General features: G+C 43.8%; 3 protein-coding genes across 9 annotated transcripts in view; 1 reads left to right on the top strand and 2 right to left on the bottom strand.

Annotated features, from left to right (window-relative positions):
• Nucleotides 1-6,431: 6,431 nt before the first annotated feature.
• On the bottom strand, nucleotides 6,432-25,199 carry LOC118400955 (BLOC-1-related complex subunit 5-like). Of its 4 annotated transcripts, none has more exons than XM_035798007.2 (6): nucleotides 25,056-25,199; nucleotides 24,308-24,484; nucleotides 10,780-10,874; nucleotides 8,030-8,173; nucleotides 7,635-7,792; nucleotides 6,432-7,415 (listed from the first exon to the last, which is right to left on the bottom strand). In XM_035798007.2, exons 3-6 carry the CDS (start codon nucleotides 10,835-10,837, stop codon nucleotides 7,182-7,184), a joined length of 594 nt encoding a protein of 197 aa, XP_035653900.1. In that variant the 5' UTR covers nucleotides 10,838-10,874; nucleotides 24,308-24,484; nucleotides 25,056-25,199; the 3' UTR covers nucleotides 6,432-7,181. The 4 variants fall into 4 exon arrangements, with proteins under 4 accessions (XP_035653900.1, XP_052330678.1, XP_035653901.1 ...); XM_052474718.1 differs by having other exon boundaries at nucleotides 24,735-25,181; XM_035798008.2 differs by lacking the exons at nucleotides 24,308-24,484; nucleotides 25,056-25,199 and adding an exon at nucleotides 18,407-18,659.
• Nucleotides 25,200-25,302: 103 nt separating this feature from the next.
• LOC118400954 (aurora kinase B-like) lies at nucleotides 25,303-33,307 on the top strand. Of its 2 annotated transcripts, none has more exons than XM_035798006.2 (9): nucleotides 25,303-25,448; nucleotides 25,614-25,652; nucleotides 25,913-25,997; nucleotides 26,117-26,165; nucleotides 26,292-26,480; nucleotides 27,054-27,192; nucleotides 27,470-27,618; nucleotides 29,184-29,358; nucleotides 32,591-33,307. In XM_035798006.2, the coding sequence occupies exons 1-9, from the start codon at nucleotides 25,440-25,442 to the stop codon at nucleotides 32,762-32,764; spliced, it is 1,008 nt and encodes a 335-aa protein (XP_035653899.1). In that variant the 5' UTR covers nucleotides 25,303-25,439; the 3' UTR covers nucleotides 32,765-33,307. The 2 variants fall into 2 exon arrangements, with proteins under 2 accessions (XP_035653899.1, XP_035653898.1); XM_035798005.2 differs by having other exon boundaries at nucleotides 26,289-26,480.
• Nucleotides 33,308-38,116: 4,809 nt separating this feature from the next.
• Nucleotides 38,117-66,571, bottom strand: part of ckap5 (cytoskeleton associated protein 5) — a 40,792-nt gene continuing 12,337 nt past the window's right edge. For all 3 annotated transcript variants that reach the window (XM_035798000.2, XM_035798002.2, XM_035798001.2), the window contains 23 exons: nucleotides 66,294-66,468; nucleotides 65,930-66,043; nucleotides 65,561-65,689; nucleotides 64,924-65,118; nucleotides 64,545-64,677; nucleotides 62,993-63,114; nucleotides 60,067-60,195; nucleotides 59,260-59,412; nucleotides 58,681-58,884; nucleotides 56,224-56,359; nucleotides 50,858-51,051; nucleotides 50,364-50,560; nucleotides 49,250-49,423; nucleotides 48,804-48,924; nucleotides 48,339-48,518; nucleotides 47,971-48,158; nucleotides 47,648-47,723; nucleotides 47,205-47,393; nucleotides 46,945-47,073; nucleotides 46,722-46,805; nucleotides 46,383-46,545; nucleotides 39,530-39,654; nucleotides 38,117-39,265 (listed from right to left, as the gene is read on the bottom strand). In XM_035798000.2, the coding sequence (XP_035653893.1) occupies nucleotides 39,011-39,265; nucleotides 39,530-39,654; nucleotides 46,383-46,545; nucleotides 46,722-46,805; nucleotides 46,945-47,073; nucleotides 47,205-47,393; nucleotides 47,648-47,723; nucleotides 47,971-48,158; nucleotides 48,339-48,518; nucleotides 48,804-48,924; nucleotides 49,250-49,423; nucleotides 50,364-50,560; nucleotides 50,858-51,051; nucleotides 56,224-56,359; nucleotides 58,681-58,884; nucleotides 59,260-59,412; nucleotides 60,067-60,195; nucleotides 62,993-63,114; nucleotides 64,545-64,677; nucleotides 64,924-65,118; nucleotides 65,561-65,689; nucleotides 65,930-66,043; nucleotides 66,294-66,468 (3,565 nt within the window). In that variant the 3' untranslated portion in view covers nucleotides 38,117-39,010. The remainder of the gene's footprint in view (nucleotides 39,266-39,529; nucleotides 39,655-46,382; nucleotides 46,546-46,721; nucleotides 46,806-46,944; nucleotides 47,074-47,204; nucleotides 47,394-47,647; nucleotides 47,724-47,970; nucleotides 48,159-48,338; nucleotides 48,519-48,803; nucleotides 48,925-49,249; nucleotides 49,424-50,363; nucleotides 50,561-50,857; nucleotides 51,052-56,223; nucleotides 56,360-58,680; nucleotides 58,885-59,259; nucleotides 59,413-60,066; nucleotides 60,196-62,992; nucleotides 63,115-64,544; nucleotides 64,678-64,923; nucleotides 65,119-65,560; nucleotides 65,690-65,929; nucleotides 66,044-66,293; nucleotides 66,469-66,571) is intronic.

Here is a 66,571-nt window from a genome sequence, read left to right as displayed (position 1 = left end):
CTCTTCACCATTATTCCACAATGTAGAAAATAGTAAAAAGAAAATAAAAATCCTGGAATGAGTAGGTGTGTCCAATCTTTTGACTGGTACTGTAAATATTATTTTATACTAATACAATGGCTCAGAGAAAGAGATATTGTTTAAAGCGGCACTCAGCACTTGAAACAATAGCAAAGCGTTCTCCCCACCACTGTTTATTCTTCAAGAATCAATGGGTACATATTGTTAGTTCATAAGTCCAAACATGGATTTAGCAACTACTGATTGCCCCTTGAACAAGTAATAATAGTACAAGTTATTGACACCCCTGTTTTCAATATACCTGCAAAAATTATTGGCACCCGTTTTCAATACTCCTGCAGCCTCCCCTTGCGAGGATAACGACACAGCCTTTTCCTAAAATGTTTTATGAGATTGGAAAACATATTGTGAGGGATTTTAACCCATTCCTTCAAACAGAATCTTTCCAGATCCTTGATATCCTTCGTCTTCGCTTATGGACTGTCCTCTTCATTTCAAACCACAGTCCGGCCATTGCGATTTATGGCCATTGCAATTTATTTATTTTGTGGTCAATTAAACATCACTTTGTGAATTTTCATGCTTTGGGTTATTGTCTTGCTGGAAGATCCATTTGCAGCCAAGTTTCAGCCTCCTGGCAGAGGCAACCACGTTTTTGGCAAAAATGTCCAGGTACTTGGTAAAGTTCATGATGCTGTTGACCTTAAAAGGACCAATATACCTGTTTTTATCTCCATATGAAATAATTTCTGAGTAACAATTCAAGTACCTTACTGTGAATTGTTCAATTAAAATGGTCAAAAATAAACAAAAATAATTTCTTAGCAAAGAGCGATTTCTCAAGCAAAGAGTTTTGCTAGGACCGTCTGGGAATGGCCTGAGTGGGGAGCCGAACAATTAAAACTAGCTGTTATTGGCAGAGAACTTTGGAACTCACTTTCTTATTGTTTTACTACTGGTGATATCATATCACCAGGCAAGCCAAAACTCCTTCCCACTAAAAGAGGCTGATATTTCAGGCAGTATGTTCAAACAGCGCTTACACTAAAATCACATTTTTGACCGCACAGGGCCTTAAACAACAACAGTGGAAGCAAAATAGCCTCATGACATCAAAGATCCACAACCATATATTGCAGTCAGTAGAAGGTACTTTCCTGCTGATGCCTCCATTATATTTACTCCAAAATGAAAATAAAGCTCTTTTGCCATGCAGGCCTGGTTCCACAAGGGGGCAAAGGGGGGCTTAGCCCCCTCAGTTGAACTTGTGCCCCTTCAGTTTTCATTTTATGTCCCTATATAAAAATAGCAACAAAAAAAATCAATGGATACGTGAAAGGTGGCGCAAGATATGTATCTCCTCTGCGCTGTCAGGCCAATGGACAGAGCGTACCGCAGTGTGTAGGGTGGCTATGGAAAGCAAATGAGGTGGTTAGGTATGGCTCCTTTAGGTTTCCATAAAAATAATGAAAAAAAAAAAACACTTCTCATCTGTGATAGGATAAGTGAATAACGTGATACGATTCTGTGTTGCACAGATTTGGATTTAGAAGGGCGGGATCAAGTTTACTGCTTCACTCAACTCTGCCTCACACCCCACCACTGAGATAGCTGTAGAACGTGTTAGTGTTATTAGCCTTAGCCTATTTAGCTAGCTCCAATCAGCTAATCTGCCATGATGGTTATCAAGAAATAGGCTTCGCTAAAGTAACAAAACAAAGCCAAAAGGAGGAAAGCAATGAGCAGCAGGAGCATCAAACCATGAGGCCGACATCAAGCCCAGCAGCGATGATGCTGACGGGCTCCAGCTAGCGCCAATTGCAGAGCCTACCCACCCTTCCACAAGCTCTGCCAGGATAATGGCTCTACAGCCCTCTCCACCTCCGACTGTTCCTGACGAGGATCCAGCCCAGGTTAGCCTAGAATCTTTCCCTAGCTGCAGGTTCTGTTCAAAAACATTAATTTAATAGCAACTGGTTCATAGAAGAGTGGGTGGAATATTTGGTTACTGCAGAATTCAATATAATTCCAATGCAAGAATCCAAATGACGCCCCTGGGTATAGCTACATATCGGTATGTTTCACCATAGAAATATAATGAACAAAAAATGTAAATGCAACATGCAACAATTTCAATGATTTTAATTAGTTAATTGAAGGAAATAAATTAATTAGGCCCTAAGCTATGAATTTCACGACTGGGCTGGAGCGCAGCCATGGTTGGACCTGGGAGGGCATAGGCCCAGGGCGGCAGGGTAGCCTAGTGGTTAGAGCGTTGGACTAGTAACCGAAAGGTTGCAAGTTCGAATCCCCGAGCTGACAAGGTACAAATCTGTCGTTCTGCCCCTGAACAGGCAGTTAACCCACTGTTCCTAGGCCGTCATTGAAAATAAGAATCTGTTCTTAACTGACTTGCCTAGTTAAATAAAGGTAAAATTAATAAAAAAATAAAAAAACTGCAAATCAGAATTCGTTTTCCCCCACAAAAAGGGCTTTATTACAGACAGAAATACTCCTCCTTCATCAGCTGTCCAGGTGGCTGGTCTCCAACGATTCCGCAAGTGAAGAAGCCGGATGTGGAGGTCCTGAGCTGACGTGGTTACACGTTGACTGTGAGGCTGGTTGGACGTACTGTTAAATTCTCTAAAACAATGTTGGAGGTGGCTTATGGTAGAAATTAACATTAAATTATCTGGCAACCGCTCTGCAGTCAGCATGCCAATTGCACGCTCCCTCAAAACTTGGGATATATGTGGTGTGACAAAATGAAGGTTACGTATATAACCACAGTTATGTGAGCTATTTGGATCACTCCAATATATTGGTATCACTCCACGGCGGAGGGATACATCCGAGGTGTGGATTTACAGATATACTCCCTTGTACACCTGTGTCACGGCTGGGGTCCGCTCCTATATATATACCCCCATATATACCGCATTCTCTACATAATTTCTGAGGCGCCTCTAACACCGTAGAGGATTGGAGTGATCCATACAGCTCACGTAACTGTGGTTACATACGTAACCTTCTTTATGTTTCACTATATTGGATCACTCCAATATATTGGTTTACCCATACCAGATTTAGCCAGTGCTAGAGGGACCTGGCCAGCCAGCGGTGAAGTCCCAGCGCGGGACAGAGACGCGGGGGCCGTCAATGTGGAAGGGTTGGTCCCGGCACATTCCCCGGAAGGAGAGGCGACGCCCAGGACCATTAAATCAACTGCAGAGGGAGGTGCCACATTTACCCAATAGTACCTAGCAAGGGTGCAAGAGGAAGCCCTCAGCGAGGGGCACTCCACTCAGTAGAGCCAAGGAAGCAGCCACACCTCGTGTTGAATGTGCCACCACAGATCCCAGCACTGGCCTGCCAACCAGGCAGTATGCTGTTGTAATCGTGTACACGATCCAGAGAGAACCTCTGCTTTGATAACCCAGCCCCCAGGACTCTTTCTCACTGACTGTGTCCACTCCACATAGGCAGTCAGTGCCCGCACAGGGCTCAGCATGCCGGAGGAAGACATGACATAAGCAGACATGTCGGTCAGACAGAACCTTTGGGAGGAATGAAAGGTTGGGGCTGGGAGATGTGCTACTCCCATCGGGGTTCATCCGGTAGCACTCAGAACTTTCCCGAAAGAGCATGGAGCTCACCCACCCTCTTCATGGAAGTAATCGCTACAAAGAAAGCCACCTGTATATAGAGGAGTTTCAGGGAGGCAGACTCCAACGGTTCGAAAGGCGGCTTTGCCAAAGCTGCTAAGACCGCATCCAGATTCCAGCTCGCCATTGAGTGGGTCCTAGCTAGACGAAGGCGACGAACCCCCTTCATAAACCTGGAGACCAAGGGATGGTGCTCCTCTGGCCTGTCCATCCACCCCACACAGCAGGCAGATATAGCGGCCAAATACCCTCTCAGTGTACAGGCTGCCAAGCCTTCATCCAAATGAGACTGCAGGTATTGGAGGACATACTGCACCCCGCATGACTCGGGCACAACCTCAATACCAGTGCACCAAGAGCAGAGCGCAACTGGTATGCTGCGGTTGTAGCCATTTAAGTTACACTACATTTAAGTCATTTAGCAGACGCTCTTATCCAGAGCGACTTACAAATTGGTGCATTCACCTTATGACATCCAGTGGAACAGCCACTTTACAATAGTGCATCTAAATCTTTTAAGGGGGGTGAGAAGGATTACTTTATCCTATCCTAGGTATTCCTTAAAGAGGTGGGGTTTCAGGTGTCTCCGGAAGGTGGTGATTGACTCCGCTGTCCTGGCGTCGTGAGGGAGTGTGTTCCACCATTGGGGAGCCAGAGCAGCGAACAGTTTTGACTGGGCTGAGCGGGAACTGTACTTCCTCAGTGGTAGGGAGGCGAGCAGGCCAGAGGTGGATGAACGCAGTGCCCTTGTTTGGGTGTAGGGCCTGATCAGAGCCTGGAGGTACTGAGGTGCCGTTCCCCTCACAGCTCCGTAGGCAAGCACCATGGTCTTGTAGCGGATGCGAGCTTCAACTGGAAGCCAGTGGAGAGAGCGGAGGAGCGGGGTGACGTGAGAGAACTTGGGAAGGTTGAACACCAGACGGGCTGCGGCGTTCTGGATGAGTTGTAGGGGTTTAATGGCACAGGCAGGGAGCCCAGCCAACAGCGAGTTGCAGTAATCCAGACGGGAGATGACAAGTGCCTGGATTAGGACCTGCGCCGCTTCCTGTGTGAGGCAGGGTCGTACTCTGCGGATGTTGTAGAGCATGAACCTACAGGAACGGGCCACCGCCTTGATGTTAGTTGAGAACGACAGGGTGTTGTCCAGGATCACGCCAAGGTTCTTAGCGCTCTGGGAGGAGGACACAATGGAGTTGTCAACCGTGATGGCGAGATCATGGAACGGGCAGTCCTTCCCCGGGAGGAAGAGCAGCTCCGTCTTGCCGAGGTTCAGCTTGAGGTGGTGATCCGTCATCCACACTGATATGTCTGCCAGACATGCAGAGATGCGATTCGCCACCTGGTCATAGCCGGTGCCCTTGCGCTCTGCATGGTGTTCATTAAGCGCTCCTGTAGTCCTAACATGGACCATTGGTGCCGTTCAGCGACCAAGCCCACAGACTGAGGCTATGCGGTCTCGGATGCCACAGAGTTCCCCCAGCCTGAGACTGCAGGTCAGGTCTCAGTGGCAGTTGCCAATGTTTCTCAGACAACAGGGACAGGAGAAGGCTGAACCAGGGTCGTCTGGGCCCACCAGCAGCAGACGATGCTCCGCAATTCTGGTCACGTACAGCAAAGCTTGGATCAGGTGAAAATGTGTGAATGCTCCAGCCCTGGCCAATAGGGAGCCAGAGCATCCATGTCCAGAGGCCCCGGTCTCTGACATGGAGTACCACAGGGGGCAGTGTGCATTGTCCAGGGAGGCAAACAGGCCCACTTGCACCCTCCCGAACTTGTCCCACAGGTGCTGCACCACCTGGGGATGTAGGCTCCAGCTCTAGTGTATTGATGTGCCTAACGCTCCAAGGGTGTAGCCAACAGGGCTGACAAACCTGTCCTTGGTCTCACACCCCCCTCAGTCGATCTTGGAGGTGTCTGTGCTGACCAGCTCCAGCAGCACATCCTTAGCATCTCCACCCCACCTGAGAGAAAGGAGTGACAGCGCCACCTCAACAATGCCCTGAGGCACTGTGCAGTCACCCGCAGGTGGCGGTGATACTTTGGGTGGAGCTGGTGGGAGCTGAACCACCGTTGAAGAGGCCAGAGATGGAGCAGGCACAGGTGAATCACCCAGTACCTCTGCAAAAAAAAAAAAACAGGGAAGACCCGGGTTGGAAACACAGGCAGACAAAAAAAAACAGGAACCAGGTAATGGATTTCATTTATTAGATTTTGTTTTTTTACCAAATGCAATATTACCTAGCCGGTTAAATATCCAAGCAGTAAAAACAGCACCATATGATGGAGTAACTCCATTAATGATCTCCAAAGTTAATGTCTCAATGTAGTGGAAAGCCCACCACGATACTCTTACACTCTGCAGGGGGAAAGAACAAGAAAAAAACATGCAGGGTAATTACCAGAGAAGCAGCATGTTAAAAAGCAATTCACAACACACACATAGAACAAGCCAGTCGGCAAGTCGTGTAAGGTAAATGAGTTTGTGACAGCAAGAGCCACCGTACTAATGGATGCACACGGAGTAGTAGTGTAACTCTAACGAAACACGAGTCCGACAAACCGCAGTGAGTGGAGCACTCAAGTTAAGGGGCTGGCCATGTCGCCAGCTGCAAACAGCCAGTGAGAATACTTCCACACAAGATATTACACTTACCAGTGACTTACCAAGTGAACTTCAGAAGCCTCACCTTGGATGTATCCTCAGCCTATTGATTTCGCACCAATAATCCCAAGCTCACAACAAAATCCGCCATTTTTTATATATATATTTTTATTGAAAACAAAACTCTGTCCCCGGACTTGAACCCTATTGAAAATCTGTTGTCTGAATTGAAGAGGGAAGTCCATAAGAGCAGATGAAGCATATCAAGGATCTGGAACGATTCTTTATGGAGGAAAGGTTTAAGATCTCTCCCAATGTGTTCTTCAATCTCGTAAAGAAAATTGACAAAAAGGCTCAGTGCCATTATCCTCGCAAGGGGAGGGTGCTAGAGTACTGACAAAATCTCTTTCTCCGAGCAATTTATCAAGGGTGACAATAAATTTGGACCTGACTATGTGATAACACCAAATCAGTGCATCATCATGTAAACTTCTGTTTTGCAGTCTTCCAATTCAGTGACTGAAGATGGTTAACACTCACTGACATGTAAACCCCAGTGTGGGGTGCAGCTGTCCCTGTACCCCACTGCTTCTGCTGGATGGGGTGGGAAGTGTTTATGGCTTATGGTGAGGGGCTGAGCTAAATGTCCAGGCCTGGTGGGATGGCGAGTTGTGGACGTGAAGGGTTCAGGATGGCTTGGGGAGCTGGTGGGGCAGCATTCTTTATTGTACTCACTCCCTCCCGCTCTCTCTCTCTTTCTCTAAATGGTTCAATAAAGAGCTTTCAGAAGTCTCTCTGGAGTGGTGATTGACAGGGGCATGGGAATTAAGACTAGAGGTCCATGACAGTGAGTGTATCAGCGTACCCCGGCAATGCTGCTGCTGCTACTACTATTACTTGGCTGCAGCGTCCCCCTCCGGCCTCATGCTGAAGGGCTCCAGGCGTTCGCTCTCCGGCAGCAGGTTGTTGAGCCTCTCCATCAGAGGGATGGTCTGGTTGATGCCCATCTGGATACACCGCAAGATCATGGACATCTCGTTCACCTTCTGGATCTGCTCAGCGTACTTGGCGTAGCGCTTCTGACGGTCCTGCATGATGCTGAACAAAGTCTCCACCGATATGTCCATCTGGGAGGAAGAGTGAGGAAAGAATATGCCTTTCTGGCTGTGGCACACAAGTGACAAACGTTGTGGTGATATGGCATGTATTTCAATAGCCTAAAGTGCCTTCCTCTCCTCCTTTCCTACATCTGTGAGTTCAGTGCAGATGAAGGAAACGAGACAAGGAGAGGAGGCCACTTTCGTCCATCAATAGGGATGCAGACAGTTAATTACGGCATTAGTTACCTCTTTGATCCCCTTGAACAGGGTGTTCTGGTCGAAGGCCACGGCCTCAGAACACTGGTGTAGGTGGTCCTGGTAGCGGATGCACAGCTGCAGCACCTGGGCATAGTCCAGCCGCTCCAGACACACACTGCTGGGGGATGTCTGGCCACTCAGCACACCTAGAGACATGGACAGACTGACCCTCAAAACACTGGACATTATCAGTCTTGCTTTAGACTTCATGGTCATAAAGGAATGTCTAGACCTATTCATACTTCTACACATTCTCACAATATGATTTTCCTGGACTATTATGTAGCGTATTCAAACTTGTGTCTACTTTCTTCTCCGAATCTCTGCAATACTGTAAAGGCAGAGAAGAGGTCTAGATCCAGGTTAGAGGCCGTTGAGCTTACCTTTCAACAATGGCTGAAAAGTTGGGATTTCCCAAAGCTTAATGACATCAGGGTCATTGTGGATGTTGCGCAATGACTGTGTCCCCTGGGCCACCACCACAATGTCATCCATTTTAGCCTTCTGCTTTGCTGGTGAGGGCACCACTGCAACAACAAAGCAATATTTATTTTTATTTTAAATGGCCAATTATAAGTAATACAAATCAAAAGTATTTGTCACATGCTCCGAATACAAGTACCGTGAAATGCTTACTTACGAGCCCTTTCCCAACCATGCTAAGTTAAAAATAATAATTTGCAAATAAAAAAAATGGGAATAGTAACACAATAAAATAACAATAACGGAGTTAGAAAGTTGGCTGTCAGAAGTTTTACAATGTAACAACTTTTAATCTACATAGTGTATTTCAAAAAACGACATGTCAGGGTGCGGTGAGATACACAATGGGCTGGACCATACTTATCGCAGTCATTCTGAAAAAAACAAACATTTTACTTCAAAAATTGAAATCAAATGATCCTCCATCATTGAGACAGCAGATTAATCAAATACATTATTATTTAAAATATTGAACAAATGTTGGCTACAGAGAGAAACAAAAGAGTGCAATTTGTGTTGCAAGCACTGGAGATATCCAAAAGATGAAAAAAGGGCAGAGATGTTATTGTGAGACAGACGGGATGGGTATGGATACGGTGTGAGCATGTGGGTCTAAGCAAGTGTGAGGTCATTAATGTTTGTTGAAATTTATTTACGTCTGAGTTGGTGTTTTTTGTATTTCTTTCTTTATGTTGAAGGTTGCGCATTAAGTCCCAGTCAACGTCATGTCTATTTAGTGGATCTGTTTGTGGAATGTTAAATTGTCTTTGTACACCGAGTGTACAAAACATTAGGAACACTTGCTCTTTCCTTGACAGACTGACCAGGTGAAAGCTATGATCCCTTATTGATTTCACCTGCTAAATCCACTTCAAATCAGTCTAGATGAAGGGGAGGAGACCGCTTAAAGAATCCTTTTTAAGCCATGAGACATTGATTGTGTGTGCCGTTCAGAGGGTGAACAGGCAAGATAAAAGATTTGTGCCTTTGAATGGGGTATGGTAGCAGGTGCTAGTTCCACTCAATAGTTTCCCGTGTGTATCAAGAATGGTCCACCACTCAAAGGACATCCAGCCAATTTGACACAACCGTAGGAAGCATTGGAGTCAACATGTGCCAGTGTCCCTGTGGAACGCTTGACACCTTGTAAAGTCCATGCCCAGATGAATTGAGGCTGTTCTGAGGGCAGAAAGTGGTGCAACTCAATATTAGGAAGGTGTTCCTAATGTTTTATACACTCAGTGTATATGTATATTTGTGTATTGTCTAAAATCCAAAATAAATGACAGAAAAAAAACATTTAAAAAACAAGGCTATATACAAGGAGTACCGGTACAGAGTCAACATGCAGGGGCATGAGGTAGTTGAGGTAGAATGTACATGTAGATAGGAATAAAAGTGACTAGGCAATAAGGATAGATAATAAAACAGAGTAGCAGAGTGTAAAATAGTGTATACAGTGTGAGTGTGTTTGTGTGGTGTCAATATGCATGTGAGGCTGGCTAGCCATGTGATTAACTAGAGGACCAAATGGCGCAGCGGTCTAAGGCACTGCGTTGCAGTGCTAATAAAGGCGTCACTACAGACCCGGGTTTGATCCCGGGCTGTATCACAACCGGCCATGATTGGCAGTACCAAAGGGCAACGCACAATTGGCCCAGAATCGTCTGGGGTAGGGGAGGGTTTGGCCAGGGTAGGCAGTCATTGTAAATAACAATTTGTTCATAACTGACTTGCCCAGTTAAATTTAAAAAAATGTACTGTTCAGCAGTCTCATGGCTTGGGGGTAGAAGCCGTTTGGTCCCAGACTTGGCGCTCCGGTCCAAACACACCAACACAGTTGTGACGAGGGTTCGACAATGCCCTCTTCCCCCTCAGGAGGCTGAAAATATTTGGCATGGGCCCTCAGATTTGGTACCACAGTACCACTTGCTGTACGGTAGCAGAGAGAACAGTCTATGACTTGGGTGACTGGAGTCTTTTGACCATTTTAAGGGCCTTCCTCTGACACTGCCTGGTATAGAGGTCCTGGATGCCAGGGAGCTCGGCTCCTGTGATGCATTGGGCCATATGCACTACCCTCTGTAGCGCCTTGCGGTCAGATGCTAAGCAGTTGCCATACCAAGTGGTGCTGCAGGCAGTCAAGATGCACTCCACTGAGGATCTGAGGTGACATGCCAAATCGGTTCAGCCTCCTGAAGGGGAAGAGGCATTGTCGTTCCTTCTTCTTGACTGTGTTGGTGTGTTTGGACCATGATAGGTCCTTAATGTGGACACAGAGAAACTTAAACCTCTCCACGACAGCCCCGTCGGTGTGAATTAAGGTGTGCTCGGTCCTTCGTTAACTGTAGCCCACGATCAGCTCCCTTGTCTCCTTTTGTAATTGTTGAAAGATTGCTAACTAGAGAGCTCCTAAACAATGACCTATGACTATGGGCCCTGGTCAAAAGTAATGGTCTATATAGCAAAATAGGGTCATTTGGGACACATCATAGGTCACCCTGCTAATATGAAACACTGTCGTTATGTAGTTTACATCCTGCAACCACAATTATTTTCAGCATCCTATGTGTAAAAGAGGGCAAGGAATAATGTAGGGTAGGAACTTTGCGAGTCACCTACTAGACCGACAATGCGTGTCCTCCCTTACCCGAGGTGATGTAGTCAGAGTGCTTGTGCTCAGAATCACCACTTTGCTCGGCCCCCATCGTGTTCCTATGGCTTCAATTCACCACCTCAGGAGACCTAAACCCAAACAGTTAAGTTATCAAGCTAACGTTAGCTGTACCACGCAAACAGACGGTTGAATGATAAACAAGCTCCGCTAGCTAACTTAGCTAGCACATCTCTTAGCTTAGTTATTTTTCTTGCTCTATTAGACCGCGTCTGTTCGATTGCTATGAGATCTTTACAGTCACGATTTAGCAAAACGATATTTAACTTAAGTAAATCATGCTAACAAACTTTAAAAGACAGCTAGCGTTTCCCAAGCGAGCTACTTCTATAAATAAACGTTCTCTTCTTCACTAGTAGTCTGCCAGCAGCACAAACAATGTTTCTTCTGTGGGTTTTATGGCGGACCCAAAAAGGTGTATTGCCGCCACCATCTGGACGGGTTGAAACCAAAACAAGGTAAAAAAAGAAAATCCATACGCGATAGGGACACTAAAATAATCAGACAAAATAAAAATCCCACTTTTCCCAAGTGTCCATATCTCCCTTCTCAAGAGGGTGATACGGCTTGTGACAATATTCCATGTAACTCCGTCGCGAAAAATCTTTCAGCCCAGGAACCGCTCCACCGATTCCACAATGATTTCTATCTTCCCGGACCTTCTCTCCACCTTGGCAGTGCCATTTATCACCATAGCTATAATAGGACACCAAGTCCACCTTCCTAACCTTGAAAATGTCAGGATCCTGCTGGTGAAAAGCAACCCCTGCAGCCTGCAGTAAAGGCCTATCCACCACCATTGCCTCTTCTTCAAGTGCACCATTCAAACTCTCATCCCTTTTAACAGTTGCTGCATATGATATGCTCTGGATAGCCCTGACTTTGTCCACCTCATTCTCTTTCATCCATGTTGGGGAATCAAAACACGTAGCTTCATGGTTCCCACCACAATTGCAAAATGTCACATTTTCCCCACTTTTAAAACACATTACATGATATTTTCCACAACTTGGACATCTCCTTTCTACAAACACTTGAAACATGACCAACAACTTTACAATGATCACACTGCATTGGTCTTGGGATAAATGCTCTGACTGTAGTTTATATACCCCAACTGCACTTGAGTAGAGACTCCATATCAAAAAACACCTGAACAGATACTCTTCACGTTTTCACCATTCACCACACGATTCATTCGACGTGCATCAATCGCTCCAGAAATATTTTTAATCTCTTCACAATCAACTTCCGACGAGACACCAGATGTAACCCCTTGAGGGGTGCCCTGTTCCAAGGAGACGCAAACGAGTCACAACGCACGTTCCTTCTGTTCCGCAGAAGCAGAAAACAATCCAAACATGCCAGCCTGTCGACAGTCTTCACTTTATCCAGCACGCTCTCCTTCTTTGGTTGGGTTTATCGGCGGTTGGCATCCAACGTTTTGGTGTATTACCGCCACCTACGGTACTGGCGTGCGGGCCAGAGACGGAGAAACGAAATCCTACCTGCCAACCCCGTTGCTCTTGTCACGAACCAGCTCAAAGCCCGTAACAAATGGAGACAACATGGAGATAAGGAGTAACAAAATATATATTTATTAACTAAAGCAACTAAGGAAATATACAATGGTGTGTAATCAGTAATCAGTAGTGTAAGTGAGTGTTTTGCATGCATGAATGTGATAATGCAGGGTGATGAAAGGTGCCAAAGCAAACAAACAAAAGGCCACCAAGAACCACAACACAATCTACAAAAGGTGTCTGCATGGAGAGAGTCTCCCCCATGAATGTGGAAGAGGTCCATTTATCCTGGGAGACACCTGGTCCAGGTGTTTCCCATGAAGCTGACGACCCTCTCAACTCCGCCCACCGGCATCCTAATAAGGAAACAAGAACAAAGACAGAATACGGCAGACAGAGTGGGAGGGTCGACACATCCCCCCCCATAAAACCGGGGACCAACAACGACCCAGCCTCTGCGTCCCAAATTGACACAGCCTCTGCGTCCCAAATTGACACAGCCTCTGCGTCCCAAATTGACACAGCCTCTGCGTCCCAAATTGACACAGCCTCTGCGTCCCAAATTGACACAGCCTCTGCGTCCCAAATTGATGAGGGTTTACATATTCATACTTACAATCTGCACCAGCCAACCTCCTCCCCAGACCTCAGCGACCTTCGCACAGGAAGCAACATTTAAGAGGAAATAAGAAACAAGACCAGGAGGGAGCAGACAGGACAGAGAGAGCATGACAATACGAAACAAGGGTCAGTCACGTAAACATTTAGGAACAGGGCGCACGAGAGAGCGCATCAGCAATCACGTTTTCAGTCCCCCGGATGTGCCTCACATCTAGATGGAATGATTGTAAAAATAAACACCATCGCATTATCCTCTGGTTTGGACACATCATGGACCTCAAAAAAGTGAGGGGGTTATGGTCGGTGTAGACCACAATGGGTACTACCCCCGACATACACTTCGAAGTGTTGTAGCGCCCAAATGAGTGCTAGCGCTTCCTTTTCAATAACCGAGTAGTTCAACTGATAATCGTTAAACTTTTTGGAAAAGAAACAGGCCTCTCAATCCCAGACACATCTGCTTGCAGCAAAACTGCACCTGCCCCCACATGACTAGCATCCACCTGCAAGGTAAATGGCAAATCCACGAGAGGAGCAGCCAGCACCGGAGTTGAGGTCAGCAACCTCTTTGAATCTTCAAAAGCGTGTTGACAACGAGTAGACCAAACGTAAACAGCCTTAGCTTTCAGCATATCTGTCAAGGGAGCGACCACAGTAGAGAAGTTATTACAAAAACTACGGTAATAACCAATCATGCCCAAGAAACGCATCAGCTCCTTTTTAGTAGTTGGTGGTGGAAAAGAATCAATAGCTACCACTTTAGCCCGAACAGGACGCTCTTCCCCCTGCCCAACTACTTTTCCAAGGTATGTAACGGTCGCCTGAGCAAACTCACATTTAGCCAGATTGATTGTGAGGCGACCCGCAGCCAGACGTTCGAACAAGGCTTGAATACGGGACAGATGTTCTACCCAAGTGTCTGCATATATTACTACATCGTCCAAATAAACAGCGCACCCGGTCAGACCGGCGACAACCCTGTTCATAAGTCGCTGAAAAGTGGCAGGTGCATTGCGCAGACCAAAACTCATAACCGAATACGAGTACAGACCAAAGGGTGTAATAAAGGCAGAGATTTCACGTGCCCTACTTGTCAGTGGCACCTGCCAATAGCCTTTTAACAGGTCAAATTTGCTCACAAACTTAGCTGCACCGACTTGATCAACAGTCCTCCATCCGAGGAAGAGGAAATGAATCTGGCTTTGTGACACTGTTTACCTTACGGTAGTCCCTACAAAAACGGTTTGTTCCATCCGGTTTACTGACCAAGATACAGGGAGAAGCCCAACTGGAGAAAGAAGGCTCTGCTATCTTACTCTCCAGCATGTACTTGACCTCAGCATCCAGACAACGTAGTTTCTCTGAAGAAACTCTATAAAACCGCTGACGAATGGGGTCAGCACCTCCAATGTCAATATCATGTTCTATTAAGTTTGTACGTGTAGGTGTATCATGTAATGTAATGTAAATGTATCAGAAAACAAACCCGGAAATCTCTGAATAAGACCAACCATCTCTTTCCGCCCATCAACAGGTAGGTGAGTGAGAAGACTGTCTAAAATATCCAGTGTTTCTGAATTTTTCAATCTACCCTGCAATATGCAATCGTCAGGACCAGGAACATCTTCCTCCTCATGCACAGATCTAGCACGACAAGAACCCAAGGAAACAACAGTATCAGCCAAAAGAACAGGTTTTACCGTCCTCTGTAGAATCCCACTGTTCAGTCTCAGAGGAACGTGCACAATAGGGTTTTAACAGATTTACATGGCACAGCTGGTGTGCTTTCCTCCGTTCTGGAGTGGCAACTAGATAATTTTGCTCAGTGTACTGGCGCACCACTGTATATGGACCTTGAAACTTGGCTTGAAAAGGAGAACCAACAATTGGCAGCAGAGCAAGAACCTGGTCACCTGGACTAAAGTGACGAGGCTCAGTTCGGCGATCAAATATGCCCTTCATCCTCTCCTGTGAAGATGATAACTTCTCTTTAGCCATTTCACCAGCGGCGTACAGCCATCGCCGGAAATCACACACATACGATAATAGGGACTGAGGAGGCTCGGGAGACTTCCAGTCATCCTGGAGAACAGATAAAAGTCCACGCACCCTATGTCCAAACACAAGGTCATTTGGACTGAAACCTATGCTCTCCTGTGAAACTTCCCTAGCGGCTAACAGTAACCAAGGCAACCCCTCCTCCCAATCCTTATCCATCTCAGTACAATAAGCTCTCAACAAAGACTTAAGTGTTTGATGGAAACGTTCCAGTGCTCCTTGACTTTGCGCGTGATAGGCGCTAGACAAATTGTGTTTAATATGGAGCTGTTGAAGAACCTGACCAAACAGATTAGAGGTAAAATTAGATCCTTGATCACTCTGAATGACCTTCGTTTCTCTCATTGTTTGGAATCCCTGAGTCAAAGCTTTTAACACCGATTTAGTCGTGATAGATCGGAGAGGATAGGCAGCAGGAAACCTAGTGGTCTGACACATCACAGTGAACAGGTAACTGCTACCCTTTTTAGAACGAGGCAGAGGACCCACACAGTCAATAACCAGATACTCAAAAGGTTGGCTGAGTACAGGAATAGGAAACAACGGTACTGGTTTAATAGCTTGATTAGGCTTACCAGTTAATTGACAGGTGTGACAAGTTTTGATAAAATCAGAAACATCCCTCTTTAATCTAGGCCAAAAGAAATGTCTTAATATGCGATTGTAGGTTTTCCTCACCCCCATATGTCCAGCAACGTCGCTGTGAGAAGTTTCCAACACCAACTCACGAAGCTTAACTGGTACAACAACCTGACTAATTGCCTCCCCCAGAAAAACACTATCATGAGACACCCACTTTCTCATCAGGACATCCTCTTGGAGAAAATAGCCATGGGCGACATCTCCCAACTGTTCTATAGGCACAATTTGATCACGCAACTCTTCCAACGTGGGGTCATCCCGTTGCGCATTGATTAGATCTGAGCGGGTTACAGACAACGGGATAACAGGGAAAACAGTGACATACTTTGTATTATTATCATTAGTCGGCGCAGTGACCAGTTCGCCACGGCTCATAGAACGTGTCACTGCACACGCAGAGAACACCTCTGGGAAACTCTGTACACTCTCATCAGGAATCCCAACAAATGACGGCTTAGTGGAAACCACTAGAGATGGAAACACGACAGGCCATACACGCTCACCAGCCAAGTTATTCCCAAGGATAACATCGATACCCTCAATAGGCAACGAAGGACACACACCCACAACAACTTCACCCTTCACCAGCCCACAATCCAACATCAGTTTATGCAATGGAACTGACAGAGTGTTCAAACCTATTCCCCTAATTAGAACACTATTCCCCGAATCAGTCTCAGCAGAAAAGGGTAACACAGACTCCAACACAAATGATTCAGAGGCACCTGTGTCTCTCAGGATCTTCACTGGCACTAGGTCTTTACTTCCTAACATAGACACAAAACCTTCCGTAATGAAAGGTAAATAGTCTGGATCAATATGGACTTTCACATTCTCCTGGGCCTGAGGAAATGAGTCATGAATGAACTGATGTGGAACAGGTGCAGCTAACGCAGTAGGCTTAGATTTAGCGTAAGCACCCTTTGACCTGAGAAGTGGACATTCGTTTTTCCAATGACCTGAACCTTGACAGTAGTGACACTCCTGCCCAAAGTCAGCTTTACCATGGGAGTCAGGTTCAACCCTAGTTGAATAGAACTCTGCCCGAGAACCAAAGTATCTCGGTGAGCGAAGCCCAAATCTATCCGAACTCCCCCACGCTTTCCGAATACCGGGCTCTGCAAAGACACTTTTGTGAGTCAACACATACTCGTCCGCCAAAACCGCAGCTTCAGCAACATTCTTTACTTTCTGTTCATTAATATACGTGGCAATACGATCAGGAATTGTGTCCTTAAATTGCTCTAACATAATCAGATCACACAGCCCTTGGAAAGTCACAACTGCAGAGGCGGAACACCAGCGATTATACTGTAAAGATAACTGTCGCGCAAACTCAACATGAGTCTGGTTATCATCCCTTTTTAAAGTTCTAAATCGTTGGCGGTAAGCCTCAGGGACCAATTCATAAATCTGTAACACAGCTGTTTTAACTTTATCATAACTGGCACTGTCGTGTACACTAAGAGCTGAATATGCTTCCTGCGCTTTACCAGTCAGCACACACTGCAACATTAAAGTGCGGTCAGAATCAGGCCAACTCCTAGCGTCAGCAACCCGCTCAAACAACGAAAAGAATGTCTCGGGGTCCCTTTCATTAAACCGAGGCAATAACCGTAAATTCCCAACAATATCAAATGTCTCTGGGGCACGAACAAAAGCGGAACTACCCCTAGGTAAATCTGGGTCACCTTCCCAAAACAAACTCTCCCCTGAGATCTTTCCTTCCCTAACCAACTCTATACGTTCTTGTTGCAACTTGATTTTAGCACGCTCCATATCTTGTTTAAATGCCAATTCCTTTTCATATTTTACACGATCATGCTCTAGCTTCTCACGATCATGCTCTAGCTTCTCACGATCATGCTCCAGCTGTAACAAAAGCAGTCATTTCTGCTGTTCATAAAGAAGGCTACTAGGACTAACCGATGGAATGGCCATTGTAACGTTATGGGGAGACGACAAATCCTCAGCAGAGGCTGGCCCGGTGGTAACTTCAAGAATACCACTCTCCATCAGATTGGCCTTCAATATCAACCTAATAGAATTCTTTAGACGTTTATCACTAATCTCAACCTTGTAGTGTTCCGCGACCTTTAACAGCGGTTCTTTCGTACCTAAATCTAACAATTCCTCTGATGGAGAGCGAATTAACTTATCTACATAAGACGCCATAATCACACAAAAACAAATAATTCTCGCTCTTCCCTTCTGCTGAGCACACCAGACCACAACCCGAGAATTGACAATCACCCTGAGCACCACAGAAGAGAGATGAGATACGGAGCTTCCCCAAAACCTACAATAACTCAACCCTAGTCTTCGTGCAGATTTGCGGTGGGAATTTACGCACTGTAGCCCGCTGGCAAGGAAATAGAACTCCCCAGTATACTGGCAAATTCCACCAAGCCACAGATGTGCCCCCGAGACAACTGCTCAGTCCACAGACACCACACAAAAATTAACCATGCCCAACATATTCCAAAAAAATGAAACACGTCGCTAAACCTATCAGGGGAAAAAGGCTATAGCTCCGGGTAGCAAGTTCCACTACCCTACCCAAATCTCCCACCGAGGTACACAGCAGATTACTCACCTCAGACTGACGTCCCAACAGAAAGTAGAACAAGAGTTCAGGCTAGGCAGGGCCTGGAAACTAACCATTATACTCTCTCCAACACAGCACACAAACCAAACAACAAAGGCAACCAATACTAGGCCTATCAAACTCAAACAAAATATGCAAACCAAACACGTACCTTCACGGTCTCCCAAACCAAATAGTTCAAATATCCCGGATGAGCCCCCACTTGTCACGAACCGGCTCAAAGCCCGTAACAAAGGGAGACAACGTGGAGATAAGGAGTAACAAAATATATGTTTATTAACTAAAGCAACTAAGGAAATATACAATGGTGCGTGTAATCAGTAGTGTAAGTGAGTGTTTTGCATGCATGAATGTGATAATGCAGGGTGATGAAAGGTGCCAAAGCAAACAAACAAAAGGCCACCAAGAACCACAACACAATCTACAAAAGGTGTCTGCATGGAGAGAGTCTCCCCCATGAATGTGGAAGAGGTCCATTTATCCTGGGAGACACCTGGCCCAGGTGTTTCCCATGAAGCTGACGACCCTCTCAACTCCGCCCACCGGCATCCTAATAAGGAAACAAGAACAAAGACAGAATACGGCAGACAGAGTGGGAGGGTCGTCACACTCTTTAAAAAGATAACAAAATATATGAAACTATATCTAATGACGTTCTCCTCAATATACTTTTAAAACCAATTTCCTGTTTATCCTTCTCCCTCATACTATATCTCAGTCTCTCTCTTTCCCTCTGATACTGCTTACACTGTAGCAATGCTCCATGGTCTGTTTCCTGGCAATAATCACACTTTCCTGTTGGATGCTTTCTGATCACATTTAAGGTCTTATTCAACTGGCTGTGTCCCACCCTTAATTTTGTAAAAAATACCCTCCTCTCTTCTGTCCCTTCCTTACCGTCCTCCCCAACCCGACTTTCCTCTGGACTTTAAATAAATGCCTGCCCTTAGTACCTCTACTCCACTGCTCCTGCCATCTCTGTCCATATCAGGCTTTTCACCTCTGCCTTGCTTATTGAAACTATATACTATATAACAATATCAACATCGCCACTACTAAGTGGTTGTTTAGCCAGTACATCAACTGCCTCGTTCCCCTCCACCAGCACTCTCTCCACCAGTTTGGATATCTCAAATGTTTTTTTCAAGATTGGTAATCTGCTCAACTGCTGCTCACTAACAAACCGTACTCCTATTAGATACGGAGGGGCATTCTCTTCACTGTACACTACTTTGCGCCATTTTCCATTATTTTGGACAATACTCAAATTCTCCTTGATTCTACCGCCATTTAGATTCAGAATCCTCTTCATCGTCCGCCTCCCATCTTTTTCCTTTCACCGGGAAACACAACTCAACTGGTATGTTGAGAATATTGGGCTGTAAGAGAGAACTTTTCTACCTGTCTAAACTAAACTGGGGTTGAATGTACTCAGTAGGTTCTCTACTAACAAATGTGTGTATTTTTGGAGGGGGAGTGTGTCGTACATACCCAGCACCGCTTTGTTCTCCACCATCTCCATAGTCCCCAATGCAATACACTGTAATAGACTGTACATGGGACACATTTTGGCTTGCAGACAGAAAACGTTACAACCTTTCTCAGCTAAAGTAGGATGGGAAACACTCAGGATGGTCTCCCGAGTGGCGCAGCGGTCTAAGGCACTGCATCTCAGTGCTAGAGGCATCACTACAGACCCCGGTTTGATTCCAGGCTGTATCACAACCGGCCGTGATTGGGAGTCCCATAGGGCGGTGCACAATTTGCGCCAGCGTCATCCGGGTTAGGGTTTGGCCAGGGTAGGCCGTCATTGTAAATAAGAATTTGTTCTTAACTGACTTGCCTAGTTAACAAAGGTGACATTTTTAAAACAAATATATGTGTAGTTTTGGAGGGGGACTGTGGCTCACATATCCAGCAACAAAGCTTTAAATGGCTGGGTACTATCCATGGTCCTGAAATAAATACACAGTCATAAAAAAAGAAACACAAAAGCTAACCTTTAAAAAAAAATCTAAAACAAAATCAAAATTGAAATGTAATGAAAATTAACCAGCCTATTTGGACACAGTATAATCACACTTTCTGAACAGCCACAGAGAAAATTATTCACAAGTTGTAGGCCGATATATGCTTCTTATCTATCAAGGTTTGCAGTATACAGTAAAGGCATAGGCCTTGTTACCTAGTTTGAAAGAATAATAACAGAGACAAGATTATTTACAAGCTATATTGATGATCAAGGTCAGCCAAGACATTTTTGTAGAGTTAGAAATGGCTTACAACAGGCAACAAAGCTACTAGGCTAACAGTACACAGCGTAATCAAGCTTTCAGAACAATAATGGAGAACATTATTTACAAGTTATAGGCCTCTATGTGTTGCTTTTCTATCAAGGTTAGCAGTATACTGTAAAGTCATATTAACCAAGTTTTCAAAACCAATAACAGAGACAAGATAATAAACACTTCTCTGTATTATCTACCATGGTCAGCAAAGGCATTTTCTGTAGAGTTTCAAATGTATTACATAGAAAAATACTATCTGATCACTCATATAAAACCTACTCTCGCATGCCATTGTGACAAAGCGTATTCACATTGCCCTCCAATAAGACTGCTTTAATGAATAAGCACACAAACTTACCTCAACTACTACCATCTGACTGTTTTCTAAAATGAGGGCACCAATGAGAAAATTCATAGTTTAGTGTCACATACACCACAAATCCATGAATTGCCAGATTCTGTCATGCCAGGTATTTCTTAAGTGGAAGTAGTGTATCCTTTTAATTCTCTTTCATACAGACTTAAGGAATCCATAATTGTTCGATTTCATCGAGAACTGTCCAATGTGACTTTAAGTTCACAGGAACTGTCACATGCTCAAAACACCATTAATTGTGCACCCGTTCCAGGCACATTTGGCATGACCTCTTTGTTTTGTCACAGCAGACTCTGTAATTCCTGACTCGCAAAAGACGTTAACACAAATTGTTCATTCAGATGCGACTTCAAAAGAGCATTATACCCGTCAATTATTCGGTCACTGAACCACTTGTCGTCATTGCTTAATATGTTATAATCATCTTAAGTAAGTGAAGATGGAAGAGTTTTGGTTGTCTTTAGAATTTGAAGTTTAGACCCAGATGAGTCATTCTTTGTGCATTTGTCAGAGCACAGGTGGCTTTTGTCTTTCTGAAGAAAATGTAGTACCTTTTCACAGTATTTATTTTCGTATGATACCATATAGAACACAACTTGATTCAATAATTATTGGACCTTCTCTAAGGTGAAGCCCACACTTGATTTTGATACTTGAGTGCAGTCGATATAAACAGAGCTATGTCGTGTGTACAATTTGACAAATAGGTAATTGTTTGAAAATTAAAAAATACTAGATAATTCTTAGAGGTGTATGTAATACTGTATATGTAGGATAGTTTCAAGCTCTTGGGTAAACAGCTGTCTACCTTTACAAGTAATGTCTCTGGAGCATGAAAGACATTAAAGCTTGACATCTGAAAGTTGTTAGCATTATTACATGTTTTACTAATCTTGTTTTCTTGAGATGCGTGCAGTGAAAATAATTATTTAATGGCTCTTTCTGAAATATCACTTGGTTCAAATATTATTTTTTTACCCTGGCTATACATGGCTTTTTGCTTTGGCTGCTATTTTGACAGCATGAACTACAGATGCTGTCTGTAATCCATTGCTTCTGGTTGGGGTATGTACGTACAGTCACTGTGGGGACGACGTCATCAATGCACTTATTGATGAAGCCAGTGATTGATGTGGTGAAAATCCCAGAACTTATTCCAGTCTGTGCTAGCAAAACAGTCCTGTAGCTTAGCATCTGCGTCATGACCACTTCCTTATTGAGCGAGTCACTGGTACTCCCTGCTTTAGTTTTTGCTTGTAAGCAGGAATCAGAATTATGGTCAGATTTGCCAAAAGGGAGAAGGAGAGTTTTGTACGAGTCTCTGTGTGTGGAGTAAAAGTGGTCTAGTGTTTTTTTTCTTCACATTTAACATGCTGGTAGAAATGAGGTAAAATTGATTTAAGTTTCCCTGCATTAAGGTCCCTGAATGAGCATTTTCTTCTTGGCTTACGGCCTTATACAGGTCGTTGAGTGCCGTCTTAGTGCCAGCATCGGTTTGTGGTGGTTAATAGATAGTTACGAAAAATATAGAGAAACTCTCACCCTCAGGCGAGCAAAAAAAACAGCTGTTATTTACAAATAGACCCAGACCGCCACCCCTTGTCCTACCGGAGGCAGCTGTTCTATCTTGTCGATGGACCGAAAACCCAGCCAGCTGTATCTTATCCATGTTGTTGTTCAGCCACGACTCGGTGAAACACAAGATATTACCGTTTTTAATGTCCCGTTGGTAGGATAGTCTTGATGGGAGCTCATCAATTTTGTTTTTGATGTATTATAATAATTGATTATGCTTATGTTGTATTAATAGAGGGGGAAGGGCTATAAGATTCCTCCCCCACTACATTTATAGGATCCTGGACTAATATATATATATATATATATATATATATATATTTGCGAACAAAGCACAATCGTTGCACAAATGTACCTGCATATTTAGTTAAAATAAATTAATGTTAGCAGGCAATATTAAACTAGGAAAATTAAATCACTTCTCTTGCATTCATTGCACGCAGTCAGAGTGCAACAGTCTGGGCCGCCTGGCTCGTTGCGATCTAATTTTCCATAATTTTCCATAATTATGACATAACATTAAAGGTTGTGTAATGTAACAGCAATATTTAGACTTATGGGCATTAGATAAAATACGTAACGGTTCCGTATTTCACTGAAAGAATAAACGTTTTGTTTTCGAAATTATAGTTTCCAGGTTATAGTTTCCAGGTTTGACCATATTAATAACAATATAAACCGTATTTCTGTGTGTTATTATATTATAATTAAGTCTATGATTTCATAGAGCAGTCTGACTGAGCGGTGGTAGGCAGCAGCAGGCTCGTGAGCATTCATTCAAACAGCACATTACTGCGTTTGCCAGCAGCTCTTCGCAATGCTTCAGGCATTGTGCTGTTTATGACTTCAAGCCTATCAACTCCCGAGATTAGGCTGGCAATACTAAAGTACCTATTAGAACTTCCAATAGTCAAAGGTGTATGAAATACAAATGGTATAGAGAGAAATAGTCCTATAATAACTACAACCTAAAACTTCTTACCTGGGAATATTGAAGACTCATGTTAAAAGGAACCACCAGCTTTCATATGTTCTCATTTTCTGAGCAAGGAACTTAAATGTTTGCTTTTTTACATGGCACATATTGCACTTTTACTTTCTTCTCCAACACTTTGTTTTTGCATTATTTAAACCAAATTGAACATGTTTCATAATTTATTTGAGACTAAATATATTTTATTGATGTATTATATTAAGTTAAAATAAAAGTGTTCATTGTTCATTCAATATTGCTGTAATTATCATTATTACAAATATTTATATAAAAATCAGCTGATTAATTGGTATCAGCTTTTTTTGGTCCTCCAATAATAATATCGGTATCGGCGTTGAAAAATCATAATCGGTCGACTTCTAAAAGACACAGAACCCTGCAGGGGAGTGAAAGAGATACGAAACTAGTCAGACATACCACTATAAGGCAACTTGGGGAGTGGAAAATTACTGTTGAGTCCTTAGAAAACACTGGAACCATCGTCTCTGCTGCAAGTTTGTATAACTGTAAATGCATGTGATTTGTCTCATGAGTAGAAGGTGTTGACATAGGCAGTTACATCACTAGGGGTTGACTGCAAGCATATTAAAGCAACTTGGACCCTTTCCTATTTTGCAGAACTTACTCGGAAACATGCATATGCTATGTTCTCATTGTCAACTTCTGTCTGCAATTGCATTAATAAAGGTTTTTGATTGATTTACTTAAAGATATTGTCTGATTGCTGATTTGACCAATAAGCAAATTATTGACAAGGAACAAGGAACCTACCCCAACATGGTTGGTTAATAGGATTGATGGTAGAGGGGGATTACTCACTCGCCGTCGGATCCTTACAAGGCACCCGAACTCTGTCCCCGATATCTCCATCTCTTCTTCATGTGAATGATGGGGATTTGGGCCTTGCGTCCGACTCGTTTTATAAAAAATCTTTGTCCAGTATGAGGTGAGTAATCGCTGTCCTGATATCCAGAAGCTCCTTTCAGTCATAAGAGACTGTGGCAGAAACATTACATACAAAGTAAGTTACAAATAACTTTAAAAAACACACACAATGGCACAATTGGTTAGGAGCCAGTAAAACAGCACCCATCTCTTCCGGTGCCATCATCAGGACTCATCATGGATATAACCCATTTTAGCATGAACATTGCCATTGAGGGCTTCCACCATTTTAAAGTCGTCAACTGGGTGGGGATTCCTATAAGTTGGGAACAAGCAGTCAATGAAGAAGAAAATGGATTACTTTCAATGGCGCCGCCCATGCTGTCACAGGTGCGATAATGGCAAAGATTTGTCCCCTATACATCTCTTTCACAGGAGGTTGGTGGCACCTTAAGGGAGGACAGGTGACAGGTTTGTGGTAATAGCTGGAGAGGAATTTGTGTAATGGTATCAAATAATGGCTGGAACGGAGCAAATGGAATGGAACGCATGTGTTCAATGCCATTCCATTTACTCCGTTCCAGCCATTATAATGAACCATCCTCCCCTCAGCGCCTCCACTGATCTCTATGCCCGTTGTACACACGCATATCTGCCCTTTTATTGTCTAGAAAGGTCCCACCTGATCTTGTTTCCTCCCGCCTGCTTTCTATATTGAAGAACATGTATTTCCATTGTTAGAGCGGTCACTCGAATTTCTTGTCAACATAGTCTTTGAGAGAACGCAGGCCGATAGGACGTAAAACGGAAGCGCGTCACTGCTGAGCTTGTTCTTCTTCGATGGGGTTCAACGACGGTTGGCATCCAATGTTAATGGTGCACTACTGCCACCAATTGGACGGGTTACTGCTGATCTGACCAATCGACAAGGAGTTATACATTTGGTAGCCAATCACACACGACAACACAGTGTCTTTAAAACATTGGCGGTCGAAGCAGACGACAGTGTAACGTTTGCTTTCAGAATTATCGTAATAACGTTTTGCTTTATGTCACATACATCAGTATGATGCAGGTACGAGTTTAATTGTTCATTTATCAAGGTTCTTCCCACATTGCTGTTGTCTCTAGCTAATAGCTAGCTATACAGCTTTTTTTGAGAATGGCGTTGGCAAGCTAAAATTAGCTCAATGGTGGAGCTAACTTGAAGTAATTGATAAACTATTAAATCTCTTTGCAGAATAAGGAGAATTGTGATCCTAAAGGGCTACATAGACCGGTACGTTTTGCTACAAATATGTTTTCTCTATTTTTGCTTCCATCCTTTCCATCTGAAATTTGAGCGCGTTGTGTCTAACGTTAACGTAACTAGCAAATAATGTTGGCTCGTTAACCCTTATGTCCGTTTTAGCTGTCTAGCTAGTTAGCTACCATTTTAAGGAATGTATTACATTCAAATGACAATTCAGAACGTTGTACCAGTACTGGGGAGTTGGAGGCAATTGGGTTGAATCTAGGATCTTTTTTTCTTTACGATAGATGGCAACTCCAATGGTTTCTTTGGGTCCTCAGCGAGTTCAGATGCCCTCTGCGCCAGACGCTACAGAGAAAAAAGAAATTACAGGTACATTTCTGTAGCTACTATTTTTGCCTGCGGTGTTTCTATAACTTTTCAGATGTCACATCACACCACAATATAATACACCACTTCTGTTGCAACATTCTGAATCCCCATCTCCTTAGGTCCTGGGAGAGAGCTTGCCAGGTCTTCATCCAGTACAGCTCTAGCAAAGTAAATATTCTATCAAAGAATACATCACCTGACACTAAATGTGTTTAATCTAAAATACCTATATTCTTATGTAATATATTTGTACGTTCGAGTTGTGGCTTAGCAACTTCTGTTTCTTTTAAGCAGGAAATTCACCATCAATGACTTTGACATTGGGCGGCCACTCGGAAAAGGCAAGTTTGGGAACGTTTACCTGGCCCGGGATAAGAAGCTGGACTTCATCGTGGCGCTGAAGGTGCTCTTCAAGTCTCAGATGGAGAAAGAGGGCGTGGAGCACCAGCTCAGGAGGGAGATTGAGATTCAGTCCCACCTTAGGTCAATAGTTTTGATTGAGACTTTTATTACATTTTTAAAGGGGTGGTTTCTGAGTCACAGATTGAAACATAATACTGGAATGAAATGTATTTTCGATTGATATTTTGTGGAAAACCAGCCCTTTTGAATGTAGAGATATGGGTTGATGTTGCCTTACTATTGTGTTTCTGCAGGCAATGTTGTGGCATGTTGATTACCACCAACATTATGTCTGGAACAATACCAGTATTGTGATTCTCGTTAGTATTGTGGCAAGGAAACAAAACAAGAAGGTGATTTAACTTCTTTAGGAAAACAGCCCTGATGTTGGAAACAAACATCATTATGTTGTCATCCAGAGTCTAATTTATTTTCTGAGCTACAGCACACTATTTTACATGTGTGGTCTGCTTTGTGTTTTAATTTTTGCCATGGAAGAAAAAAAGTGTGTCCAGGCCCTAACCAATATCATGCAATGTACTTAATTTGGTTCACTTTTGAAACGGACCATAAATTCCTTTAGTTCATTGTGTTAATTGTTCCGATTATGGGAAAACTTGAGATTAAATCCTTGCTGTCTCTGCCCTCCTTTAGACACCCCAACATCCTGCACTTCTACAACTACTTTCATGACCGCACCAGGGTCTTCCTGATCCTAGAGTATGCGCCGCGGGGGGAGATGTACAAAGAGCTGCAGAAATGTGGTCGCTTTGATGACCAGCGCACTGCTACAGTAAGACTGGGATCAGTGTTGCGGGCTATTTATAATTCATCTATTCTTACTAATCCTTTGTTTTATTTCACTCTGTATTTGCCCAAGAACCCCTCCAATCATAACATTTTGTAACTGAAATGTGATATTTGGTTTATAGATGCTAAAATAATTAACTTGATATGTATATTCCTACAATGGACTAGTTTTGTCAGGTAGATTCATGTGGCTGACATGACTTTCTTAGCATTTTAAATCCATTGTAATAATCAAATATGTGTCAAATGTTCTTTGTCAGTACATGGAGGAGTTGTCTGATGCGCTGTTGTACTGCCATGAGAGAAAGGTGATCCATCGGGACATCAAGCCTGAGAACCTGCTGCTGGGATTCCGGGGGGAGCTGAAGATAGCAGACTTTGGCTGGTCTGTCCACGCACCATCCCTAAGGTGAGGGAACCCTGAACAGAACCCTCTCCTGCCTAATATGTTTGCCTTCACAGCATTTATTTTTGGTACAATGTGTGTTTTATGTTGGTAGGCAGATTGCGCAGAATTGCTAATCGACAAATCACCTTGTGTTCCAAATACCTACTCATTATGTGATCAAGCGATTAGTGATGTGTTTCTTAGCCTCGTCTTGCTCAAACGGATCCCAGCAAAACAAACTGAATGTGACCGTACTCAATATGGCTGTCCCCGACAGATCTTGGGCGACTGAAAGTTGTCTGATTTGCCACTTTTAAAATGTGTATTTTTTCTATAGACAAACTGTTTGTAATAAAAATCAACTAAACTCGGCAACAACAAAGTCCTCACTGTCAACTGTGTTTATTTTCAGCAAACTTAACGTGTAAATATTTCTATGAGCAGATTCAACGACATCTCCTCATGGGCTGCACCAGATTTGCCAGTTCGTACTGTGAGATGTTACCCCACTCTTGCTCCAAGGCACCTGCAAGTTCCCGGACATGTCTGGTGGGGGGAATGTCTTCCCTGTAACGCACAGCATTGAGATTGTCTGCAATGATGACAAGCTCAGTCCGATGATGCTGTGACACCGCCCCAGACCATAGCGGACCCTCCACCTCAGTGTAACGCTCATTCCTTCGACGATAAACGCGACTCCGACCATCACCCCTGTTGAGACACAACCTTGCCTTGACTTATCAGTGAAGAGCACTTTTTACCAGTCCTGCCTGGTCCAGCGACGGTGGGTTTGTGCCCATAGGTGACGTTGTTGCCGGTGATGTCTGGTGAGGACCTGCCTTACAACAGGCCTACAAGTCCTCAGTCCAGCCTCTCTCAGCCTATTGTGGACAGTCTGAGTACTGATGGTGGGATTGTGTGTTCCTGATGTAACTAGGGTAGTTCCCTTGCATGGTCTGCCACTGCGAGGACGATCAGCTGTCCTCCCTGTAGCGCTGTCTTAGGCGTCTCATAGTACGGACATTTCAATGTATTTCCCGGGCCACATCTGCAGTCTTCATGCCTCCTTGCAGCATACCAAATGCACGTTCACGCAGATGAGCAGGGACCCTGGGCATCTTTCCTTTTGGTGTTTTTCAGATTCAGTAGAAAGGCCTCTTTAGTGTCCTAAGTTTTCATAACTGACCTTAATTTCCTACCATCTGTTAGTGTCTTAACAACCTTTCCACAGATGTATGTATGTTGTTTATGGTTTATTGAAAAAACATGGGAAATGGTGTTTAAACCCTTTACAATGAAGATCTGAAGTTATTTGGAGTTAAGAATTGTGTTTGAAAGATGGGGTCCTGAAAAATGGCCCCCCTTTTTTTTCTTTTTTGCTGAGTTTATATATTTGCTACTGCCTGACAAAAAAAAAATCTTCCTCCACCAACATCAACCAGTCAAATAATTTGGGTCAGCCTTTGTATTCATTAATTCACTGAGACATGTTTTTCTTTCCTCTTCATCTTGACAGTCTATTTTGTACATATGGGTCAGTCTTAAAAACCCTATCACTTATGTAATTTGTTGACTTGCCCCTCTAGGCGCCATACAATGTGTGGAACACTGGACTACCTGCCCCCAGAGATGATTGAGGGAAAGCCCCACGATGAGAAGGTGGACTTGTGGTGCATCGGGGTGCTCTGCTATGAGTGCCTAGTTGGAAACCCCCCTTTTGAAACCGCCAGCAACTCTGAAACGTACAAGCGCATCACAAAGGTTTGTATTTTTAGATGGTCGTTAACTTGTTGGCAGAGGCTACGGATCTGACTTTTCCGGGCCCCTCTTCCTAACAGCTGAAGATCCCGACACTTCTGTGCGAGATTCTATACTTTGCACACAATCTCTGCTCTACTCTGTCAAGAACCTGCCATCACATTTCTCACTGTCAATCGTGAATGCTAATTTTTTACCGGTGTTTTAGCGCTGACTAGTCCATGCAGCATCTGCATACCAACCATTTGATCTTACTCAATTTCGTGGGGATATATATATATGCATTTAGATCTTGAGTTAGTGTTTTTGAAGTAGCCTACAGGGTTTTGACTGATGTGCAGCGAGCAACCATAGAGTAGCCTGTTCTCTACAAGTAGAGCACAGAGACTGTGTAAAGAATCATGCACAGAAGCTTCAGGGCCTTTAGCGGTCTAAATCTTTGTGACCATATATTTTTCATTAACAAAAAATATAGTTTTTACTGCTGTTTGATACTGGTGGACCAAAAATAGACATGGATGATATTAATCAATGAACTAAATGCAGTGGGTGAACAGAAATCTAAATCAAATCCATAGTTGGTGTGGCCACCAGTTGCCTTCAAAACAGCATAAATTCTTCTAGGTACACTCGCACAAAGTCGGTGATTTTGTAGGCATATTGTCAGGCGTATGATTTAAACAATTATACCAAACCGTTGCTAATGATCATCAATTCAATATGTAGGTTGAAACACGATCATTAACAGAAACAGCTGTGTAGGAGGAATAAAACTGGTTGAGGAACGAACAAGGTGAGGTTGCTGTAGACGGATTACTGTCAAAAATCATACACCACGGCAAGACTGAGCCCAGCAACAAGACAGAAGGTAGTTTATCAGCAAGGTCTCTCCCAGGCAGACATTTCAAGGCAGATGAGGCTTTCCAGATGTGATGTCCTAGCTCTTTTGAAGAAGCACAAAGGAAACCGGCAACGTTGAGGGCCGTAGACGCAGTGGTCGGCCAAGGAAACTTACTGCAGCAGATGAGACCTCATGCTTACTTCCCTTCGCAATCGGAAGATGTCCAGCAGTGCCATCAGCTCAGAATTGACAGAAAACCGTGGGACCCTTGTACACCCATCTACTGTCCAGAGAAGTCTGGTCAGAAGTGGCCTCCATGGAAGACGTGCGGCCAAAAAGCCATACCTCCAATGTGGAAACGAGGCCAATTGACTCAATTATGCACGAAAACACAGGCACGGGGATGCAGAAAAATGGCAACAGGTGCTCTTGCCTGATGAGTCCATTTGAAACCGTTCAGCAAATAAACTGCCTTCTGCTACAGCCAAAGGGCTGGACAGCGGTACACGAATGAGTGCCTGCAGGTAACAGTGACTCATGGTGGAGGTTCTTTGCAAGTTTGGGGCTGCATTTCTGTTTACATACACCATAGCCATACATTTAAACTCAGTTTTTCACAGTTCCTGACATTTTAATCCAAGTAAAACTCCCCTGTTTTAGGTCAGTTAGGATCACTACTTTATTTTAAGACTATGAAATGTCAGAATAAGTGACTTATTTCAGCTTTTTATTTCTTAATCACATTCCCGGTGAGTCAGTTGTTTTAAATGCACTCAATTAGTATTTGGTAGCATTGCCTTTAAATTGTTTAACTTGGGTCAAACGTTTCGAGTAGCCTTCCACAAGCTTCCCACAATAAATTGGGTGAATTTTGGCCCATTCCTCCTGACAGAGCTGGTGTAACTTGAGTCAGTTTTGTAGACCTTGCTCGCAAACGCTTTTTCAGTTCTGCCCACAAATCGTCTATGGGATTGAGGTCAGGGCTTTGTGGTGGCCACTCCAATACCTTAAATTTGTTGTCCTTAAGCCATTTTGCCACAACTTTGGAAGTATGCTTGGCGTCATTGTCCATTTGGAAGACCCATTTGCGACCAAGCTTTGACTTCCTGACCGTCTCGACGTTGCTTCATTATATCCACAATTTTCCTTCCTCATGAAGCCATCTATTTTGAAGTGCACCAGTCCCTCCTGCGGCAAAGCACCCCCACCACATGATGCTGCCACCCCCCATGCTTCACGGTTGGGATGGTGTTCTTCAACTTGCAAGCATCCCCCATTTTCCTCCAAACATAACAATGGTCATTATGGCCAAACAATTCTATTTTTGTTTCATCAGACCAGAGGATATTTCACCAGAAAGTATGATCTTTGTCCCCATGTGCAGTTGCAAACCGTAGTCTGGCCTTTTTTTATGGTGGTTTTGAAGCATTGGTTTCTTCCATGCTGAGCGGCCTTTCAGGTTATGTGGATATAGATACTTTTGTACCTGTTTCCTCCAGCATCTTCACAAGGTCCTTTGCTGTTCTGGGATTGATTTGCACTTTTCGCACCAAGTACGTTCATCTCTATGAGACAGAACCCATTTCTTTTGATTTTCCCATGATGTCAAGCAAAGATGCACAGAGGTTGAAGGTAGGCCTTGAAATGCATCCACAGGTACACCTCCAATTGACTCAAATTATGCCAATTAGCCTAACGGAAGCTTCTAAAGCCATGACAACATTTCTGGGGAATTTTCCAAGCTCTTTAAAGGCAGTCAACTTAGTGTATGTAATCAATCTTCTGACCCACTGGAATTGTGGTACAGTGCATTATTAGAAGTGAAATAATGTCTGTAAACAATTGTTGGAAAAATGACTTGTGTCATGCACAAAGTAGATGTCCTAACCATCTTTCCAAATCTATAGTTTCTTAACAAGAAATGTGTGGAGTGGTTGAAAAACCTAATATTGACACCAACTTAAAAGTGTATGTATGAAAGATATTTAATGGTACAATGATTCCTACACTAGCAATTTAGCAACCAGGAAATGACATTAATTTCCATTAGGGGAAACAGCCACATAGTCAGAACAGCTTTCCCAGTTTGACAACCGATACCTTGAGAGAAATCAATAGCCGAATATCACCGCCAGTCATAACACTGGAGGATATGTTATACTATGAAACACCATCATCCCACTGTTAGTGCCAGAGATTGACATTCTCTGAAATTACAATGCAAAAATTCCACCACAAAAAAGGTGCTACACATTTTTTAAGTATCTGCTATATGGAAAATGCTTTTATGCAACCTAGTTGTAATTTATTCAGAGAATGATTGATCAATTCATCCAGTAACCAATGCATAGGTATGAACAGTGATTAAGGACATCTCCTCCCTCAATGTCTCAGGTGGACCTGCGGTTCCCCAAAGTGGTGTCCGACGGGGCTAAGGACCTGATCTCTAAGCTGCTCCGCCACAGCCCCTCCAAGCGGCTGCCGCTGCGGAATGTAATTGACCACCCATGGGTGAGAAACAACTCACGGCGGGTCCTACCTCCTGCCTTTCCTCTCAAGAAACCCTAAAAGCACCAAAGAGGCAAATCTATTCACGGTTCCAGTCTGCCATCTACCTGAGTGGGGGACGATGTCTTGCACTGCTGATTGGGAGGGACAATGGTGATTATGTTTCTTTTTTTTCCTTCTCCGCTTTCAAGGGTTTCACACTTTTTGTTACCCGGGCAATCTTCATCCACAGGGTTTAGAGTAGTCTTTTAACTTCTAATTTCTCTGGTTTCTAAGATCTGAGAGGTTGGGGGGTGGGGGGGCGGCAGTTTGGGAAAACCTGAACTAGATTACTGTCATTTATATTTCAATTTACACCAAGAACAGGTTAAGGCTGCTCTCTACTGGTAGAAATGAGGAAGGCCATTGAGAATAAGGATGATTCCTTTAGAATTCTTAAATGGATTTCAAGAAGAGGATGTCTGTCTACTAATTAAAGTCTTTTCAGTTTTTGTACAGCATGTGTGTGTATAACGGCATCTACAAGCAAAGTTTATGTATCTGAAATTTCCTTGTGCAACTGTTTTGAAATAAAAATCATCCCAACTGTGAGGGAACCTTAAACTCTCCTGCCTGATGTTTGCGCCACAAATAAATACCTTTAAGTCAGTGTTTGAGATGGTGCAAAAGTGTGGCAAGGATTAATTGAAGTTGTGCAATTTTACCTGCCAAAATGCATATCTTACCACCTTGGAAAGGCTGGTCATGGATCACATCAACAGCATCCTCCCGGATACCCTAGACCCACTCCAACTCGCATACCGCTCCAACAGATCCAAAGATTAATCAATCACACTGCCCTTTCCCACCTGGACAAAAGGAACACCTATGTGAGAACCTCCCTCTGCAACTGGGTCCTGGACTTCCTGACGGGACCGCCCAGAGGTGGTAAGTGTAGGCATCAACACGTCTGCCACGCTTTACTCCCTTGATCACCCGCGACTTGCTAAACACTACACCCAACACCTTCATTACGTTTGCTGACGACACAACTATTTGCAGCCCCACGCTGCCGCTGCTCTTATCTATGCATAGTCCCTTTAATAACTACCTACATGTACATATTACCTCGACACCGGTGCCCCTTTTCGCACCAAGTACGTTCATCTCTAGGAGAAAGAACCCATCTCCTTCCTGAGCGGTATGACAGCTGCGTGGTCCCATGGTGTTTATACTTGCATACTATTGTTTGTTCAGATGACTGTGGTACATTCAGGTGTTTGGAAATTGTTCCCAAGGATGAACCAGACTACAATTATTTTTCTGATGGCTTTGGCTGATTTCTTTTGATTTTCCCATGATGTCAAACAAAGCATGCACAGAGTTTGAAGGTAGGCATTAAAATACATCCACAGGTACACCAATTGACTCAAATTATGCCAATTAGCCTAACAGAAGCTTCTAAAGCCATGACAACATTTTTGGGGAATTTTCCAAGCTGTTTAAAGGCAGTCAACTTAGTGTATGTAATCTTCTGACCCACTACATATTATGTCAATTCCCTCGACACCGGTGCCCCCTGTATATAGCCCTGTTATTTTACTTAATTATTTCTCTTTTTTACATACTTGGGGTATTTTCTTAACTGCATTGTTGGATAAGGGCTTGTAAAGTAAGCATTTCACTGTAAGGTCTACTACACCTGTTGCATACGATTAGATTTTTTAAAATAGTGAACAGGAGCATTACATTGCAGTTTTTCAAAGCACCCATACATATTTCGGACAAGTTTGTACCGGTGTGCAGATCAGTAGATTGACTGCAGTTTGTAGGAGGGTCGAGGAACCCCAGGATTTTGTGGGTCATGTTAGAAATAAACAATGAAGCGCAGCTCTGTCACTGCTTCCAATAAGCCTGTGGCCTCAAATCTCACATCTGTGCCATATGCACGAGAGAATTTCACCGAGCATCTGATGGGACTTGATTTCATGACTGACAGTGGCGAGGTGGCCAGTCCATCGCTGATCAATAAGTATTTTCAGTTTTTCCCCAGTGTACTGTGCCGCCACCATGGGCTTCCTAAATGTATTATACAGGGAGCTACACACACTGAAAAAGTCCTCTCAGGTTCCTCAGACATAGCGTGCACCACAACCAAATGCAGACCTTCAACCAGGTGTTACAAAAGCCCTGCTTTCTCTCACTTAAAATGAGGCTCAGGTAAATGTCAAGACAAGCCTGCGCTGGCTCCTTCCTCCATCACCAACGTCGTCAGGCGCTGGGGTAACGCAGGTGCTGGTTGTGATGTTACCCTCGTGCTTAGCCAACTAGCTATAATTATTCAGTGCGCCAGTACCACAACTTAAAGAAGCTAGCTGTCTGCAAAAGTGAACAACCTTTTCTGTCCTCTGTGAGGGGGAAAAAAACAGTTTGACCCTGTCCTGGGATCCAATGAGTTTCCTAAATAAGGTAAGGAAGGCAATACCGAATGAAATTGCATGGCTAGGTGCCCAATCTGAACGCCTTTTGGGATTTGAACCACTACATTTTACATTATTACATCACACTTTCTCCCCAATCTTCAGATCATGAGCACACACTGGCATATAGCCTTTGTCCCGGTCTGCGCTACTGGCAAGCCCATTGGCCACCAGGCATGGTAATTAATATACCAATTGTTATGTTTATGGGAAACAACTGGGGGATGGCACAAATTCTAGCTGGGGATCCATACCTGGCTTTGCCACCCCGTAGAGCCGGTGTTGTGCCGAAAATCTCTCCCCTGCCAGAACCCCCCCTTCGCATGAACGCGTACACGCACTCAATTCTATATTATTGCCTATCCTGATGTGAAGTTTGTTCTATAGAAAGTATTTGACTCTGATGTGTGCCACAGAAAGTATTTGACTCTGATGTATGCCACAGAAAGTATTTGACTCTGATGTGTGCCACAGAAAGTATTTGACTGATGTGTGCCACAAAGTATTTGACTCTGTGTGCCACAAAGTATTTGACTCTAATGTGTGCCACAGAAAGTATTTGAATCTGGACACAAAATTAAGGATATTAGAAGGGGGGGATTTTGGCAAAGCTATTTTCTTGCCTGCCGAAATCCCCTCCTATCTGAAACATTTTGGTAGCTCATGTTGACCAGTAGTGTGTGCCACAGAAATGATTTGACTCTAGCCACAAAATGAAGTAAATTAGAAGGGGGGAGGGGAGGATTTCGGCAAGGCTATTTCCTTGCCTGCTGAAATCCCCCCTTCTCTCTTCTCTTGGTACTGCTACAGAAAGCAAAAGTAGAGTATAAAGAAACAAACACTTATTTTAGAAACATATTGTAATGTTTAAGATAATACACATATCACACAGTAACATAAAACATCACAGGAAGTTAAGTTAGTTAATAAACATTAAATAGAAATGCAAATTTTGATCTTTGCACAATAAGATATAAAATGACAAATCAAATATAAAAAGACAAATAACAAACAAATACTGGAAAGCCACAACAGCTCGACTGAACATTTAGTCCACTTTTTATGGAAAGATTTCAGGTGATGCCGTCGCCTTGAACTCAAGCCTAACCTAGTCCTGACAGGCAGCGCAGAAGTAATCCTCCAATGATGGGATGGTTTTCATACAGGACTGGTGGAACCATCGTGGGCAGCGTGGTCACAACCACTCTGAAATGTATGCTGAAAAATGTTAAGATATTTTAAACATTTAAATACATTTTCTTGAATTACAATTATTTCATTATCAGACAAAGCAGATAATACTACCTCTATGAAATATTACTGCTTATACAAATTCGTACTTGTAAAAATGTGCCTTTAGAAGTGAACAAGCAATTACCCAGTTAGTCTTTTCCTCATTATTGTCCACATCACAATGTAGAAAGCTTGCTTGGTTGACTGGCTGTTAAAATTCCACACCAGATGGAACATGTAGGCAGTGATGGTCTGGCAGAAAAAAAGAAAGACAATGAAGGTAAATCAAGTTATTCTTACAATGTGGTTTTTTAATATAACATTGCGGTTGATGAACTCAAGTCTACAGATGTTGCTTATACCTCTGTATTGTCCTGTTCATCCTTTCTACCAATCCATTAATCTGGGGATGGTACGGTGAGCAGAGACTTCTTCGGATCGCCAGAGATCTTTTATTATGAAAGGGGAAAAATCTTTTAGAAAGCTGAAGACATTTAAATAAATATTAAAGTTGAGTAACACAGTTACTATTTACTTCATTGACAAACTCCTTCCCTTGGTCTGTGAGTATACGTTTGGGTGCCTCAAACTGACAGAAAAATGTGATTATGCAGTCTGTGACCTCCTTAGCAGACTTTGTGTGGGGGGGTTATGCCTGTGGCCATTTAGTGAGGTAGTCAATCATAACACAGATATACTGGTGTCCGCTGTCTGTTTATGTCAGTTTGCCGATTAAGGTCCATCCCAAGTAGTTCAAATGGCTGCGTGACCTTGAGGAAACATTGAACACACTTTACATTAAGTGTGTAGTAGCTATGCTGTAGGTATATATCAACACCTGTAGTAACAACATTGTAGATTGAATTGCTATGTAATTAACCTATCTGTTATGTTAGGGTCACCTACATCACACATGCTAAGACACACACAAACTTAAATGCACCATTTTATGTGAAAATTTGCTAGCAACAGCAAGCTAGCTAGCTCGATTGCCATAAATGTTTAATGCTTTTCAACCAGTCCACAAATTAATATAATTGGTTCAGAGTTTGTTTTTATATTTCAACCTGCGTGTCGTGATCACGTTTGGTGTGGGGGGACAAAATCAATTTGCGTAGCAAGAGATAGAAATCATCCTAATCCAGGCAACTGACTGTATGCAATATTCAATCAGTGAGCAGAACAGTTTACATGACTCTTCATAGCTTTCTGTTTGGAAATCAGACCCAGTTGTCATGTCAGCACAGCTGTAAGTACTGCTGCATACCACAACAAAAAAGACATGCCCGAGGGGCCAGGCTTCCAGTCTGGAAACACATTTTCTACGCTCTTTGGCTTAAAGATTTGAAGACAGAAATCTGTGGAAAGCTTGATATACTGCCATTAAATGTTCAATTTGATCAATGTTTTCCTGCATGTGTATGCCACATCTTCCATTATCCATTGGCCTTTTTAGAATATTGCATGGAATAGAAAAATAGCTTGTCAGATGTCTAAAATGTTGTGTCCTTTCGGGACTTTATCATTGAGACACTACCGCAGATTGTATATTTATGTACACAAATGCAATTTAATGTACATTTGCCTTTATTGTAACTTATGAACCAATGAGCTGAAGTTCTGAAATGCGTTAATATAAATGTATATCACTCAACATGTGGTGCAGTGATGTGTTCAATCGAGCAAGAATAAACTGCAAAACGTATACATACACATTAGGTAGTTTGTTAAAAAAACTTTATTGCCATTTCACTATCGATTGTACACTTAAAACCCATAAGAGCAACAATTTAAGACTACTTCCATTTGAATTAAATACAAAAACAATGCATCAGAATTATCGACATTCTGCTACAGTACGCAAGATGGGAGTATTATTAAACCAATGACTTAAACATATTTTAGTAATGCAAACTTTATTACAAAAACAATTACTTCATGCCATGCTCCTTGCTTTACTTCGAGAACAGAATCAACCTTCAAGTTTTACAAGTCTTAACTTCATAGATGGAAAAGCAAAATAGCAAGTTTGGCAAACAGTCGTATGTACTGACAGGGCCTGAAAACAGGGTCGGGGTCAATTCCAGAAGTAAACTGACATTCCAATTCCTACTCAGATTTTCCTAAATGCTTCTCTATGAGGAAACATTTTTTTTGTTTACTTCCAGAAATAACTGAATTCAAATGGAATTGACCCCAACCCTGCTTGGAGGCCCAGAGAAGAGACATGTCATGGTTTGACTATGAAATTCAAAACCTTACCAAAAAAAAAAAAAAAGCTAGATTAAGTAACACATTCTGAACATGGAAACTGTACACTGTAACCCTAACTTGACACTTAAAAGCATTGAGTGGTTAGCATCCATGAGTATATACACAATTGTGCTACGATACTCAACAAAAGAATTGTCCACTTACAGAATATTATACAATGAGACCGGTGCTTTTTCAATTTACACAGAAGAGGGGGTTACCCAGAAAAAGAAAGCCAGGATAAGAGCAGGGTTTTGGGGTGGGTAAAGCCAAGGCTGGGTGGGTATCGGGTCGAGGGTGGGGGCTGGCTAACACATTGGATAGACTGGGTATAGAGATGAGCTTGGGGGTCAGGGGTCGTTTATTGGCGGTTGCTCTTTATCCGTTCCAGCCTCTTCTTGAGGTCGTCGAGGTTGGCGGAGGGGGACGAGCATCGAGTGGGACTGTGGGAGTGGGACTGCTCCTGCTGGAAGTGGGACTCGCGGGACTCTTTGAGCTGAGACAGTTTGCTTTGGAGCATATCTGTGGAGGAGGCCACCGAGGGCTTGGACAGAAGGGACGTGATGGGACGCATCGGTCCACTGTCCCCCTCCTCCTGCTGCAACAGCTGAGCCTGCTATTAGGATGGAGATGAGAGAGGAGTGAGAGAGAGAAGAGAAAATGAGGGATGGGAAAGAGAAGGAGAGAAAGAGAACAGGTGATCAGCTTTCAAATTTAAAGTAAGCAAGCCAAGAAACGATGCTACATTACTGTGGGTATGACAAGCTATAATATAATGGGGACACTCATTAATACAGCAAGTATTCAATTTCTACATCATCATAATATGAATGTGAAATTGTAAGCCGAGTGGCACCAATGTGATCGACATTAAACTAACCCTGGAGTTGTTCTCCAGTCCTTGTCTCTGTCTCAGAATCTTCAGTCTCTCGTAGTACACTGCAGGTTTCATCTCCTCTCCGTTCAGAGGCACTGAGCCAGAGTCTAGGCCATGTTGGGGAATCACTGGAACAGAGAAACATTTAACTTCAACAGAACTCATCACAGCAACTGAAGCGCTTTTCAAGCAGTCCAGCACATGCATATACAGTAATATGCATTTGTCAAGTATTCAAACACCTTGACTTTTTCCACTTCAATCAAATAACATTTTATTGGTCACATACACATGGTTAGCAGATGTTAATGCGAGTGTAGCGAAATGCTTGTGCTTCTTTCGGTTACTAGCCTAACGCTTTAACCACTAGGTTTCCTGCCGCCTATATATTAAAGTGTCCAGTGATTGGGTCTCAATGTAGGTGGCAGCCTCTCTAAGTTAGTGATTGCCGTTTAGCAGTTTTATGGCCTTGAGGTTGAAAAACAGCTTCTATCTCTTGGTCCCAGCTTTGATGCACCTGTACGGACCTCGCCTTCTGGATGATAGCGGGGTAAACAGGCAGTTTGTTGTCCTTGATAATCTTTTTCTTCTTCCTTCCTGTGACATCAAGTGCTGTAGGTGTCATGGACGGCAGGTAGTGTGCCCCCGGTGATGCTCACCCTGCGGAGAGCCTTGCGGTTGAGGGCGGTGCAGTTGCCGTACCAGGCTATGATACAGCCCGACAGCATGCTCTCGATTGTGCATCTGTAAAAGTTTGTAAGGGTTTTGGGTGACAAGCCAAATTCCTTCAGCCTCCTGAGGTTGAAGAGGCGCTGTTGCGCCTTCTTCACCACACTGTTTGTGTGGATGGACCATTTCAGTTTGTCTGATGTGTACGCCCAGGAGCTTAAGACTTTCACCTTCTCCACTGCTGTTCCTTCGACGTGGATGGGTGCTCTCTCTGCTCTTTCCTGAAGTCCACGGTCATCTCCTTTGTTTTGTTGACGTTGAGTGAAAGTTTGTTTTCCTGACACCACACTCCGAGTGCTCACCTCCTCCCTGTAGGCTGTCTCGTCGTTGTTGGTTATCAAGCCAACTACTGTTGTGTCGTCTGCAAACCTGATGATTGAGTTGCATGATCACGCAGTTGTGGGTAAACAGGGAGTACAAGAGAGGGCTGAGCACACAGTCTTGTGGAGCCCCAGTGTTGAGGGTCAGCGAAGTAGAGAGGTTGTTTCCTACCTTCACCACCTGGGGGTGGCCCGTCAGAAAGTCCAGGACTCAGTTGCACAGGGTGGGGTTGGAGGGTACTATGGTGTTGAATGCTGAGCTGTAGTCGATGAACAACATTCTTATAGGTATTATTTTTGTCCAGATGGGATAGGGCAGTATGCAGTGTGATGGCGATTATGTCGTCTGTGGACCTGTTGGGGCGGTGGGAATAAATATATCTGAATGACAGTATGAGGACTGGTCTTAATAAATCAATCAGATTTTTCTGGTAATGTAAGGATTATTTTGCTCTTCACTCGCAGTCAGTAGCCTTGGCCTCCGCCTGACCGGTCAGGTTGTACAGCGCCATATTTTCCTAACAGAAACCCTTAATTACAATTGCTTTAACCGTGATTGAAAAATGTATCAATGCTCCCTTTGTCATTTAGTTTTACAACTAAAATGCTTGACTGCATTTAAAGACATGGATAACTTGTATGCTGTTTGATGACGTGCACAAATGAATTGATTGATGTACTGTATATTTAAGTCCTTTATGGCAATAAGTAAGTTACACTAAAACAGCTACAGTAACAAATGCACCTTTGCTTTCTTGGAATAGAAACACGTTGTATAGTGCCATATCTTCCTAACGGAAACCTTTAGGCCCACAGCATATCGGCTACAGTAAGAAATGCGTTTTTGTTTTTTTGGAAATAGAAAAACCACAATATTCATCAATTTAATTAAGCTACATTTTAAAATGGTATAAAAGCCCCTTACATATTATTTTGAATCCTCTGAATTGAATTAGAACTACAAGGACATTTTATTGATCTGCCAGTATTTTTCATTTGGAGATTCTGGTAAACTCTGATGTTTCCTTTTATGTGTCCTACCAACTATTATTGGATTATTCACCATGGCAACCAACAAAATGTATTTCTTAGTTTGGCTTTTGTGCAGATCAGACCGTTTTCATTTGCGCTTTTTTGACCAAATGTAAGTCAAAACAAATACTTATTTCACTTTCATAATATTCCTGATGCTATTGTTATATGTAAATACAATAAATGTGCATGTAGTGGGTTAACTTCACCAGTTCTCTTACCATTCTGTACAATTGCGTGATTAGCCTACCAGTTGGTCAAACTCTAATGTTAATTCTCTTGAGATGAATTATGGTGTGTTATTTCTCTTGTCAATTGTGTATAGAGATTGTTGACATTAGTGTTTAATGTAATATTGTTTATTTGATTTACATTTCTTTTATTCGGTTTCTCTCTGTACACAGACCACATGTATACTCTGCTTCATCATTAAACACCTAGACTGGGCTTCTGTGTCTGTCATCACTCTTTGACCAGAGTGCAGTCCGGTATCCGTTTACTCCCAGTGGCCTATCCACACATTAGAGAGCACCAGACTCCGTTTTAATAATATACAGTGGCAAGAAAAAGTATCTCAAATCAGGTTGAGGTCAGGACTCTGACTGGGCCCCTCCAGAAGGCGTATTTTCTTCTGTTGAACCATTCCATTGTTGATTTACTTCTGTATTTTGAGTCGTTGTCCTATTGCGTCACCAAACTTCTGTTGAGCTTCAATTGGTGGACAGATAGCTTAACATTCTTCTGCAAAATGTCTTGATAAACTCCGTAGATGATAGCAAGCTGTTCAGGCCCTGAGGCAGAAAAGCAGCCCCAAACCATGATGCTCCCTCCACTATACTTTACAGTTGGGATGAGGTTGATGTTGGTGTGCTGTGCCTTTTTTTCTCCACACATAGTGTTGTGTTCCTGTGCTGTGTTCCAATGGGTTTTTTTGGACAGCAGTGGCTTCTTCTGTGGTGTCCTCCCATGAACAACATTCTTGTTTAGTGTTTACGTGTCATAGACTTGTCAACAGAGATGTTAGCATATTCCAGAGATTTCTGTAAGGCTTTAGCTGACACTATGATTCTTCTTAACCTCATTGAGCATTCTGTACTCTTGCAGTCATCTTTGCAAGACGGCCATTCCTAGGGAGAGTAGCAACCGTGGTGAACTTTCTCCATTTATAGACAATTTGTCTTACTGTGGACTAATGAACATCATGGCTTTTAGAGATACTTTTGCAACCATTTCCAGCTTTATGGAAGTGAACAAATCTTAATCTTAGGTCTTCAGAGATCTCTTTTGTTTGAGGCATGGTTCACATCAGGCAGTGCTTCTTGTGAATTGCAAACTCAAATTTTGTCAGTTTTTTTATAGGGCATGGCAGCTCTAAACAACATATCCAATCTCATCTCATTGATTGGAGTCTAGGTTAGCTGACTCCAATTAGCTTTAGGAGAAGTCATTAGCCTCGGGGTTCACATACTTTCCCCCAACCTACACTGTGAATGTTTAAATTATGTATTCAATATATACAAGAAAAATACAAGAATGTGTGTGTTATTAGTTTAAGCACACTATGTTTGTCTATTGCTTGTGACTTCGATGAAGATCAGATCACATTTGATGACCAATTTATGCAGAACTCCAGGTAATTCCAAAGGGTTCACATACTTTTTCTTGCCACAAACTAATTTTGAACAAAAGCCAGGACAGAGAAAGTCACTCAGCCCTATTCTGTTCCTGCTTCTGTTGCCTATTCTCATTGTCCTGTTGGTTTTGTCAGACTAAACAGTAGCCTAATAAACATATACATTTTAAAACAAAAAAATAATAATACATCTAATTCATTACAGTTCCCGGTTTACAGTAGTGATGGACAGCAGGAGGCATTTTGAAAACATGTTGTTTTCAAACACGTGTTTTTCACACAAGTGTAGCAGGTTGTAGAATTCTGTAAACAACGTTTCCACTCCGAGAATGAGAATGGTAAATGACTGTAATTAATACATTCATTCAAGACTTTGGAATACGAAAGAAGCCATCTACCTATGATGGGCTATTAGCAGGACAATAGGAAAGGAGGGTAGGGGGAGCATTGTATTTAAAGACACAGCACAGCACATTAGCCTAATAAACCTGCTTTTTTAAAATAGTAAAACAATACAAATCAAATTCAATAACATATATTTCTACCACAGTAGATGCTGTGTTTCTGGTTGCTGGCCAATATTAAAAACAGTCAAATGCATTCGTGAATTCAATTGCTTTAGCTGACATGTTGCGGTTTATTAATAGTTTAATTACTTAAAGGCTCCTTTCTCTTCTCTGTGCTAGTTCGTTTAAGAATACAAAAGAAGCATCCCACCCTTGATGGACTATCAGCAGGACAATAGACTCTTGCCGAGTTTAGGGACTTTAAATGTATTCATGGGTGTTTGCGAGGCATGTCACTTCTCTCACACTTTTGCATAGCCCACCACATGCACTGTTTTCGAACCACATCTGGATGGATCCATAACGAATTACTATGGGAATAAACATCACTGAATAACATAAAATATTGGAATAAAGTAGGCTAACGATGGCAACAAATTGTTGCTTACTGAAACTCCCAAAGTCATCCAATTGTTATAGTGGGATTTGAAGCAATAGCCTACCCGCATGTGGTCAACTATTTCAGCACCGTTTTGTGCTGCTCTGAGACAAGCATGGTCTTGATAAATCAATGAGATTTTTTATTTTCACTGAATCTCAATTTGGGTATTGGTTAGCCTACAATTAGGGTGTGGAAAGTTAGGATTATTTTGATCTTCACTCGCAGTTACTTAGTAGCCTAGGCCTACTCCTGACTGGGCACGTTGTACAGCGGCATATTTTCCTCATATTAAAACAGTCAAATGCATTCCTGAAATCAATCGCTTTAGCCGACATTCATTTTTTAAATATTCAAGGCTCCCTTTGTTATTTCATTTTATAACTAAAATGCTTGAATACATTTAAAATACATTTAAAAGACATGCACAAATGACTGAATGATTGATATACTGTATATTGAAGTAGGCCTGTATTACAATAAGTTATGCAAAAACCGCTACAGTAAATAGGATTCTTAAGTCTACAGCTTAAGCTTCAATAACTTAACTTCTCAAATATGCTTCCTGGTGGTCAAACTAGCATTAATGGCAACAATGGCCAACACTTAAATAACGTGCCATAGAATTATGCGGCACCACGCAAGCTGCGCTGCAGTATGACGCAACTTTTAAGGGAAGAACCACTGTAGGTGTCCAAACTTTTGACTGGTACTGTAAGTATATTCAGACCATTTACTCAGTACTTTGTTGAAGCACCTTTGGCAGCGATCACAGTCTTGAGTCTTCTTGGGTATGACGCTACAAGCTTGGCACATCTGTATTTGGGGAGTTTCTCCCATTCTTCTCTGTAGATCCTCTCAAGCTCTCTCAGGTTGAATGTGGAGTGTCGCTGCACAGCCATTTCCATTTCCAGTTCAAGTCCGTGCTCTGGCTGGGCCAGAGCCCACTGCTGTGTGCTTAGGGTCGTTGTCCTGTTGGAAAGTAAACCTTCACCCCATTCTGAGGTCCTGAGCTCAGTCTCCCAGTCCCTGCCGCTGAAAAACATCCCCACAGCATGATGCTGCCTCCACCATCTTCACCGTAGTGATGGTGCCAGGTTTCCTCCAGATGTGACTCTTGGCATTCAGGCCAAAGAGTTCAATCTTGGTTTCATCAGACCAGAAAATCTTGTTTCTCATGATCCGAGAGTCCTTTTAGGTGCCTTTTGGCAAACTCCAAGCTGTCATGTGCTTTTTACTGAGGAGTGGCTTCAGTCTGGTCACTACCTGATTGGTGAAGTGCTGCAGAGATGGGAGAACCTGCCAGAAGGACAACCATCTCCACAGACGAACTCTGGATTTCTGTCAGAGTGACCATTGGGTTCTTGGTCACCTTCTTGACCAAGGCCCTTCTCCCCTTATTGCTCAGTTTGGCCGGGCAGCCAGCTCTAGGAAGAGTCTTGGTGGTTACACACTTCTTCCATTTAAGAATGATGGAGGCCACTGTATTCTTGGGGACCTTCAATGTTGCAGAAATATTTTTGTACCCTTTCCCAGATCTGTGCCTCAACACAATCCTGTCTTTGAGCACATGGCTTGGTTTTTGATTTGACATGCACTGTCAATTGGGGGACCTTATGTAGACAGGTGTGTGCCTTTCCAAATCATGTTCAATCAATTGAATTTACCACAGGTGGACTCTAATCAAGTTGTAGAAACATCAAGGATGATCAATGGAAACAGAATGCACCTGAGCTCAACTTGAGTCTCATCGTAAAGTGTCTGAATACTTACGTAAATAAGGTATTGCTGTATTTCTTTTTTATAAATGTGCATAAATGTCTAAAAACCTGTTTTGATTTGTCATTATGGCGTATTGTGTGTAGATTGATGAGGAACATTATTTAATCCATTTTAGAATAAGGCTGTAACGTAACAAAATGTGGAAAAGGGGAAGGGGTCTGAATACTTTCCGAATGCACTGTACATACAGTAGTTAGCTACTAGTAATCTTCAATAGTAATTCAAACAATACTAACACGGCTTATACCAAAGCACTAGAGCTGATGTCAGGATTGCATTTCCTATTACTCTGCTACAGATGTGTACAATCTCTGGGTTAGACACATGGTAGACAGTCATATCAGATGGCATAGAACAAAACTTGACATTTAAACTTTTGAGTGGAATTCCCCTTTAATCGTTCAGGGTTTAGTACCTGTGCTAGAAGGCTGGATCCTGCCTTTGCCCTCTCTCTCAGACTCGATCACACGGAGGCCTCTCTCCACGTAGCTCTGAAAGAACTGAGACGTGTTCCTCAGGAAGGGCTCCAGGTCAGCGTCGGAGTACTTCTGCTTATACTCATACAGCTCCGTCAGGCCCTGGGGGAAACAACAAATAGTTAACTCACTCACAATTCTGGATTGGTACTGTAAATTAGTTTAGCCAGTCACTGAGAACACCATCTTTTACAATTACGACCTTAACAAGAGGGTGCACACCGTCAAATTAAGGTATGACTACATGAACGACCAAGGAAATAAAGAAAAATAATCACCTCTTTTGTGTTTTCCTTGGAGCCAATCTTCTTGAATATCTCAGAGAGGATATCGCTCACGTTAGCTTTCGACATCCTGTCATCCTGGAAGCGTCAAGAACACATTAGGCTATTATGGAAGTGGACTCACGTTGCACTACAGACACAACTATTTTAAAAGCAGTGTATTCACTTGAATGACGTTAAATAAATCAAGTAATTAGAGGTTGGGTTAACAACGCACCTGGCCTTTCTCTGTGCCCCGGTCAGACTTCATGCCAGAGAAGTTTCCAGAGTGTTTGACCACTCGTCTCAGGTGGGCCTCCAGCTCAGAATCATTCTTGTTCTCTATCATGGACATGTGGTCCAGGATCTAGACACGGCAAAGCAACAGGGTCAAAACAACAAGCCTAGTAGCCTCACTATGGTCTACGTAAATCAAAACCAGACAACAATCACTCAACTATTGGATGTGAATGAGCTTAGGGTATGTATAGTACGTACCTTGTCTCCAGTGAGTTTACACAGTGTGTGCAGCAGTGTCTTGAGTGTCCTGTGGGGCACGTCAGACTTCAGCTGCTTCAGCTTCTCCTTGGGGAACACCTTCATAAAGTTGTGGACATCCAATAGGATGCGGTCCAGGTTGATGCTGTTGATGGTCTCCGGCAGGAACCGGATCATACGCCACAGGCACTAAAGAGACAGCGAGAACCAGAGGGTTAAATATATTACATTTCAAATTTGTTCATTGAGCCTCAAAATAATTATTCATAATGATTGGGATTGGAAATAGGTCATTTGTTTTAGGAGCTACATTTTTTGTTTTTAAAGAAGGTAAAATGTCCCAAAGAACAGGGAATACACATTTGACTAGCTCATGTGCAAACACCATACATATCATGCATAGACAAAAGTAAACACTCCCATAACAAATGAAACAGCAATACCTTCATGACCAGTTCAGAGAACATAGGAGACCCTGACGAGGTGGTAAGGCTGTCCTGTAGCAGTACTAGAAGAGCACTGGGGGAAGAGAAAAAGACAGGCAGAAAATACTAGATACACTATTCTGGAAATGCCTTTATCTGTATCACCCTTAACCAGGGTGCATTCTACTGCTCAGAGGTTCTCTGAAGTACACGAGCCATCATGGCTAACATTTCTCAGGACAAGCCATTTCGAGTAATGTTAGTTTAATGTGCACTGTCCCAGTAAAACTAAATGTAATAAAAAAAAAAAACATTCAAAAGTCAATGTTCTGAGTTCTGACCTGAGGATGTTGGTCTGGTCAGACTTCTCCAGTACTCTGACCACCAGCAGGTTGACGGAGCGAATGAGCTGCTGTCCGTCCTCGATGTCCTCCACCCGGGCATCCAGCATCAGGGTGATCAGACCGTGCATCAGGTCCTTTAGAACCCCCATAGATGCCTCTCGCGCCAGGCTCTCCATAGAGAACAGCTGCAGTACACGGGTGACACACAAACACAGCTGTGGCACAGATGTCCACACCAGTCCACTACGCCTACTCGGGTGTGGTTTTATATGTTAAAACAAAACCTCTTTAGAGAGACTGAGCCGACTCTGAAACAACAGACCAGTATCACCCCTTAGTGGTGTGAATGTGTAGTCGCTACTCACCGAGAGCATGTTGCCGATGATACAGCTGTAGAGCTTGAAGATGTCCTTCTTTTCGAGGCGGTCGTCGGCCATGTGTGTGTTGTAGATGAGGCGCAGCTGCATGAAGGTGGCGATGAGGAACTGGTCGATATGACCTGACATGGCCTCCGCCTTGTCCTCCTGCCTCAACACCTCATCAATCTTGGGGGAAGGGGAGAGACAGAGGTTAATACGCACAGAGTCACTGTCCACTGCTTGCGCTCTTCTCGTTTCTAACTAGAGCAGAGTACTGCAGGTAGATAGGCCGAAGTTCGATGTTCCCTAGTTTCCCATTTCCAGACTCCCAAGTACCCTTCACTCAACTATTGGAAGACAACAATCAAGGTTTGATGTTCCCTAACCTCTTTTTCAATAAAAGACTACGTACAGGAGAGCCTGCTATTGCACCATGGTGTACCTGACCCTACACTACAGTGATGTACCAACCTGTGCCAGCGCCTGGATACTGGTGTTGATGTCTCCACTGGCCACCTGGGAGATGACAAAGTTGATGGTGGAAGCGGTGCTGTTGTGAAGATCATCAAAGTGGGGCGAGACAGAACGGATCCTGGGGAAACACACACACAACTAATTACATAACGACTCACTGTCATTAGTCTTGGGATGCCACAAGTCTCTTGGATTTTAGAAATTATCAAAATAACTTCTACAGTAGATCAATGCACATCCCTCCCAGCCAGTTGGAATAATGCTCGGACAGTTTAACCATGTATCCATTCTTTAAAGATCATCCCTCTACTGTTCATCCCAACGTTATTTCAGAACTACTGTGAAAAAGGCTGAAATGGAAGTTCAGACCAGCCAGGCCAGCGTTGGTCTAAGACTTGGGACAGGTCGGTATGAAGTTTGGCTCCGTTCAAACAGACACTCACTTGGGCTCTGGCATCATGATGGGCTCCAGCAGTTCGTCCAGTTTGTGTTGGACCAGGTCGGGCAGCTCACTGACCCGTGTGTGGTCGTTCTCAATCATGTCCAGGTCCAGCTGAAACTCCTTGGGGATGGACGGGTGTGAGTGTTCCCGTACAGCGTTCTGAGCCCGCGCTTGGCTGGGGGAGAACAGAAGAGGATCATTCAGAACAAATGTCATCGAAACCAACACAGACAGACAGGTCGGGTAACACATCTCCGTTCCAATATACCCGCACCGGCATACTATTTGGAATGGCTGTGGAATACATTGCTACCACTAAGTGGTTTGCTAGTATGGAAGGTTGCCATTAACACAGGACGACAAGGAAGGGGACACACCAACTGAACTATTTAGTTTAGACTGGTGAGTGTTACGTATAGATTCATCTACATTACATCCCCATTCTGAGTGCTTCTGGAGGAGAGCAGAGTGCACACTGTGTCTGGGAGAGGCACGGCGGTACTCACATCCTATAAGTGCGATACATTATTCTGTCCATGGAGAGCAGAGCAGCGATAAGAGAAGAGCAATTATAAAGGAGAAGAGAGGCTCAGGATTAAGAGACCACACACACACACACACACACACACACACACACACCATGCAATGAAAGCAAACAGAATAGGAGAAGGAAAGAACATGCAAATACTCTTTTCACACCCTCGTGCCAACCCAAACCGTGCAAACCAATTTGCCGATTTTTTAAAATGATCATCTCACTGTGCCGGCTCAGATATTTTTTATTTCAAATTGTTGTTCAAGCACGTATAATGGATGCGAAACCTGGCCAGCGCAGTAGAGCTCGGCACAGTTTGACTCATCTCGTCAGTGTGAAAAGAGTAAAAGATGGACATTGAGGAGGAGCATAAAAGAGGCCTTATCCTTACGAGGGTTTTGTAGGTAAGGTCTTAAGACATGGACAGAATGTTTTTGCCACGAATGTGAGTAAAGTACAGCGGCACTCGATCACCAGACTAAAGTTAAAAACCCCATAGATCCGTTAGAATAGAGAGCCATGCTTTGGTAGGTAGGTAGTTGAGGAGGCACTAGGTCAGGGATTTTCACCCATCCCTTACTTGAGCTTGTTGGGCACATCCTCCTGAGGTTGCTGAGCAGGCTTCCTCATGAAGGTAGCGTTGGGGTTGGAGGGGTGCTCTCTCTGGGGCCTCTCCCTCTCTGCAGCCTGTCTGGCGGATGGTGGGGCTGCTGCAGGGGTCTTCTTAGCAGAGCGCTTGACCCTCTCCTCTAACATACTCATCTCCTTCTCGGACAGCTGCAGAAGAAAGACCGACAGGGTGTTTGAGATAAACACCGGAGATGACATCTCCAGAGGTGTATACTCCAAAGCAGGATACTAAGTTAGCCAACTTTAAGAAACATTCACATTTTCTGGTTCGTTAATAAAGTGAATGTTGACTACGGGTTGTTGGTTGAAACAGTCCATGGGCATTTCAAGCATATTTAAAAAAATATATATATTAATTTCTGAACATTTAAGCAAGTTTGCTTGCTAACTCATTGATCCTGCTTTGTGACATAACCTCTATTGCAGTATATTTTAGTATCTTACATTGCCAATGAGTTTGTAGACTTGGTCCCCACAGACATTGTACACAGCCAACACTGTGTTGAGGGCAGCGTTGCGTACTGAATTGTCCCTGTCTCCGATGTGAACAGCGATCTCTTTCATGGATTTGGCCGGTGTTGGCTGACAGACGTTCATGCCATAGTTCTCTATCAGACAGCCCAGCTCCTCAAGACATTCTAGGGGAATACAGGGAGAGAATGGTTAGTTTGTGACACAACGAGGAGATACAAATAAGGATATTGATGCACAGGATGTTTACACTCAAGAGAAGGTTCTTACTCTCCCCCTGCTTACTGTTGCTTGGCGATATTAATATTCACGTGGACTCACACTAAAAACTTGTCTCAGATTTCATTGGTGTTCCATGTCAATATTACCCAACATGTACATTTTCCCACTCTCATCAAGGGACACCTCGTCTGCTCTTTTGGCCTCAACCCAACTCATATTTCCCCCTCCCCGTTCTCACTCTGACAACAAGATCCTTAATTTCTCTCTTCCCGCATACTCACCCCACAACACTGACAAGCGCCTCATCAACTTCCGCAACATCAAAGCTGTCAATCCCCTCCAAACGCTCTGATGCCATTTGCTCTGCCCCTTGACCATGCCCACCAATTCACCTGATGAACAAGCTGCCCAATTCAACACTGTTCGGTTTCCCTCAACTCTCTGGCCTGTCTCCAAACTAAACTCTGCAATTCATTCCTTCAGTTTCTCAAGGACAGGTTCACCAAAATAAAATAATCTCCCTCAGCTGCCCCTCCCAGTCAACCACCACCCCTGAAACCCGGCTCTATGAATTCGGCCCCCCATTGACCATCCCTTTATCTGTCATCCAAGACTACAACTTGCACACTGGATCCTCTCCCCATTGTTCTCATCAAAGCCTGCATGCTCTCTGTCCATACATCACACACGACGTCAACAGGAACTGTCCCCTCCAGCTACAAAACAGCTGCAGTCACCCCCCATAACTTCCACCCCATTTCCAACCTCTCCTTCCTTGCCAAGGAATGGACTCCCAATTACAAACCCTCCTGCTATAACAACAACATATTCGAGCCCCTCCAGTCTGGTTTCCTCCCCTCCACAGTAATGAAACTGCGCTCAAAGTTGTCAAGGACCTCCTCACCTATGCTGATTCCCTCTACATCCTTATTCTCCTTGACCGGAGGGCCACTTTTGACACAGCGAACCATCAGATCCTCCTCACCAGGCATGAGGGTCTGGGTGTTGAGGTCTCTGCACTCTCCTGGCTACACTCATACCCCACAAATTGGACCCCCTACATCTGCCTCAATGGCCACACCTCAGACTAAGCTGCAGTTACACAGGCTGTCCCCCAATGCTCTGTACTGGGTCCCTTACTCATAATCTACATCCTCCCCCTTTTGCGTCAGATCCTCAGGTCACTTCAACCGAGACTCACACTGCTATGCCGATGACACCCAGATCTACCGCAGTGCTAAAACGCTACTCCTCATTAGGTACCAAATCCACCCTACCAAAGCTCGCAACTTTACCGTTCACTATTGACGACACAACTGTCTCTTCCTTGGCATCATCCTGGATTCCACTCTCTCCTTTTACCACCACTAGAGACAAGACGGTCAAATCCTCTTCCCCACCTCGCAACATCAGGTCCTCGCGCCCTGCCACTGAAACCCTCATACATGCATTCATCTCCTCCAGTCTTGACGACTGCAACTCACTACTCAAGCTCCAAATGGTTCAAAACTCTGCAACCCGACTCCTCACCCGCACTAAGTCCTGGCAGCACACCCCTCGTGTCCTCCGTGAACTCCACTGGTTTCCTGTCTCCCAGCGCCTTGACTACAAGATCCTGCTTCTGACCTACAAAGCCCTTCACCACCTGGACCCCCCCTTACCTCTCAGACCTTCTCCCCTACCAACCCACATGCTCACTCCATTCTACCGCAGCAGGCCACCATGTCATCCCCATGTCGAAGCTCCAGAGCTTCGGTGACAGGGCCTTCGAGGGTTGCTCCTAGAATGACTCTGGAACACCCTCCCTCCAGCTACCCGAGTGATTCACCCTCTTTCAGTCCCTCCTAAAGCCCCACCTCTTTGACAAGGCCTACCCTTAAAGGAGAATTTTACCCCAAATCCAGAAACTCCCAAGTGATTCCATACACTGAAACTAGTTCAGTGGAGTTGGCCCTCTCCCCCTCCTTGGATTTCAGAACTGAGATAGCTGCAAAAATGGGTCATGTGACGTTGCTGGATGCAGGCCTCACTCTGCATGATTCACAAATTGTGTGTTACTAAAAAGAGTAGGGACGAATTAGCTAACTTTGAGTCAGGAAATGTGCCACAGCAGCAGAGACGGGTAACAACTGAGCATGTGCACCCTCGTGGAGGAAACCCTGCTCATGATATGCCCTTATATGGAGGTTGATGTCAACGCATACGAGCGAGATATGCAATCTGAAATTACAGGGGCAGAAAATGAAGGGATAATAAAAGATACAACTGTTGCTACTGTAATTCCATGGACTGGATCTGGCGCAGTGCGTTTGAAAAGAGAAAGCGACAAAGAAAGCATGCGGCGGTATCGTTTGTGGCCTAAGCTGATCCTTGAAGTGCAGTGTGTTCTTATTACCATATCATGCAGACGTCGGCCTAGGTGCTCGACAGGTTAGCATACAGTATACTCGGGGAAAGTATTCAGACCCCTTGAATTCTTCCACGTTTTGTTACGTTACAGGCTTATTCTGAAATTGATTAAATAAAACATTTCCTTATCAATCTACACACAAAGCGAAAACGTACGTATAATGACAAAGTGAAAACAGATTTTCCACCTGTGATACATTCAATTGATTAGACGTGACAGGTGTGTGTGCCTCACCAAGTTTAGAACAGGGCTCCGGGCAGCCGAGCGGAAATGGAGGAAAACTCGCCTCCCTGCGGACCTGGCATCCTTTCACTCCCTCCTCTCTACATTTTCCTCCTCTGTCTCTGCTGCTAAAGCCACTTTCTACCACTCTAAATTCCAAGCATCTGTCTCTAACCCTAGGAAGCTCTTTGCCACCTTCTCCTCCCTCCTGAATCCTCCTCCCTCCTGAATCCTCCTCCCTCCTGAATCCTCCTCCCTCCTGAATCCTCCTCCCTCCTGAATCCTCCTCCCTCCTGAATCCTCCTCCCTCCTGAATCCCCCTCCCCCCCCTCCTCCCTCTCTGCAGATGACTTCGTCAACCATTTTGAAAAGGAGGTCGACGACATCCGATCCTCGTTTGCTAAGTCAAACGACACCGCTGGTTCTGCTCACACTGCCCTACCCTGTGCTCTGACCTCTTTCTCCCCCCTCTCTCCAGATGAAATCTTGCGTCTTGTGACGGCCGGCCGCCCAACAACCTGCCCGCTTGACCCTATCCCCTCCTCTCTTCTCCAGACCATTTCCGGAGACCTTCTCCCTTACCTCACCCCGCTCATCAACTCATCCCTGACCGCTGGCTACGTCCCTTCCGTCTTCAAGAGAGCGAGAGTTGCACCCCTTCTGAAAAAACCTACACTCGATCCCTCCGATGTCAACAACTACAGACCAGTATCCCTTCTTTCTTTTCTCTCCAAAACTCTTGAACGTGCCGTCCTTGGCCAGCTCTCCCGCTATCTCTCTCAGAATGACCTTCTTGATCCAAATCAGTCAGGTTTCAAGACTAGTCATTCAACTGAGACTGCTCTTCTCTGTATCACGGAGGCGCTCCGCACTGCTAAAGCTAACTCTCTCTCCTCTGCTCTCATCCTTCTAGACCCATCGGCTGCCTTCGATACTGTGAACCATCAGATCCTCCTCTCTACCCTCTCCGAGTTGGGCACGGCACGGCCCACGCTTGATTGCGTCCTACCTGACAGGTCGCTCCTACCAGGTGGCGTGGCGAGAATCTGTCTCCTCACCACGCGCTCTCACCACTGGTGTCCCCCAGGGCTCTGTTCTAGGCCCTCTCCTATTCTCGCTATACACCAAGTCACTTGGCTCTGTCATAACCTCACATGGTCTCTCCTATCATTGCTATGCAGACGACACACAATTAATCTTCTCCTTTCCCCTTCTGATGACCAGGTGGCGAATCGCATCTCTGCATGTCTGGCAGACATATCAGTGTGGATGACGGATCACCACCTCAAGCTGAACCTCGGCAAGACGGAGCTGCTCTTCCTCCCGGGGAAGGACTGCCCGTTCCATGATCTCGCCATCACGGTTGACAACTCCATTGTGTCCTCCTCCCAGAGCGCTAAGAACCTTGGCGTGATCCTGGACAACACCCTGTCGTTCTCAACTAACATCAAGGCGGTGGCCTGTTCCTGTAGGTTCATGCTCTATACGACCCTGCACTTGTCATCTCCCGTCTGGATTACTGCAACTCGCTGTTGGCTGGGCTCCCTGCCTGTGCCATTAAACCCCTACAACTCATCCAGAACGCCGCAGCCCGTCTGGTGTTCAACCTTCCCAAGTTCTCTCACGTCACCCCGCTCCTCCGCTCTCTCCACTGGCTTCCAGTTGAAGCTCGCATCCGCTACAAGACCATGGTGCTTGCCTACGGAGCTGTGAGGGGAACGGCACCTCAGTACCTCCAGGCTCTGATCAGGCCCTACACCCAAACAAGGGCACTGCGTTCATCCACCTCTGGCCTGCTCGCCTCCCTACCACTGAGGAAGTACAGTTCCCGCTCAGCCCAGTCAAAACTGTTCGCTGCTCTGGCCCCCAATGGTGGAACAAACTCCCTCACGACGCCAGGACAGCGGAGTCAATCACCACCTTCCGGAGACACCTGAAACCCCACCTCTTTAAGGAATACCTAGGATAGGATAAAGTAATCCTTCTCACCCCCCTCCCCCCCCCTTAAAAGATTTAGATGCACTATTGTAAAGTGGCTGTTCCACTGGATGTCGTAAGGTGAATGCACCAATTTGTAAGTCGCTCTGGATAAGAGCGGTCCCACAATTGACAGTGTATGTCAGAGCAAAAACCAAGCCAGGAGGTTGAAGGAATTGTCCGTGGAGCTCCAAGACAAGATTGTGTCTGGACACAGATCTGGGGAAGGGTACCAAAAAATGTCTGCAGCATTTAAGGTCCCCAAGAACAGTGGCCTCCATCATTCTTAAATGGAAGAAGTTTGGAACCACCAAGACTCTTCCTAGCGCTGGCCGCCTGACCAAACAGAGCAATCGGGGGAGAAGGGCCTTGGTCAGGGAGGTGAACAAGAACCCAATGGTCACGCTGACAGAGCTCCTGAGTTCTATTACAATGAACATAAGATTTGACAATGCAATAAATGATATCGTCTCGTTCTTTATTCTTGCCTCGGTCCACTTGGTCTTACCAGCTCTTTGTTTGGAGTTCTTGGACTTGGTCCCGTCCATGAGGAAAGGGAAGACTTTGCTTGCAGGGTAGACCTTACACAGCATGGTGAGGATGGCACGCACGTCTTTACGCACCACATCCTTTGACTCCCCAACCTGTCAGGTGAAAAGAGGATGTTAAAACAATGGTTAGTCACACAAACAATAGCTTCTATAAAACAAAGACCACACCACATGGAGAAAGTGTGTGGTGGTCCCAGACCTAGGTTCAAATAGTATTTGAAATACTTAAGTCTACCCTGAGTGCCAGATAGGTGGTACTCAAAATGTGGGACTTTCCTACTTCGCCAAGGGAGCTCAATCAAGCAGAGTTTAAGTATTTGAAATACTTCAGACATAATTTTAACACTGCTAGGGGTGGTGGAAGAGGTGACTTATGTTGAGGTAGGGGATGAAGGATGAGAGGAAATGAGAAGGAGGTAGGGGATGAAGGATAAAGTGACTTAGTTTGAGGATGAGGTAGGAGATGGAGGTGACTTAGTATTAGTATTTAGTCAGCCACCAATTGTGCAAGTTCTCCCACTTAAAAAGATGAGGCCTGTAATTTATCATAGGTACACTTCAACGATGAAAAAAATATTCCTGAAATTCACATTGTAGGATTTCTAATGAATTTATTTGCAAATTATGGTGGAAAATAAGTATTTGGTCAATAACAAAAATGTATCTCAATACTTTGTTATATACCCTTTGTTGGCAATGACAGAGGTCAAACGTTTTCTGTAAGTCTTCACAAGGTTTTCACACACTGTTGCTGGTATTTTGGCCCATTCCTCCATGCAGATCTCCTCTAGAGCAGTGATGTTTTGGGGCTGTTGCTGGGCAACACGGACTTTCAACTCCCTCTAAAGATTTTCTATGGGGTTGAGATCTGGAGACTGGCTAGGCCACTCCAGGACCTTGAAATGCTTCTTACGAAGCCACTCCTTCGTTGCCCGGGCGGTGTGTTTGGGATCATTGTCATGCTGAAAGACCCAGCCACGTTTCATCTTCAATGCCCTTGCTGATGGAAGGAGGTTTTCACTCAAAATCTCACGATACATGGCCCCATTCATTCTTTCCTTTACACGGATCAGTCGTCCTGGTCCCTTTGCAGAAAAACAGACCCAAAGCATGATGTTTCCACCCCCATGCTTCACAGTAGGTATGGTGTTCTTTGCATGCAACTCAGCATTCTTTGTCCTCCTAACACAACGAGTTGAGTTTACCAAAAAGTTATATTTTGGTTTCATCTGACCATATGACAAACTTCAGACGGGCCTGGACATGTACTGGCTTAAGCAGGGGGACACGTCTGGCACTGCAGGATATGAGTCCCTGGCGGTATAGTGTGTTACTGATGGTATGCTTTGTTACTTTGGTCCCAGCTCTCTGCAGGCCATTCACTATGTCCCCCCGTGTGGTTCTGGGATTTTTTGACCCCACGGGGTGAGATCTTGCGTGGAGCCCCAGATCGAGGGAGAATACCAGTGGTCTTGTATGTCTTCCATTTCCTAATAATTGCTCCCACAGTTGATTTCTTCAAACCAGGCTACTTACCTATTGCAGATTCAGTCTTCCCAGCCTGGTAGAGGTCTTCAATTTTGTTTCTGGTGTCCTTTGACAGCTCTTTGGTCTTGGCCATAGTGGAGTTTGGAGTGTGACTGTTTGAGGTTGTGGACAGGTGTCTTTTATACTGATAACAAGTTCAAACAGGTGCCATTAATACAGGTAACGAGTGGAGGACAGAGGAGCCTCTTAAAGAAGAAGTTACAGGTCTGTGAGAGCCAGAAATCTTGCTTGTTTGTAGGTGACCAAATACTTATTTTCCTAATTTTGTCTGTCATAGTTGAAGTGTACCTATGATGAAAATTACAGGCCTCTCATCTTTTTTTCTGGGAGAACTTGCACAATTGGTGGCTGACTAAATACTTTTTTGCCCCACTGTGTATATATAGTGTATGTGGACACCACTTCAAATTTGTGGTTCCGGCTATTTCAGGCACACCTGTTGCTGACATGCATATAAAATCGAGCACACATCCATGCGGTCTCCATAGACACACTTTGGCAGTAGAATGTCCTTACTGAAGAGTTCAGTGACTTTCAATGTGGCTCTGTCATAGGATGCCACCTTTCCAACAAGTTGGCTTCCACTGGATGTCATAAGGTGAATGCACCAATTTGTAAGCCGCTCTGGATAAGAGCGTCTGCTAAATGACTTAAATGTAAAATGTAAATGTAAGTTAGTTCATCATATTTCTGCCTTGGTCAACTCTAAGTGCTCTTATTGTGAAGTGTAAACGTCTAGGAGCAACAACAGCTCAACCGCGAAGCGGTCTAGGCCATTATTTTGGAATGGCATGTTCGATGAGCAGGTGTCCACATACTTTTGGTAATGTAGTGTACTTTGAGGACGAGGTAGTAAGGTGACTTACTTTGAGGATGAGGTAGGGGATGAAGGAGGAAGCCTCGTATTCGTTGAGGTGGTAGTTCTCTCTGCTCAGCGTGGGGAAGAGCAGCTTGAGGTACTCCAGAACCTTCATCAACACAGTGCTGTTGGTCTCAAAGAAACGCAGTGTGAACCACTTCAGGATCAGGTCCAAGCAGCTGACTGTGCCCTCAAGCTCATCCTCCATTCGCTAATGAGTGGAAACATAACATCGTAGTCAGTCAAGTAAACAAACGCCCTTACGTTTCAAAGAAACACGAAATGGTTTTAGTCTAAAATAAACATGTATATAATAGGTGGAATCTACCACACGGCCTTGGCTGATTTGTGAAGGTGCTGGAGGCAAAGGCAATACTGGAGAAACAGGAGACTTTTTCCTGTTACTCCAGTCTAAAATAAACTAAAAATAAGATTATATATTTGAATCCTTTTCACTCTTCAGAGTATAGTTCTCTATTGCAAAAAAATATATATAATCTCAATAACACAAGCCTGTATGAATAAGAAAGAGCCCTTGTTGAGTCTATCATAAATGTGTTTTGCTGTCTCCTGCGGGGGTTCTTACCTCTCCCATGACCCCAATAGCCTTGACCTGGCGTTGGAAGTCAGAAGCGTGGAAGAGTTCGTCCTGGAGCCATCTGGCGAAGCAGGTGGACATCTGAGTCTTCAACTGGTCCACATACTCATCTCGCGGGGTGTTGAAATTCCATTTCAACACCTGCATCACAAGTGAGATGATTATTCAAGCACTATATCAGCGTTATTTGCTCACATTACCGGGGGGGGGGGTGCGGGATATGTTTTAAGATGGTCATACCAAGGATCATTTAGATATGACATTTTTTACTTTTAGAACCACTTTAGGTATCCCAAAAATAATAATCGTTGATGAAACAAAGGAGTTTTTAAAAAATGTATCATGCCAATTCGAGTTTCCGCAAATTTACTCGGTTTAACTGACTCGCCAGGTTAAACAAAGGATAAAATAAAACAATATTTCTTCCTAAGCAAACAGTCTCATCTTGGACATCCAAAATGACACACAAAAAAATGAAAAAACTTTCAGGGAGCAGATGAAACACATGACATGACTCATTTTGATACTGTCCTTTTGATCAACCTAGAGTTTCCTTCAACACTGCACAACCTCCCCTGACAACAAAGAGACACCTCAGCCACTCCTTTTATCAAAGTGAAAAGCTACAAGGTGACAAACTGAATAGCTAAAAAGGTGAAGTGACTTCTCTGTAGCTCAGTTGGTAGAGCACGGAGCTTGCCACGCCAAGATATTGGTTTGATTGCCGGGACCACCCATAAATGAAATGCATGCATGATTAAGTCGCTTATATTATTATATTCTATATTTACTTGCCTTCAGCCCTTTTTCCTCCTTTATCCTCTGTTCCTTGCCGTTGGGTATCAGAATAAAGATAACACCAGACCTGTCCTCCTCATCCTTGGCAGTGGCCTTAGTGACCGGGGCCTTCTTCCCAAGCACACCCTGACGATGGGACAGAGGAGAGAAATGGGGAGGTTTACAAGACAGCACAGAGACATTATCAGTACAAGATACAAAGCTACAGGTAACTGCCAAAATAAAGGAAACACCAACATAAAGCGTCTTAATAGGGCGTTGGGCACCACGAGTCAGAACAGCTTCAATGCACATTGGTACAGACTCTACAAGTGTCTGGAACTCTATGGGAGGGATGCAACTACATTTTTCCACAATCAATTCCATCATTCTGTGTTTTGTTGATGGTGGTTTCAGGCGCCGCTCCAGAATCTCTCATTAGTGTTCATTTGGGTTGATATCTGGTGACTGAGACGGCCATGGCATATGGTTTACATCGTTTTCATGCTCATCAAATGATTCAGTGACAACTTGTGCCCCTGTGGATGGCGGCATTGTCATCCTATGGGGGCATAGCCACGGTAACCAAAATAATGGCCTGCCCAGCATTTTTGTACATGACCTTAAGCATAATGGGATGTTAATGGCTTAAGGAACCACACCTGTGTGGAAGCACTTGCTTTCATTTACTCAAGTGTTTCCATCATTTTGGCAATTTTCTGTATATAAAATGCTAGAGATCTAGATTGTGCTCAGAATATGTGGTAGAGAAACGGGGAGGTTTAAAAAGACAGTTCGGAAACACAAGACATAAAACTCATTTATAGCATGGTCAGACAAAGAGAAAGGTTTAAAAGACTACATTATAAACCTGTGTTTATAATGTAAAAGTACTCGGATTTCAGCCTGTAAATGAGAATAAGTCAAGGGGTATGAGAAGCTAGACAAAATATTACTGCAAGATAATACAAAATAGAAAAGCAAAAACATACATCAGTTCGATAGCGTGTTCAGCCTCACACAGTGTGTGTGGGGGTGTGCGTTAATACTCACAAAACATGCTTTAAAAAAACAATTTAAAAAACATTGTTTTAGACACGTGCAGTGTCTCAACAACAGCCGGTGCAAGGCTCAGTCCACCCAGTTAGTAATTCCCATGTCACATATTAGCAACACAGTGGTGGTCGACTCCAACCATGTACCTGCTGGCTGCTAGGCTTCCCCTTTGTAAGTCTTTTAGGACTACTGACACTATCTTTATCCGAGCTCGCAACAGATTCCTGGGGGGGTGTTCTATTAAATGCAGAATGAAATATCCAGTTCACAGAGAGAAAAGCTGGCACATAGTAGTAGCTTGGTGTGCCAAGTGCCAAATGAAATTGTCATGAAAAATCTAATTCGGTACAGTGGCAGGTAGGATTCCCAGGGACTGGAGCTGAGCATTATCGGTCTAGCCACAGAGCCTTCAAAAAGCATTTACACCCCTTTACTTTTTCCACATTTTGTTGTGTTACAGCTTGAATTTAAAAATTGAGATTGTGTGTAGGCCAGTGACAAACAATACACCATAACGTCAAAGGGGAATTATGTTTTTAGAAAATTTTACAAATGAACTTAAAAAAAAAAAGCTGAAATGTCTTGAGTAAATAAGTATTCAACCCCTTTGTTATGGCAAACCTAATTAAGTTCAGGAGTAAACATGTGCTTAACAAGTCACATAAGTTGCATGGACTCACTGTGTGCAATAATAGTGTTTTTGAATGACTGCCTCATCTCTGTACCCCACTCACAATTATATGAAAGGTCCCTCAGTCGCACAGTGAATTTCAAACACAGATTCAACCAGAAAGACCTGCGAGGTTTTCCAATGCCTAGCAAATAATGGCATTGTTAGATGGGTAAAAATAAAAGCATGGTGAAGCATGGTGAAGTTGTTAATTACACTTTGGATGGTGTATCAATATGCCCAGTCACTACAAAGATACAGGCGTCCTTCCTAACTCAGTTGCCGGAGAGGAAGGAAACTGCTCAGGGATTTCACCATGAGGCCAATGGTGACATTGAAACAGTTACAGATATTTGTAATGGCTGTGATAGGAGAAAACTGAGGATGGATCAACAGCATTATAGTTACTCCACAATACCAAGTGCAAAGCAATTCACTTTTTGTCATGTTTGGGGCAAATCCAATACTCTCCATATTTTCAAGCAGAGTGGTGGTTGCATCATGTTATGGATATGCTTGTAATCCTTAAGGACTGGGGAGATTTTCAGGATCAAAAATAAAAACGGAATGGAGCTAAGCACAGGAAGAATCCTAGAGGAAAACTTGATTCATTCTGCTTTCCACTAGACACTGGGAGATGAACTCACCATTCATCAGGACAATAACCTAAAACACAACGCCAAATCTACACTGGAGTTGCTTACCAAGATGCCAGTGAATGTTCCCGAGTGGCTGAGTTACTGTTTGACTTAAATCTACAGCAAGACCTGAAAATGGTTGTCTAGCAATGATCAAAAACCAATTTGACAGAGCTTGAAGAATTTAAAAATATATATATTTTTTTTAAATGGGCAAATGTTGTACAATCCAAGCGTGGAAAGTCCTTAAACTTAACCAGAAAGACTCTCAGCTGTCATTGCTGCCAAAGGTGCTTCTACAAAGTATTGACTCAGGCATGTGAATACTTACGTAAATTAGATATCTTTATTTCACTTTCAATACATTTGCTAACATTTCTAAAAACATGTTTTCACTTTGTCATTATGGGGCATTGCATGTAGATGAGTGAAAAAAGAGTATATTTTGAATTCAGGCTGTAACAACAAAATGTGGAATAAGTCAAGGGGTATGAATACTTTCTGAAGGCACTGTATATCTGGAACAATGCATCAAATGTATGTTTTAATTGTACACGGTGCCAGACAAATAAATACATACCTTTTTAGCAGCTCCAGGCTTAACCACTTTCTTAGTCTTAGTTTCGGGCTCTGGCTCGTCGTCATCATCATCATCATCATCATAGTCATCAATAACAGGTTTAGGTTTAGCTTTAGACGAAGCTGCACAACACCAACAACAGAGTGGTTAGGAAGTTCTGGGATGAACACGGCTTATATAAACAATACTCTATTATAGAAGACATTTTTATATAGATTTACAGACAAAGTCCACATTTTACAAAACAGGCTACTTGTCCAAGGGAGGTAGAGAAATGTTTGCTTGCTCAAGATGATGGGTTGAGAATCTGAAATATACTTATTCATGTCACTGATGGAGTGCTGAGGTTTAGAGGGTCTACACCAGAAGTGAATGGTTATAGGAGGAAGGTATATAGTGTGTGCAATTAAGCTTGGAATGTGTTGGTGGCAGGGACACGATTACACGTGGCAGGCATTGATAAGGGAAGAGAGTCATGGATTAGTGATGGAGGGGTGGGTTGAGGTCAGGTAACCTTAAGGGAGAAATAAAAGTTTATGACCCATATCACTAGTGTCCTGCCTAGCAGTAAAGAACGATGTTTGTACAGATAGGTAGGAGGAGACTCAAGCCTATGAGGATACGTTAAATATCTGTGCTTGTGTGAAAATGTTTGTCTAATGCAGCTGTATTGATCCTCTGGACAGCATAAACTTGGTTTCATAGTGTCCGTAGAGTTTTTTACTCTGAGAATTAGAACCTAAGATAAGACAATTGGAAAAGATATAGCCACATGAAAAGGCGCATACTCCCCTATTGAACCTGGTCAAAAGTCATGCGTATTTAATTAGGTAATAGGGTGCCATTTGGGATGCACACTGTTCTGCACACTCATAGTTATACAGCTGCACCATCGAGAGCATCCTGAACGGTTGCATCACCGCCTGTGACGGCAACTGCTCGGCATCGGACAGTAAGGCGCTACAGCGTGTAGTGCGCACGGTCCACTACATCACTGGGACCAAGCCATCCAGGACCTATATAATAGGCGATATCAGGCCCCCCCAAAAATTGTTAAAGACTCCAGTAACCCAAGTCATAGACTTATCTCTGCTACCGCATGGCAAGCAGTACCGGAGTGCCAAGTCTACGTTCAAAAGGCTAATTATGAGCATCTACAGAGCTGTATGATCAAATCGTATGTCACATGCATCGAATACAACAGGTGTAGGTAGACCTTACCGTGAAATGCTTACTTACAAGCCTTTAAACAATGCAGAGTTAAGAAAATACTAAAGTAACAAATGTAATAAAAAGTAACACAAAATAACAATAACGAGGCTATATAGAGTGTGTACTGGTACCAAGTCAAAGTGCGGGGGTACAGGTTAGTCGAGGGGGGGTTCAATGTAAATAGTCCGGGTGACCATTTGACTAATTGTTCAGCAGTCTTACGGCTTAGAAGACTGCTGAACGATTAATCAAATGGGAGCGACCATTTGTGTATTCGGCGCATGTGACAAGTACAATTTGATCACCCATCATTCAGACAGTAACTGAGAAGCAAGCCAACCTGACTTTGCAGCAGGGGCACCGCCGCTGACAGACTTGGCTGCGCCAGCTTTGCCAGGAGGTGGAGCAAGCTTGGCTGGCATCACTGCCCGGGCCTTCTCCAGCAGGGCAGACACAGGCTCCTTGGAGGCGGGCTACAGGGAGAGTGGGATACACAGAGAGTCACGACAGAACAACAATACAAGCCCATTGGCTTCAGAAAAATTGCGTCATTCTAACACGACAGCGTAGCCACGAACCGGACGTAAGACAATGTTCTCTAGCCTGGGAATCCAGCTCCATTTCACTTTCTTTCACTCCACTATCAATTAGTCATTCAGTCATCTTTTATATCTTTAAATTTAGCCTGTCCAAGTCATCTCCTCCGTGGCAGGGCGTACCTTGAGTTTGCCAGTGGCCTTCAACATCTTCTCATAGCCCAGGTGCATCATAAAGATGGGCAGGGCGTCCTGGGCCTTCTTCCTCACATCTCCGTTGCGGTCCTCCAGACAGGAGTACAGGTAGGGCACACACAGCATCAGGTCAGAGGGCACTGTACGCATGGCGGGGAGCTTCTCTGCCAGCCAGCCCAGCACCTGGGGGTGGGGCATGTTATAGGAGTCTTTCTCAATCAAATGCATTTATAAAGCCCTTTTTACATCAGCAGATGTCACAAAGTCCTTATACAGAGACACAGCCTAAAACCCCAAACAGCAAGCAATGCAGAAGCACAGTGGCTAGGGGAAAAACTCCCTAGAAAGGAAGGAACCTAGGAAGAAACCGAGAGGAACCAGGCTCTAAGGGGTGGCCAGTCCTCTTCTGGCTGTGCCGGGGGGAGATTCTAAACGTACATGGCCATCAAACATGGTTGGGAGGTATTACGCTTCCCATTCCAGATGCCCCCAATGTTTCAACCATGTGCTCAGATTCCACACAATACCAGCACCTAACCACATCCTTATTACCTATTACTGCCAGCTACAAGAGGCAGGCTTTAAGAGAGGATTAAAGTGATGACCTGAAGGGCTGTGTTTGTACCTCCTGCCTAAGGAAGGGGTTCTCTCTCTTGAGCTCTTCAGACAGGTCCTCTCCCTCCAGCCAGTCCTTCATGCCGGTCTGTTCTACCCAGGCCTGCAGGGTTGTCATGGCAGCAGCACGCACGTTGGTCTACAGGGGAGAGGGGATACACAAGAGTCAGTCAACACCAATTATTCACTCAATACAATACTGAGTGACTGTTTGTTGTTCTCAGTATCAGTTGTCACTCAGTATTGTCTATCACTTATACGAGATTGTTATGCTCATCATATGTGTGTACTATGGGTACAGTATAATATTCTCTATCACACTAATCATAATAACTACCTATGCCTTTGTGCATGCATGTCAGAGTATGATAGTCTTTACCTTGCCGTCTCCCAGTACAGTGATGATGGGCATGCCCAGGTTCTTGACATGTTGCTTCAGAGCTGGGCCCATCGCTACGGCGATCTGCTGAAGAATGGTCAGGGTTTGCTGGACCTGGGGAGAGAAGAGATACTTTGGGGTCAGAAAAAGCTACAATAAATCATATAACATTCTACTATCAGACAGAAGAAAATATACTTTAGACTTAACATACAAGAGTGCCTGGCAAAATGTTTGAAGACTTTGTCGTAAAATAACTGCCTTTAAAACAATCCACGTCTTCATCAGGCTTTATATTGAATTTGAAACTGGAAAAAAAAAACAGACCGGTAGCTCTTCAGTCAGAGCCCAGCACACTTCTTACCAGGATCTTGTTGGAGTCGTTGAGGCGTCCCTTCAGTGCCATGGGTAGCTCTCCGATGCTGGGCTGGATAAACTTGGCCTCAGAGATGACCGCTGCCACCTCGTCCAGACCCTCCTTACGAATCTTCCAATTCTTGTCACCTACCTTATCCACCATGTCTTGCGTGATCTTATCACTGCACAGGAGACGGAAGAATGGAGTGGATTAATGAGGTGGAATGGCTAAACCATTAAAAACATAGAGCGGAAAAAACGTCATCTAAATAGTCAAAGTAGTAC

The sequence above is a fragment of the Oncorhynchus keta genome, chromosome 22 (genome assembly GCF_023373465.1).
Source record: "Oncorhynchus keta strain PuntledgeMale-10-30-2019 chromosome 22, Oket_V2, whole genome shotgun sequence".
Taxonomy (NCBI): Eukaryota; Metazoa; Chordata; class Actinopteri; order Salmoniformes; family Salmonidae; genus Oncorhynchus; species Oncorhynchus keta.
This window is presented reverse-complemented; position numbering and strand designations above follow the sequence as displayed.

Excerpts from the sequence above, each read along its gene's own strand:
- LOC118400955 (XM_035798007.2), bottom strand. The coding sequence starts at position 10,837 with ATGGGGGCCGAGCAAAGTGGTGATTCTGAGCACAAGCACTCTGACTAC. Across the intron at positions 8,174-10,779 it reads CTCTGACTACATCACCTCGG|TGGTGCCCTCACCAGCAAAG; the intron begins GTAAGGGAGGAC and ends TTGTTGTTGCAG. Across the intron at positions 7,416-7,634 it reads TGTTCAAGGGGATCAAAGAG|ATGGACATATCGGTGGAGAC; the intron begins GTAACTAATGCC and ends TCTTCCTCCCAG.
- LOC118400954 (XM_035798005.2), top strand. Across the intron at positions 25,653-25,912 it reads CTAAAGGGCTACATAGACCG|ATGGCAACTCCAATGGTTTC; the intron begins GTACGTTTTGCT and ends TCTTTACGATAG. Across the intron at positions 27,193-27,469 it reads ATGACCAGCGCACTGCTACA|TACATGGAGGAGTTGTCTGA; the intron begins GTAAGACTGGGA and ends GTTCTTTGTCAG.